Raw genomic sequence first — 58,996 nt, forward strand, 5'->3', positions numbered from 1 at the left:
TCGCAGCATCCTCTGCTCATTCCGTCTCTTCTGCTCAATGACCACTGCCTGTGACCCATTCTTCTCCCTCCCCAGGGCAGGGCCCCGACCTCCTGCCTCCCATGTTTCCTTATCCTCATGGAGGCCTGGCCCAGTGCGGGGCCAGCCACATGGCACAATGTCCAGACAGGCCAGTTGGCATGGAAAATGGCATCTGGGGTCTCTGAGTTGACTATTGAATGCAGACTCACCCCGCTCACAACCAGTCAGCACCACTGCCACCCAAGCAAACCAGCCGGGAGCCTGGAAATTGCTCTGCCCACCTGTTGCCATGGGCACAGACACATACCACAGGGAGGACTGACAACAGACCCAGGCCATCTGCCCCTGGTGCCCAAGGATGACATTCAGGGACCTGAGGATCACCCCAGCCCACCCACCACAACCTGTGTCCATGGAGGCTCCCACAGGGCCTGAGGACAGGCTGACCCCTCCCAAAGAACCCCCATCCCATAAGTGCCCAAGTACTCCATCCAGGGACCTGGGGATAGACCTGCCCTTCCTGCCACTTCTGGCACTTGCTTCATGCTTGCACCAGCAGGGGGTCTAACAACAGGCCAGACCACCTGCTGCCAGCATCTAAGCCTGCCATCTTGGGGCCTGGGATCACCCTGCTCTACCCATGAGCACCATCGGGGCCAGTTCATCCCACCTGGCATATGTATGCATGAACTGGAAATGTGTTTGCCTGCTGGGCGCAGTGGCTCATGCCTGTAATCCCAGCACTTTGGGAGGCCAAGGCGGGTGGATCACCTGAGGTCAGGAGTTAGAGACCAGTCTGGCCAACATGGTGAAACCTCATCTCTAAAAATTAGCCAGGCTTGGTGGCACATGCCTGTAGTCCCAGCTACTCTGGAGGCTGAGGCAGGAGAATCGCTTGAACTCAGGAGGCGGAGGTTGCAGTGAGCCGAGATTGTGCCACTGCTCTCCAGCCTGGGAGATAGAGTGAGACTCCATCTCCAAAAAAAAAAAAAAAAAAAAAAAAAAAAGGAAGAAAAACAAATGTGTTTGGGGCTGTGATACTTTCAACAACTCAGAGACATGGGGAAGCAGTTGATACGACACAAAAAAGTCCATGGCAGATCCAGCTGACAGATGTGATGGCACTTATGCTATAAAATCAGTCTTGGTTTGACATTAAGGTTTGTCACAGCTCTTGAAAATTTGGCAGTGAGGTTGAAGGTCTCTCAGAAATGTCATGTACCCTTGTATTGTGTATGCACGAATAAAGTTAGAAAAATTTTTTTTATCTTTCTCTAGAAACAAATATGAACTTGGGTTAACTTTCTGAGTCGGTTCCCTTGGAAACCTGGGAAAGGCGGGATGTCGTCTGTGTTGGGTTACCAGACTACATATAAAAATGGCCCATAGTTGGTCATCATTATCTGACTTGGGAGAGCTATGAATGAATTGTAAACAATGGGGGCGTCTAGAGTTAGAGAAGAGTAATTGCAATTGTTGAAGTCTGCCATCAGTTGGTTTTGCTGTTGTTAGAAATGTTTTGAAGTCTGTGGTCAACTTTTTGGTGGTTTACTGTGGAGAAAAAATCAAGAGTTAAACCATACTTTGGGTTTCCCTGAGCGCAGTGGTGTTCATAACTAGGCATGTCCGTTGCTGGGACTCTTGAAAACTTTGACCATGGGACTGTTAAAAGAAATCTCAGTTCCTTTTTGGGACACAGGCTTCTAAGCCGGGCAGCCCTGTGCCCACCCATGTGACCTTGTTCCTTTGCACCTGAGGTGTCACTTGGGGAGCAGAATCCAGAGAATAGCCCCTGGACTGAAGTGTGGACAGCCGTGAGGACTCCTGCTAAAGACACAGGCATGATACCAGTCTGCTGGCACACGGTGTTTCATGTCTTGTATCCTTCTACATGATACCAATGGCCCTATTGGCTTCATAGGAACTATTTTAGTCATGTCAAGATCGTGCCACACACTCCAGCCTGGGTGATAGAGCAAGACTCCCTCTCAAAAACAAAACAAACACACACACACACACACACACACACACACACACACACACAAAAAGGCCGGGCCTGGTGGTTCACACCTGTGTTCCTAGCACTTTGGGAGGCGAAGGCAGGCAGATCACTTGAGGCCAGGAGTTCGAGGCCAGCCTGAACAACATGGCAAAACCTTGTCCCTACTAAACATACAAAAAAATTAGTTGGGCGTGGTGGTGAACACCTGTAGTTTCAGGAGACTGAGGCACAAGAATCACTGGAACCTGGGAGGCGGAGGTTGCAGTGAGCTGAGACGGGGCCATTGCACTCCAGCCTGGGCAACAGAGTGAGACTCTGTCTCAAAAAAAAAAAAAAATTATATATATATATTTAACATACTTTTCCACTTAAGGTCGCTGTTGTGCTGTATAAGGTAGTATCCACAGGTTTTGGGAATTAGGATGTGGGTGAATCCTTCTGCAGAGGGGGGGCAACATTCAACCCTTTACATAGGGTGACCCCAACCTGTGCCCCGACCTCTCTCCAGGGTTCAACTTCTCAGCAGAGTCTGTGGCCAGGCCTGAGGGGAGGGTGAACATGTACCACCACCTTGTGGAGACGCTCAAGTTTGCCAGGGGGCAGAGGTGGAGGCTGGGGGACCCTCGCAGCCACCCGAAGCTCCAGGTGAGGTTGCTGAGGTTGCTGGGCTGGGGGGTTATCCTTCTCCCTGGCTCAGGACTTAGCATGAAAGGAGGGTCAGGCCCGGCACGGGGAGGTTGGAGGGAGATGTATGTGGTTCTAGGCCAGGGCAGGACTGAAAGGGATCCCGGGGTGGCAGGTACAGGGGTCAGGTGCAGGAGTGGCACCATATCTCAAAGGACCTGGAGGGTGGGCAGAGTCTAGACCTAGCCTGGGCTTGAGGGAGGCCTGGCCACAAGGTAGAGGACAGACTGGAGGTGGCCCCCATGGGGGCTGAGCTTGTCCTGCCCTTGGTTCTGCGGATCCCGCCTGGCCCCTCACTGACCCTGCCACTTGCCCACCCACCCCAGAATGCCTCCCGGGACCTACTAGAGGAGACCCTGGCCCAGCTCATCCGCCAACAGTTCGATGGCCGGGGGGACCACCAGCTCAGCCACTACAGCTTGGCCGAGGCCTGGGGCCATGGGACAGGCATGTCCCATGTCTGTGCTGGGGGAGGATGGCAGCGCCGTGGCTGCCACCAGCACCATCAACACACCGTGCGTGGGGCCTGGGGGAAGGCTGGTGGCCTCACTCCTCCTCTCCTAGACCTGCACTCCCCCAGCCCCATGTCCCCTCACTTGTCCCCATGGGGCAGGACCTTGCTTTTGCCCTTTGTCTCCTCCTCTGTTTCAAAAGAGGAGATGTCCCCACCCCTGACATCTCTGGCTGGAAAGGCTGCTGCTGGGGTGGCCCCGAGCCAAGACTTATCTGGGAATGGGCGGCCTCACTCAGAAGGGTGCCCTGATGTGGGGGCACAGGTGGGTCTTTGGGGACCCCTCCTGGGTGATGCCAGGGAGAGAACAGTGGCTCCAGCATGCTTTGGGACAGCTGTAAAGTGAGGGGGTCCTGCAAGGTGGGCAGGGCAGGCGGTGTCTGGTGGGAGCCCAGGCTCTGCCTCCACGGCTGCAGCTTTGGAGCGATGGTGTATTCACCACGGACAGGCATCATCCTCAACAACGAGCTCCTGGACTTATGTGAGCGATGCCCCCGGGGTTCCGGCACCACCTGCTCACCTGGTGAGAACAAGGCTTCCCACCCGGGCTCCACAAGGGCCCCCAGCTAGGGAAGAGGAGGGAGGGGGCTGGGCTGGGGCTGCATGCTGACCCCTGGATGGGTCACTGCACTCGCTAAGCCGCTGTTTGCTCAGCAGTGAATGGAGACAGGGTGGGTGGAGCTCCCGGAAGGTGCTGGCCCCCAGTTCCAGGCGAGCGGTCCCCGTCCTCCATGGTGCCCTCCATCTTGATCAACAAAGCCCAAGGGTCGAAGCTAGTGATTGGCGGGGCTGGCGGGGAGCTCGTCTCTGCCATGGCCCAGGTGAGTCTGGGGGGCTCTGGGCTCCAGTGTCTCCTCTCTGGGCAGCATACTGTCTGACTCTCCCTGGAGTGGGGATGTGAGGGCTGAAGTAGGGTAGTGGGTACCCCCTTTCTCCCTGCATCCCTCATCTCTCCCCCAGGCCATCATGAACAAGCTGTGGCTTGGCTTTGACCTGAGAGCGGCCATTGCAGCCCCCATCCTGCATGTCAACAGTAAGGGCCATGTGGAGTATGAGCCCAGCTTCAGCCAGGTGAGGCTGAGGTCCGAGCTGGATGCCTAGGGCAGAGCCCACTCCCCAAGTCCGTGCTGCTCAAAGCCACCTGAGAGGAGCTCAGTCACTGAGATTCTTAGGCCAGGTATACTTCAGCTTTGGGGACCATAGGAGTTGGGGACCTTGTGAGGCCACTGTGGCCTCCAGGCCAGTTCCGTGGCCTCCAAGACAGAGAGCAGAGTGTTGTCTACACTGCTCCCAGGCTGAGGATCTCAGCACCGTGGTCTCTGGTCTGTGGTTGATGCCATTTTTGAGAAGTGAGTTTGAGTTTCCTGGCTGGGGCCTCTCAGACTCTCCCTCGTGGTGACTTTTTCCTTGTGTGATTTTTAATTTATATTTGTGACTTTATTTGTAAAAGAGGTTGTTTTTCCTGTGGCAGTCTGTAAAGTGATTTTCTTCTGGGGCACTAGGGCATTGGTGATAATTTTTACTATATATACAATTTTTTTTTTTTTTTTTTTTTTGAGGCAGCATCTTCCTCTGTTGCCCAGGTTGGAGTGCACTGTTACAATCACAGCTCACTCCAGCCTTGACTTCCTGGGCTCAAGCCATCCTCCCACCTCAGGCCCCCAAGTAGCTGGGAGTACAGGTGTGCATTGCCACGCCCGTCTGGTTTTTTGCTTTTTTTGTAAAGATGGGGTTTCACCATGTTGCCCAGGCTGGTCTCAAACTCCTGGCTTCAAACAATCCTCCTGCTTCGGCCTCCTAAAATGCTGGGATTATAGGTGTGAGTCACTGCGCCTGGCCCTCATCCATATTTTGAATGAAGTGATTCTTTGTGGTGAGGGCCGTCCCCACACTGTAGGATGTTGAGCAGCATCCCGTGCCTCAGCCTGTGTGATGCGGTAGCACTCCCCACCACACACCCACTCATGACAACCAAAACTGTCTCAAGACAGTGCCACATCCCCTGGTTGAGAATGGCCGCTGTAAACCAGCAGGCCCCGAACTTCCATAAACAGCTTTGCCAGCTGCAGGGTGGGTACATGGTACTCTCTGGGGATCTTGCTAGAGGGATCTGGGACTCCTGCCCCTCACTGGTTCCTGGGAACATCGGCTGTTCCTACATCACCCCAAATGTGCCACAGAGGTTGTTTTAGTCTGCCTGGGCTGCCATAACAAAAATATTGGAAAGTGGGTGCTTATAGCATTTTACAGAAATTTATTGCTCACAGCACTGGAAGCTGGGAAGTCCAAGATCAAGGTGCTGGCAGATTTGATGTCCTGTGAGGGCCCACGTCCTCATATATGGCGCCTTCTAACTGACATAATGGAAGAAGCTAGCTAGCTCTCTGGGGTCTCTTTTATTTGATTACTTTAGAGACAGGGTCTCACTCTGTCACCAAGGCTGGAGTGCAATGGCGTGATCATAGAGCTCTCTCCCGTACCCAAGAGATCTTCCTGTCTCAGCCTCCTCAGTAGCTGGGACTGTAGGTGCAGCCCACTATGCCCGGCTCCTGTGGTCTCTTTTATAGGGCACTAATCCCATTCGTGAGGGCTCTATCCTCATGACCTAACCACATCCCAAAGGCCCCACCTGCTGATACTATCACATTGGTGATTAGCTTTCAACATGTGAATTGTGGGGGCATAGTGGGCCCACCTGGACGGTCCAGGATAATCTCCCCATCTCAAAATCCTTAACTGAATCACATCTTCAAAGTCACTTTTGCCACATAAGGTCTCATCTTGGGTTCTAGGGATTGGGACGTGGACATATTTGGAGGTCGTATGTGGGAGAGGGGCTGGATGGGGCTAATTCCTAATCTGGGTTTGACTGCGTGGCTGGAAGGGGTGGTCTGGCAGACTAGGAGGAAGGTCAGGGAGCAAAAGCTGGCTCACTTTGAGATGAGGGGCCAAGCCGGCCCACCACTCGGGCAGACCTGCCATCATCACTGACTCTCTTGGGCTGCTGCCAGAACTCAGGCGCTCTGTGTGGTAGCCTCCCCCTAGATAGGATCCCAGGCCATGGTCCCAATGGCTTCAACTGAACTTCATGCCCTGCAGGGTGACAGAGCTTCTTCCCTTGCAGTTTAACCAAAGTCCCAGATCCAACTCTCAACTGGGCCCCTCTGAGCAGTCTTCATGGGCAGGGGAGGGCTGAGGAGAAGTGGCTGGCTCAGGTCTGTGGAGCCACCTTGAGACCTGTTGGTAGCAGCCACCTGTCCCAAACCCTGTGGGCCAAAAAGGAAAAGGGAATCAAAGGAGGAAGAGGCTGCTAGGCACAAACCTCAGGTGCCCCACGGTGGGAACCTGGCTCTGTGCTCCCAGACCACACCTGCACCTGGGCCGGGGTGCTGGGAGGTTGCCTGGAGCTTGCTTGGGCAGGCCTGGCCAGTCTGTCCCATCAGTGCCTCCCAGCAGCACCCACAGAGCATGATAACTTTGTCCCTGCATGTCAGGGAGAGGAAAAGGGGCTCCTGTTCCCCGCAGCAGGGGTACAATCCTAACTCCGAGGTGCCGGATTCTAACTCAGCTGCAGACTGAGGGTGCACTCCCTGGACTCTTGGCCAACCTGGGACAGCCACCCACCCAGAGAAGGCTCATTCACCACTTGTGAACTGATGGATCTCCATGTTGGCATTGGCCGAGCTGTGTGCAGTCTCAGACTCACATACCCGAGCAATCCCCCAACCACCTCCAGAGCATCTGGACAAGGTGCACGGGCACCTTGGACTCAACAAGCCAAATGGAAGTCAGCCCTGAGGCAGCTGAAAACTCTGTGGTGCCCGCCTCACCTCCCTCCTGTGCTACTTGTAGAATCCCCCTCCACTGCCCCCACCCATCCCCTCCAGCTGTGTGGTTCAGCCCGGGCTCCACCTCCTTATTTCTTTTCAGTCTTTATGCTGCTGGTACCACCACAGTCTACTCCCCACTCTTAATGCAATAAGCTTTGGAAAATGCACATCTGACCCTGCCTGGAGGTAGTTCGGAGACTTCCTTGGTTCCTGAGGCCCTGGAGGAAGCCCATTCCTCTCCCTCCCTGCTCATCCCACCCTGGGGAACCTGCCCAGGCCCTGCCCTCACATCCATGCTGCACCACCAGCATTGCCAGCCAATGTGCGTTCCCAGCCCAGCCAGAGACTCTTACAGCTGGCTCTTGAAACATCCCGTTACACAGAGGAAATCAACACCAAAAGGGCGGCATCTTCAAGTAACACTGTAATCAGCACAGATCAGACCCTATAGGGTACAGCTAATGCAGGGCTCAGAGGAAAATTCATCGCTTAAAGAGTTACGTAGAAAATAAGAATCAAGGCCGAGCATGGTGGCTCATGCCTGTAATCCCAACAGTTTGAGAGGTGGAGGCGGGCAGATCACCTGAGGTCGGGAGTTCAAGGCCAGCCTGATCAACATGGAGAAACCCCATCTCTACTAAAAATACAAAATTAACTGGACGTGGTGGTGTGTGCCTGTAATCCCAGCTACTCAGGAGGCTGAGGCAGGAGAATTGCTTGAACCCGGGAGGCGGAGGTTGCAGTGAGCCGAGATGGCACCATTGCACTCTAGCGTGGGCAACAAGAGTGAATCTCCGTCTCAAACAAAAAAAAAGGAAAAGAAAAGAAAGAAAAAAAAAGAAATTAAGTATCAAAATAAATAGGCCAGGCACGGTGGCTCACTGCCTGCAATCCCAGCACTTTGGAAGGTTGAGGTAGGTGGATTACTTGAGGTCAGGAGTTTAAGAGCATCCTGGCCAACATGGTGAAACCTTGTCTCTACTAAAAACACAAAAAAATTAGCCGGTTGTGGTGGCAGGCATCTGTGATCTCAGCTGATTGGGAGACTGAGGCAGGAGAATTGCTTGAACCTGGAAGGAAGATGTTGCATTGAGTGGAGATCGCACCACTGCACTCCAGCCTGACTTTGAGACAGAGCAAGACTCCATCTCAAAAATAAACAAGCCAGGCGCAGTGGCTCACGTCTGTAATCCTAGCACTTTAGGAGCCCCAGGCAGGCAGATCACGAGGTCGGGAGTTCGAGATCAGCCAGGACAGCATGGTGAAATCCTGTCTGTACTAAAAATACAGCAACCGAGTGATCACTTGAGCCAAGGAGTTCGAAACCAACCTGGGCAACATAGTGAGACCCCAATCTCCAAAAATACATAAATAAATAAATAAATAATCAAATAAAATATTAAGTAGTGTTTACAGAAAGAGAGTATCTTTGTGACTTTAGAGTAAGTAAATGCTTCTCTTTTTTTAATTCTGTTTTTTTATTTTGTTGCATACCAAAATTTTTTCTTAAACAGGACACAAAAGCTAGTATAGAAGAAAAAAATGATAAATTGGACTATATGAAAATTAAGAAATTCTGTTCAACAAAAGACATCACTGAAACAGTGAAAAGACAACTCACAATGGGTGAATATTTGCAGAATGGCTTGAACTCAGCAGAGGTTTCAGTGAGCTGAGATTACACCAGTATAACTCGAGACAGAAAATGCTTGTGCCATTTAACCAGCTGATCTACTCATGTGAATTTCTCCTCCAGGTTAACCTGAACTGATTTACACAGCACAACAGTGTTTAAAGAAGCAAAAGGCTGAGCACAACTTCAATGTCCCCTAGCCGGGGGCTAGTTCCCTGAATTGTTCTGTTTAGATTTTTTTCACTTTGCACACACAGTATTTATTTTCCACACTAATGAAAAAGGTAAGGCCATCTTTTTATACCTATGCCTTTGGTGTATTGTTACAGGGACTGTTGACCTAAAGGAAGAAACTGAGGCAAAATTAATATAGTTTATTTGGGCCAAGGTTGAGAACAGTGGCCCCAGACACACTTCCAAGTTGCCTTGGGGAGTGCTTCATTCGACCTTTCGACCTTTGTTACAAGCAGTTTTTGTTTGTTTGTTTGTTTGTTTTTGTTTTTAAAGAGATGGTGTCTCACTATGTTGCCCAGTCTGGCCTCCAATTTCTGAACTCAAGTGATCCTCCCAACTCAGCCTCCCAAAGTGCTATGATTACAGGCATGAACCACCATGCCTGGCCCAAAAGCAGTTTTGTTTCATTTTTATTGTTGTTGTTGTTGTTTTTTGAGACAGAGTTTCACTCTGTCACCCAGGCTGGAGTGCAGCGGCATGATCTTGGCTCACTGCAACCTCTGCCTTCCGGGTTCGAGCAGTTCTCTGCCTCAGCCTCACGAGTAGCTTATAGGCGCCCACCACCATGCCCAGCTAACATTTTGTATTTTTAGTAGAGATGAGGTTTCACCATCTCGGCCAGGCTGATCTTGAACTCCTGACCTCATGATCCACCTGCCTTGGCCTCCCAAAGTGGTGGGATTACAGACGTGAGCCACCATGCCCGGCCACAAAAGCAGTTTCTTTAAAGACAAAAGAGGATAAGGAGACTGGGCATGGTAGCACACACCTGTAATCCCAGCACTTTGGGAGGCCAAGGTGGGCAGATCACCTGAGGTTGGGAGTTCAAGACCAGCCTGGCCACCAGAGTGAAACCCCATCTCTACTAACGATACAAAATTAGATTAGTTGGGTGTGGTGGCACATGCCTGCAATCCCAGCTACTTGGGAGGCTGAGGCAGGAGAATCGCTTGAACCTGGGAGGTAGAGGTTTTGGTGAGCCAAGATTGTGCCATTGCAGTCCAGCTGGGCAACAAGAACAAAACTACGTCTCAAAACAAACAAACAAACAAAAATTAGCTGGGAGTGGTGGTGCACACCACTGGTGGTCCCAGCTACTTGGGAGGCTGAGGCAGAAGAATCCCTTGAACCCAGGAGGTGGAGGCTGCAATGAGCCAAGATCGCGCCACTGCACTCCAGCCTGGGTGACAAAGCGAGACTCTGGCTCAAAAAAATAAATAAATAAATAGTAAAAGAGAATAGGGAGTGGTTTCATATAAAATTGTTTAGCAGGAATTCTCAGTGGTTTAGAGAGGTAATGTAACTGCAATGGGTTCACCTTGCCAGCTGCCTAGACAGAGCCTATTTATCAAGACAGGGGAGTCGCAGTGGACAAATAGTAATTCATGCAGAGTCAATCGGAGTTTTATTATCGCTCAAATCAGTCTCCTCAAGGATTCGGGGATCAGAGTTTTTTGTTTTTTGCTTTCAAAGTTTTTAAAGATAATTTGGCAGGTAGGGGCTTGGGAAATGGGGAGTGTTGATTGGTCAGGTTGAAGATGGAATCACAGCGGGTGGAAATGAGTTTTTCTTGCTGTCTTCTGTTCCTGGCTGTGATGGCAGAACTGGTTGAGCCAGAATAGCAGTCTGGGTGGCGTCAGCTGATCCATGGAGTGTAGGGTCTGCAAAATATCTCAAGCCCTGATCTTAAGTTTTACAATAGTGATGTTATCCCCAGGAGCAATTTGAGGAGGTTCAGACTCTTGGAGAGTTGGTCACCTCTGATTTCTTTCACTGTCATAATTTCCTCAGTTATACTTTTGCAAAGGCAGTTTCAATAACATGCGTTAGTGATTGGCTTTATTTTATTTTATTTTTTGAGATGAGATCTCGCTCTGTTGTCAGTGGTGTCATCATGGCTCATTGCAGCCTCATCCTCCAGGGCTCAAATGATCCTCTTGCCTCAGTCTCCTGAGTAGCTGCAATTACAGGTGCATGCTGTCATGGCTAAATGTGTGTGTGTGTGTGTGTGTGTGTGTGTGTAGGTAGGCTCCACTATGTTGCCCAGACTGGTCTTGAACTCCTGGCCTCAAGCGATCCTCCTGCCTTGGCCTCCCAAAGTGCTAGGATTACAGATGTGAGCCACTGCTCCTTGCCTGGCTGGTTACTGTTGAACTATAGAGTATGAATTATTGCTGGGGCTCAGATACTGATACCCCAAAATATGGCACTGAACTGAAGAAGAAGCCACAAGGTCTCTGACCTCTCCCCGCCTCGGTCTCAATCTGTCAGCCAGAGCTCAGGATGAAGTTGTTCTCTGAAGTTCCTTATCTGCCTGAAGTCTGGACCTGCCAAAGAAGAAAACAATGGACTCTTTCCCCTCCTGTGAGTCTTCCTTAACTGAACTCCTGTCACAGGAAGAAAGACTGAAAACTGTCAACACACCTGGATGGACTTGTCACAATCTATTGTTTGCTCTTCAGGCCCAACACACTTTGTCCCAGGGTGCTGTATGGTTTTGTTTGTTTTTGTTTGTTTGTTTTTGAGATGGAGTCTTGCTCTATCACCAGGCTGGCGTGCAGTGGTGCGATCTTGGCTCACTGCAATCTCCGCAAGCGATTCTCCTGCCTCAGCCTTCCAAGTAGCTGGGATTACAGGCATGCACCACCACGCCTGGCTAATTTTTGTATTTTTCATAAAGATGGGGTTTCACCATGTTGGCCAGGATGGTCTTGATCTATTGATCTCATAATCTGCCTGCTTCACCCTCTGGAGTACTGGGATTACAGGCATGAGCCACCGAGCCAGGCCCATTATGTTTGTATGTTCTTTTTTTTTTTTTTTGAGACGGAGTCTCACACTGTTGCCCAGGCTGGAGTGCAATGGCACAATCTCGGCTCACTGCAACCTGTGCCTCCCAGATTCAGGTGATTCTCCTGCGTCAGCCTCCCAAGTAGCTGGGATTACAGGTGCACACCACCACACCCGGCTAATTTTTTATATTTTTAGTAGAGGCGGGATTTCACAATGTTGGTCAGGCTGGTCTGAAACTCCTGACCTCGCAATCCCCCTGCCTCGGCCTCCCAAAGTGCTGGGATTACAAGCATGAACCACTGTGCCCAGCCCCATTGTATGTTTTTTTTGTTTGTTTTGTTTTTGTTTTTTGAGACGGGGTCTCACTCTGTCACCCAGGCTGGTGTGCAGTGGTGCAATCTTGGCTCACTGCAAGCTCCACCTCCCGAGTTCATGCGAGTCTCCTGCCTCAGCCTCCTGAGTAGCTGTGACTACAGGTGCCCACCACCACACCTGGCTAATTTTTTTGTAGTTTTAGTAGAGACGGGGTTTCACCATGTTAGCCAAAATGATCTCGATCTCCTGATCTCCTGATCCACCCGCCTCAGCCTCGCAAAATGCTGGGATTACAGGCATGAGCTACTGCGCCCGGCCCTGTACGTTCTTTAAACCAATTAAATTCTCCCCACCCAGGCCAGGGGCAGTGGCTCAACCTCTCAAGTAGCTGGGTGGTCCAGGCTGGTGACAGAGGTAGACTCCCTCTTAAAACACAACAAACAAACAAAAATCCTCCCCAGCCCAAATCATGTACTGTCCTGAAATCATCCTCACTCCCATCTCCTGTCAGCCCGGGGTGATCAAGTGCCTGCTGTGGGCCATCAGGAGACCCCTCCCCTCAGGGTCCAGTGCTGCCGAGGAGGAGGGAGTGGCCAGTGTAGTGCGTTGTAGGAGTGGGAGGTCGGGGGGCTTCCTGCAGGAGTCTGGCTGCAGCTGAGTATCAAAGGAGAGATTCCCATCTCCCTTTCCCCTAAGAAGCAGGGTATATAAGCATCTTTATCGCATTGGGATATTCGGCAATGACTCTATGATTCTCCCCAATGCATGCTAATAAATTTGCATGCCTTGTTTTCCAATTAATCTGCCTTTTGTGAGTTGATTTTTCCTTGAACCTTCAGAGGGTGAAGGGGAAGTTTTCCTGTGGCCCCTACATTACGGTGTCCAGCACATGGCATTTTATGGCTACTTGACATCGGTTAGTCTAGAACCCACCTAGCAAGTGGCATCAAGGTGGGAGTGAGGTGCAACTGCTGTGACACCCCGTCACATTTCAATGCCTCTCTGGGCCTGTAATTAAAGGGGGCGCTCATTCCTCAGATAAAAAGTTTATTTTTGGCTGGGTGCAGTGGATCGTGCCTGTAATCCCAGCATTTTGGGAGGCTGAGGCAGGAGGATTGCTTGATCCCAGGAGTTCAAGACCAGCCTGGGCGTGCCTGTGGCCCCAGCTACTTGTGAGGCTGAGGCAGGAGGATCACCTGAGCCTGGGAGGTTGAGGCAGCCATGAGCTATGATCGCACCACTGCACTCCAGCCTGGGTGACAGAGTGAGACCCTGTCTCACCAAAGAGAAGTTTCTTTCCTTTCTCAGGACCAACCAACTGCTTGAACAAATGGTCCATATTAAGGCTTAATTGGACATATTAAGGCTTAATCAGAAAAGAAGTTTATTTCCTGGTCCTGGAACAGTAGTGGTGGGAGATCAGGTCAGCAGGGACTTGGTTGGCATGGCTTCCAAAGTCAGTCATCCTTACATCCTTGCAACAAAGGGAGCTGGTGAAAGCCTGGAGGGGGGCCTGTGGGAAGCTGGACTCCTCCAGCATGCCTCCCTGACTTCCCACTCCTACAATGCGCTGCACCGACCCCTCCCTCCTCCTTGGCAGCATTAGACCCTGAGGACAGGGGGGTCCTGATGGGCCTAGCAGAGGTCTGGCCCACAGCAGGCACTCGGCCACCCTGGAGCTTGCAGAAGGAACCAACGTGGCAGAGGAGGGGGTCCCTCGCTCCCCAGCTGTGGCTGTACTGGACTGTACTGAGTCATCCTGGCCCCCAGGTCAGCCGCACCCACTGTGCTCAGCCAACAAGAGACCTAGTGGGAGGCTGGAGGGCAGGGGGCACAGAGAAGTGGGGCTTCCCTGCTCTAGCCGGCAGGGGACCTGCAGCTGGGCTGTCACCTCTGTGACTCCCCTCAGCCCACAGGCCTGTGTGACGCCCACTTCCACGGGGACCTGGACCTGGCTCCCATAGCACACTCCTTCCTCCTTTTGCCCTTCTGCCCACGGTGGGTCTTGGGATCCTGCAGGGACCTCATCAGCTCCTGTTACAACCCCCAGCTCTCTCATCACCTGTGTTTCCAAAGCCCTGGGTTACCATCTGCCCCACTCTGATTGGTACCACCATGACGGTACAGGCCACTGGGTGACTCTGATACTCTGTCATTTCAACCCCACCGTGAACCACCCGCGAGCTCCCATGGCTGCCCGTCCTGCAAGCCCTGGGCTGCTGTTTGGGAGACCATCCGCCTGAGGCAGAGGTCCCCACCTTCGATGTCTCTAGAGAGTCTGCACTGGCTCCAGGCCTTCCGCCTTTGCACAGGCCCCGCCTCTGTCTCTTTCAGGCCCCAGGAAAAGCCCCTGGCAGGTGGTGGGGCTTCCCAGGCTGGCCTGCCCCTGGCACTGGGAACATCTGATGTCTGGGACTAGGGCCCCAGACAGGGCACCCTTTCTCCTGCTGGAAAGGGGTGGTGTGGGGGCAGACCAAGGGCCCAACCTGGAGGGAGATTGGTGGGGGTGGGGGAGCCCGAGGCAGGCCACACTTTGCTCTTAGGATGAAGTCTAAATGCCTTGGCCTGGTAGGGGTGGCCTCGGCTGGACCCCACCCCTGCCATTCCGCAGATACGACTGCACTTCCTCTGAGCCTTTGTGTAGACTGTTCCTCTACCCAGAACACCTTGTCCAACCAATCAGAGCTCTGAGAATCCAACCTGTTTCGTGACTTCAGTTCTGGGGCTGCCCTTGTCTGGGACACCCTCTGGTGGACCTGATGAGCTGCCAAGTTGCCCCTGCCCCTCTTCGGCCCCCTGTAAACCTGTGCCTGCTCCCTCATGTCCAGCCCTTGACCAGGAAACTGACCTCTCACCCACTGACACGTGGCTGGCCCAGGCCTGGCATGGCACAGGGTGCGCTGGGGATTCAGACAGTGGGAGGGGAGCCCTGCCTTACCTCATCTGTAGGGAGGAAAGTGCCTGCCCAGCTGGCCAAGCGGCTGGCCCTCAGCCCCACCGTGCCTGGAGGTGCAAACCCAGGGAACGGGGAAGCAACAGAGTGAGATCTAGAAAGACAGGAAACCAGACCCCGTTCCCCTCTGCTAGCCTCCTGCCACCCGCCCTGAAACCCTCTCAGCTCTGTTCCCGCACACGGGCCCCATCATGCACATTCCCCTCCTCCAGGAAGGCCTCAGATGAGACCTGCCTCTGCCTCCCCAGCTCTCCCATTCGCCAAGGGCAAGGCCGAGCAGGTGGGAGGCCTGGACTCCCACCCTATGGTTAGTGCCTGCTGAATGACCTGGGGCGACCTGTGCAACCTCTTCAACACTCCTGAGATGGGGGGATGGCCCAGGTGAGGGGAGGCGGAGGGGTGGGCTGTACGCGGACCTTGGCTGCGGTTGTGACCAACCCTGTTGATCCAGCTGCAGGGCGGGGCTGACTGCCCTCCCAACCTCCCGCCACCCAGACTCGCTGTTCCTACACTCTGCTGCCCCCATGTGGCCACTCCCAGCGCTGCAGGCCACACGGAGGCTGCTCAACTCCCCACCAGGTGTTCTCCACCCAGTCCCCAACCTCCAGCCTCACCCTCTCCAGCACTTTCTCTGAGACCTAAGGGGCAAATCTGACCAATGCTACCTTGCCTGAGCCCCCGTTCAGGACCCTCTCCACAAAGGTTGATAGGCCCTGGTCATCCTCCAGCAGCCTCGGGGGCTGTGCCTCCATGCCGGGCCCCAGGAAGTGCAGAGGAGGAGCTGCTCAGGTGGGCCACAGTGGCTGAGGCCTGGGCTCTGTGCCCAGATTCTGGACTTTCCTGGGCTAAGGAGCCTGAGCGCTGGTCTAATGAGGACTTGGAGCTGACCCTGCCAGTGACTGCGCCCAGCCAAGGAGCCGAGCCACTGTGGACACTCCCCTCCTATTCCTTCAAGCATGAGGAGCACCTGCGGCCACCACTGGCCCTTAAACAGAGGAGATAAACACAGTTTTAACAAAAGAGTCCCTGGGTGGAAATAAGAGAAACACACATAGATAACAGGTTCTCATTCAGAGAGCGGGGGAGTGAGCTGCATTTGAGAAGAGGAACTCAGCACTTGATCTACCTCTCAGCCTCTGGTGGAAAATGTCCATGCAGGGAGGACACCACCGCCTCAGAGCCCTTCACTGAATGTGCCAATGCAGACCCTCTTCAAGCTGGGGCAGCAAAGGAAGATGAAGGAAGAGAGGGCCCAGAATGTCAGAAAGCACAAAGACTTCAGTGATTTTTCACTTCCAGAAGATCCAGGGCGCTGAGATGACCTGAACAAGTAAATTTGTACCTCCGTGGACAAAACCTGGTGTTACCCCTGGGGACGCCTCCACTGCTCCTGTTCTCTGTCCACTGCTTCGCCACAGTGGTCTTTCATGGTTTCACTTTGACATCCTCACGCCTGTCTCACTGCTGCTTTGTCCTGGTCTTTTGCTAGTATTTCCGGAGTGGACTAAAGCATGTTCCTTTGCACCACACTCATCTCTCAGGGTCCAGGGCCCAGGCTGTGCTGAGCCACCCATCCATGGTATTGGGTCTCAGGAGAGACTCTCCTGTGGCAGGAGAGGCAGCAACATATGTGGCCTAAGAGCAAAATCATCCAGGATGGAGCCCAGATATATGAGACAGTTTCCCATCTACAATATCCAACTATCAGTTGCCTCCTTCCCTGGCCCCTGTGGAGGGAGCTGTTCAGGTCTTCGCTTCCAGAGCCCTCTGCATTCCCTGCTCCCTGCAGCCTCCTCACATTGGATGGTCATCAGATTTCCCCCGTGGGCTTCTCTTGGAAATCCAGAAAAACCTCATGAGTAAAGGATTCTTATTCCTATCAGTAACACGGGGCAGAGCCAGAGTCTTGACTCACAGATTCTGTGGCCTGACAGTGGCCTGGCTCTCAGGTGACTCCACTCACAGTTTCCGCTGAGAGAGTGCAGGGTGGCCAGCGAGCAGCAGAGGGCACTGTGGGTCTGTCTCAGGGTCTGCACAGGAGAACCCGCAGCTGTGCCGCCCCCCTATCTCCCCAGGGCTAGGGCAGCAAAGCCTGTGTTTGCTGCTGAGGAGTCAGCAGCTGTGTCCTTCCAAGCTGGGCAGAGTCTCGTGCTCACAGATCTGTGGAAGGTCCCAGAAGCTGCTTCCTCTTTGGTCCCTCCAGTGGGGCAAACTCTGAGTCTCACCCCTCAGACCTTCTGTCTAAAGAACCAAGCTCAGACCTCAGCTGGTTCTCAGGGTGAGGCAGAGATCACCAGTGAATCAAACAAATTTACATGAACAGCCCCTCCCCACCAGGCAAGTGGAGAAGATAAAAAAGGCCTGTGCAGCCCAGCACAGCACTCAGGTTTCAGGAGGGCTGTGTCCACCGGGGCTTGGATCCCCTCCTCCTCATGTTCCTCTCTCACTGCACAGGTAGGAACAGTCTTTTGATGTCCAGAGTCAGGTCCTGAGCCTGTGTCATCCTCCTCTGGCTCATACCCCCAAACAGCTTAACCCTGGTCACTGCCCCAGCACCTAGGACTATCTGTCTGCAGGTTCCCTCTCCCGGCCCATGCTGACTCAGCCGCCCTCCCTCTCTGCATCCCTCCCTCTCTGCATCCCTGGGAGCATCTGCCAGACTCACCTGCACCCTGAGCAGTGGCTTCTGTGCTTCCGTGTTGATGACTTCTCAATACTCTGGTCCTAGCAAAAGCCAGGGATCCCTCCCCAGTTTCTCCTGAGAATACTATTCAGACTCAAATAAACACTAGGGCTCTGGAGTCCCCAGCTGCTTCTCTGGATGTAAAGATGCCTCGGCCAATGCAGGGATTCTGCACACCTCTGGGCTGCAGCCTGAGGATGAGGCTATTACTGTAATGTATGGCATAACAACTCTAACACTTACTCAGTGCCCAAGACCTACAGAGAAGTGAGCAAAACCGCCCTTCTGTTCTCTGGGATTGCACAGTCATCTTGGCTGGTGTTTTTTCCCAAGTCTAGCTCAGGGGTGTCTTCTGTTGTCAGTTCTTCAAACAACACCTGATTTTCCTCAAACAACTAGATCTGACGGGGCCATATGCTTATATTTAGTTTAACTTTTAGCTCTATCCATTGTTCATATTGCCTCACCCTAATTATGTTTTCTTCAAGGAGAAATTTGTGGTTTAAGATAAAAATATCTCATTGGAGACTTTGGTGGAGGTTGAAAGATGTTGATTTGGGTCAAGCCAAGCTTAGTTTGAAAAGTGTAAAAAAAAATCAAAGTAAAACTTAAGTCCTGAAAGAATTCTGTTCTGGGTCCACGGGGCCTGCTTGTATCTGAGGAAGGGGAGATGAAGGATGCTGGTGGAAAGTTAGAGGAACCAGAGAGGGTGAGCCAAGGAGCAAGCACAGCTGGAGTCGGGAAAGAGGCACAGACCCGTGCAAGACACACAGCTCTGGGGCTGATGGGCAGAGTGTGGGTGCAGCCGGCCTGGGGCTGAGCGTTGCTGCGCTAAAACTGTGCTGTCACCTACAACATGGACCTGGGGTGACATGGATCTGATGGGGTCTTACCCAAGCAAAGTCTCTGTCATCTCCACCTGGGTGATGTGTCTCTTATTGTCATCTCAGAGGTAACAGCTCAGTCTTTATCTTATTTCTATCAAGGCTGTCAACTGATTGGGTAAAGGATGTGACTCACATTGTAAATGATGAGCTTGGCCAGGTGCGGTGGCTCACACCTGTAATCCCAGCAATTTGGGAGGTTGAGGTGGGTGGATCACTTGAGCTCAGGAATTGGAGACCAGCTTGGGCAACATGACAAAACCCAGTCTCTACAAAAAATAAAATAAAATAATTAGCCACATGTCAGGCTGTACACCTGTGGTCCCAGCTACTCAGGAGGTGGAGGCGGGTGGATTGTTTGAGCCTAGGAGGTTGAGGCTGCAGTGAGCCATGATTGCACTCCCACACTCCAGCCTGAGTAACAGAGCAAGACCCTGTCTCAAAACAAAAACAAAAAACAACAAAAACAAAAACGCAAAAAACAGATGAAGGCTAATCAAAGTCTCCTGTTTTAAATGTGAATCCCATCTTTAAAAATACCTTCACGGACACATCTAGAATTCTGTTTGAGTGTATGACTGGGTTCTGTGGCCTACCTAATTTGATACACAAAATGAACTGTCATATGGAAAGATTTGAGGTAGCTCTGCCTCCTCTTTGGGTCCTCAGGAGGAGGGTCATGGGTGTCCCCATCCTGCCTGGGTCCCCTCTTCCTCACTGTCTTCGCACATGTCCCAAGGACAGGCCACTGAGGCCCTTGCAGGCCTCCCTCCCAGCTCTGCCCACCCCAGGGTGGACCCTGCCCTGTGCTCACGCGTCTCTGCATCTCCCTGTGCTGGTCCAGCCTCCTGCAGGGGCTCAGCTCCCAGGACAGAAACCACCATCTGCTGCCCTTGGAGACACAGCACTGGACACAATGGTGTGATTTTGTCACATCAGCGCCGGGGGTGTCTCATTAGAAACCCAGATCCATTAAAACCACCACACGCCTCAGACCCAGGCTCTCTCTTTTGTTCCACATCACCCTTCCTCAGCAGCTGCTGGCTCCCACTTGGGAAGAAGCTGAACATCACCGTCCAGCACAGCACACAGGCCGTCCTCCTCCGGGGCCCAGGCCTGGAGAATGAAGTTCCACCTCCTTGAGCACCCACAGCCACTCTCCTCCCCAAGCAGTGCTGACTGTAGAGACTTTGTGTTTTTCCCAGAGTTTCTTCATCTGACCAAGTGAGTTGGAAGCTGGGCTCCGTACAGTCTTCCCCCACACACACAGTGCAGGGGCAGCCAGGGCTTTGTCCTCAGTTATATTTAGAATTTGGGGTTCCTACAATCAGTGACTCTCTCCTTTTTGCAATTTCTCCCTCATTTACCAACCTCTCTGCCAGCCACAAACTTTTACCTCAAGTGAGTTAAACTCCAGACAAAATGAACAGGGCCCCAGCCCTCTCCTTTCTCTGTCATTAATACTTTTTAGGTTCCTGTTTCCAGGCTGGGCAGTTAGAAGTAGGCTCGGCGGTCCCACCAGCTGCCCCGGGGTCTCGGGACAGGGGCTGGGGGGTCTCACATGTTGCCCTTCCTGTGTCGCAGCAGCACACTCTGCCCCCATCCCAGTAGTGTCCTGTGGCTGGCTGGCCCCACCTCCCAACGGACAAAAGGAGGGCAACAGGTACCTGGTAGGTTCCACCATCTACTTCCACTGTGACAATGGCTACAGCCTGGCCAGGGCAGAGACCAGCACCTGCCAGGCTGATGGCACCTGGTCCTCACCCACCCCGGAGTGCCAGCCAGGTGAGGACACCCTGCTCATATACCTGCCTGCACCTGTCCCCACTCACCACCCCAGAGGGCCCCTCGCTGACACTCGCTTCCCCACCAGTTCGCAGCTACACGGTGCTTTTGGGCATCATCTTTGCAGCCTCGCAGTGGTGGCGGCGGTTGCACCCAGGGGCTGTGGGTGAGGGCACCTGCAGGGGAAGGGAGGGCATACCCAGGGCCAATTCTGTTGACCATGACCCTCTACCACCCCTGCCTTGCTTGTGGTGGAACCCCCAGTGGCACCTGAGGTGCGGCCCCTGTGGTGAACCCCCCATGCTGAGATGCACATGTGGGTCCCTCTGGCCTTGGCTGCAGCAGCCACACCTGCCTGGGCACGTCCCGAGGGTCCTTGCACCCTCAGTGCTGACAGGCCCCTCCCAGGTCCCCACCCATCCCAACCAGGAATCATTTCATTCGCTCAGTTCCCTGAAGCAAGGGGTTCGGATGCTGGAGCTACCGCTTGCCAGGGGCATCCTTAACCGTGCAGGGCTGGCGACCTTGCAGTGGCTTTTGAGGACTGAGGGAGCGACAGGAGCATAAGAGTGGCTCTGTGCAGGCCAGCGGTGAATGTTACCAGGGTGAGTTCCCTCCAGACGGCTCCCGGGATGCTCAGGGAGGACATGTTCCCCTGTCCTGGCCTCTTGGCTTTTGACCAGGTGGGTACTATGTGGGCACCTTGGTGGGTGTGAAGGCCTGAGGTCAGACCGCCCAGGCCTCTAGCCAGGGCTGGGAGAGGCGTGAAGGCCCAGGGCTTCCCCTCAGTCTCCCCACAGGAATGGGGAGGAGGTGAGGGCAGCCCGCAGCCTCGCGTGGCTGGACTACTCACCCTTCAGGTCCATCCAACTCTGCTCAGCGAAGCTCAGCACCTCCTGGTTCAGCAGCACCTCCAGACCTCTGGTCCCATTGGCCAGCCTGACCTCCACCACGTCTGAGTTGCCCTCCTGGACGGCCACTGCAGTCAGCCCCGTGCCACGGGTCTGTGTGCCTGTGGTGGTGGGAGCGGAATGGGTGCCACTTGGCTCCAGCCTCTCACCTTGGATGTACCCCATGCCACTCAGAGCAGCCCCTAGCCCTGGCCTCACCGTTGGACATCCTCCCAGGCTGGGCCCGCGCCTGCACCCTCAGGTCAGTCAGCACTGCCTCTAGCAGCACGTACTCTCCGCGCCCATTGAATGTGAAGTTGGTGCCGTCAAAGGTCACAAAGTGTGGGTCTCCGAAGGCGGAGGCTGGGGTGAGAGTGGAGGGTCAGGTGGGGTGCACCCCAGCCCAGCCCAGCCCGATCTTTCCCAGGGTCCGGGGCACAGGATGGCACCCACCCAGTTGCGGGGGCCGGTAGTTGCGGCAGTCATTGGAGGGCCGCCGTTGCATGTAGCGGGCGCAGTCGGGTGCCCAGAGGCAGCAGTAATAGAAACTGAGGACATCATAGAGCCAGTGGGACATGCCGGGCACTCGGGGTGGCGTGCGGAACGGGGGTGCGCCCCAGTCATGGCCGCGGTCAGGAGTGCTGCCGCTGCTGGAGTCAGCCGTCAGGAGCTGCGTCCCGTCCGCCGTGTAGCAGCACTGCTGACCCGAGCCGTACCGAGGGCTGCGGGAGCCAGTGGGTCAGGGCCAGGCCACTGTTGGGAGCCCACCCCTGTCCCCAGACCCCACCCCGGCCCCAGCCTGGGGGCTCACCTGGCCTGCACAGAGCGCACACAGTGCACGGCCCCGGGGTGGTAGGTGCACACGCTGCCCTGCTCCATGTCACAGCCGTAGTCCGTCTGCAGAGCAGCAGGTGGCCGTCACCCAGTGGCCTCCGGTTCTGTCATCCCCTTCCCAAGGCCAACCCTACAGGGGCCCTGAGACCCCCGCCCCACCCTCCAGGACACCTCTGTCTGCCTCCCCTGGTGCTGTCCTCAGTGGGGAGGCGACACCCTCATCCCCGCTCCTGGGCCCTGATGGGAGGCTCACGAAGAAGTGGCCGGAGTCAGCCCGGGCCTGGGTCAGGGTGCAGGGGCAGTCCGGCAGCTCCTCCAGGAAGTTGGGCAGCTGATCCTCCATCTCCTCCCAGGCCTGGCACTGAGTGTGTGCCCAGGCCACAGGGTCCTCTCGGAAGTCATCGCTCAGGTGCCAGGCCAGCGTGTGGTCATTGGTCCAGAGCGCCTGCACGTCCCTGTGGAGACAATGATGCTGGAGCTGGGGCCAGGCCACACCACCCCATGGTCGCCCACTCTCCGCACCCCCGGCCCGGGCTGCCCAGGTAAGCACGATGGGCCGCAGGCAGCCGGGCCCTCCGCCCATCACCTGCGCCTCCACGCCTTCTTACTTCTGCCCCGCGTAATTTTTTTTTTTTTAAGACAGAGTCTCGCTCTCTCAGCCAGGCTGGAGTGCAGAGACATGATCTCAGCTCACTGCAACCTCTGCCTCCGGGCTCAAGCAATTCCCCTGCCACAGCCTCCTGAGTAGCTGGGATTACAGGGGCATGCCACCAGGTCCGGCTAATTTTTGTATTTTTAGTAGAGACGGGGTTTCACCATGTTGGCCAGGCTGGTCTTGAACTCCTGACCTCAGGTAATCCACCCGCCTAGGCCTCCCAAAGTGCTGGGATTATAGGCGTGAGCCACCATGCCCGGCCTGCCCCGTGTAATTTTTGCTCTCCTGAGAAACCTCTCCTGAGGTGGTTACATGGAGTGCCTGGGGCTCGTGTCCCTGCACAGCCCAGGGTTGTCATCATCCTCAGTCCCACAGCTCTGGCCCCCAGTGAGGACTCTGCAAGTGACGCTGGTGTGGGGTATGAGCCACCTGAATGCCTTTTCTCCACCTCACAGGGGTCAGCAGCACCCGGCGAACAGCAGCAGGAGGAGCTGCGAGAACAGTTGGTCATGGGCAGAGCTGCACTTGGGCATCTCCTGCCACCACCCCCTCCCCAGGGGAGCCCAAGGTAGGGGAGGCTCAGCGTGGAATGAAACAGGGGAGTGAGGGACACAAAGAGATGGGAAGTGGGAGGGCTCTAGCCCCACCAAGTATGCAGAGACCCCCTCATTGTCCTGGACACCACAGGGGCACCTGCAGGTCCTCTGTGCATGGGCCTGGGAGGCAGACCTGCCCTAAGGGTGATGTGGAGGCTACAGGTGCCACATGCACCAGCACCCACTCTAGCCATCAGCCTGCAGGTTGACTAAGGGTCAGGCCAGGTTTGAACCCATGCTTGACTGGGCCAGGACCCGTGGCTAGAGCACCTGGGAGCTCCTTCAGTCCTGTTCTGCAGGAAGGAGGACAGCAGACTTTAGGACCCCACAGCACGGCAGTGCTGACCATTTCACCCTCTTGGTCTCCTTGAGGAATAGGGACGGGGAGCCCTCTGGGGACGGGCGAGGTCTTCCAGGACAGGCTTGATTTTGGTCCCCTGTTTTCTGAGGTTGGGTTAAAACACCGACCATGGCAAAGGGGGCACAGCTCGGGTTCCCACACCTCACTTTTCACAGCCTCCAAGGGCAGCAGTGCACGTGGAGGAGACATTTCCCATGAGGCCAAGGCCTCCAGTGCTCACCGATGCCCTCGGCGAAGTTGGGGTAGAACGCGTCCGTGAAGAGGGGCTCGGGCAGCTCACGGAAGTACAGCTTCAGCGTGCCTGCGATGGCGTTCACGTCCATCTCGCTCATCATCACCGACACGTCCTTGTTATCTGGAAAGAGCACGGAAATGCAGCGGCCTCCTTCAGGATCCCGAGTGAGTCTCCCACCACCCCTGCCTTGGCTAAAGCACCGTCCCTGCCACGCTGACCACTGTGCGGGTCCCTCCTGGGCTTTGAGCAGCTCATCTGACCCCTCCCAAGAGCTGTGCGTGGTTCTGTGTCTGCAGAGTTGATGGGGGTGCGTGGGCATTCCCATTTCTCTCCCCTGCTTGTTCCGAAGTGACGGCCAGGAGGAGGCCAGCACGGCAGGACACAGCGCCTGCGTGGGAATCGGGTGGCTCTGCCCTGTACGTAGCAACCACCCCTGCACCAGTGTGTTCTGATGGCAGGAAGGCTGTGGAGAATCTGGTTTCAGTGTTTGAACCGGTGTCTTCCTTTGGACCCAATGGGCCACTGGTGCTTATGTCCTCACCGCAGGCCAGGTCTATTATGGGCCCCCAGAGGGAGCTGAAACTACCACAGGCCCTCCCAGGGGTGCTGGGCATTCTAGGGGTCCTGGTCAGGGTCGGTGGTGTGTGCCCCAAAAAAGGGTCTGCAGGCACAAAATCCCGTTGCTTTGAAGATGCTGGGAAGGACCCTCTGGGGCCTCTGTGTCCTCCTCTGGCATTTGAGGCAGGTCCAGGTCTTTCATAGCCTGTGAGGGTTGGTGAGATGGAGGCAGAGATGCTGCAGCCCCAGCCTGAGCTGGGTCCCATCAGTGTCCTCTGCCCGCCACATCCTCACACAGGGCAGTGGACAGACCACACTGAGTCCTGGGCTTCCACCTCCTGTCCACCCCCAAGGCAGGAAGGCCAAGGCCCCGCAGAAGCCCCTGGTTCACCCCAGCAAGTGGCATGCCTGGCTAGGATGGCTTAAAAACTGGCTTCTACAGAAGCTATTTCTATAATTCTTGTCTTCTCTTTTTTAAAAATAGTAACACTGTAAATGAAGAAAAGACACAGAGAAGAATGTGACATGCCCGGACCATGGAGTGCGCTGAGATCTCATCGCGGACACCACCTCCCACACCTCCATCCTGTCCTCCCCAGGCCACCACTGACTGACGTCGAAGGCTGCCTTCAGCGCCTGGATGTCCGTGGCCACTCCGGACACGCGGTAGATGCCCACCTCCTCCATGCCTCGGCGCTCGATCTCCTCCACGCACTGGCGTACGATGTAGGGCACCTTGGACCTCTCTCTCCTATGGAAGGAGGAAATGTTCTCAGTGTCCTGTGCTCCCTCTGCAAGCCCTGTCCTCATTGCATGTGCTGTCTCAGGACCTTTCTAGCAGCCAGAACCCCTGCAAGTCACACATGATCTTTGTGGGAAGATCAGGAGGCCTGTCTAAGTAAAGTCAGCACAGGAAGGGCATCTGACAGATTCCAGGCCTGGGGTTAGCAGCCTGTGCACCCAGCTGGGAGATCAGACCCAGTGTTGGTCCTGCCACCCACGTGCTGTGTGAGAGGAGAATCCCTGAGCTCTGCCCTCTGCCTGGGCCTTAACACATCCGAGGAATGAATGGAGGGTTGCCTCAGCACTAGTGCTCCAAGTCCTGCACTGCTAAGTGCTTTACTCCTCTGAGTCCTAGCACTGAACAATTCCATACCACTACACAGGACACTAGAGTAAGAATACTTCAAAGTTAGAACAGAGCGCTGTGCTGAGGCCTTTAGTTCTGTTTTGCAACTGGATTTGGGAGCACATCAAAGCTGCTTCTCAAGCCACCCTCATTAGCAGTGGTTATTTGGGGGAGCTGCTGCTGGACTCCTCGCTGCTCATGCCCAGAGCCCTCCCAGAGTGCTACGCAAGTGGCTGCCGTGTAGTTGGGGGTGGGGCGTGCTGTTTAGACAGAGAAAGGAGTCCAGGGTATGATTGATGGAGGCCCCAGCCCACATGACCGGCAAGTTCAGAGGCCCAGCCGGATTCCATCCTGGGGAAGCAAATGAATTCTCAGAGGAAGTGGTCTGTGTCTGCAAGAACTGGCTCACTGCAACCTCTGCCTCCTGGGTTCAAGTGATTCTCCTGCCTCAGCCTCCCAAGTAGCTGGGACTACAGGCGCCCATCACAACACCTAGTTAATTTTTTGTATTTTTAGTAGAGACAGGGTTTCACCATGTTGGTCAGGCTGGTCTTGAACTCCTGACCTTAGGTGATCCGCCCACGTTGACTTTCCAAAGTGCTGAAATTACAGGCGTGAACCAGCACGCCCGGCCCAGGTTTTCCTTAAGTTTCACTTCACTGATACCTTTAGGGGAAAAAAAATCCATACATTTTTCTTTTTACTTTTTTTTTTTTTTTTTTGGAAGCAGAAGGACTTAAAGATACCAGATCATTGTGGTTATCTGATGACTAGATAGTGAATGATAGTTAACATTTATTGTTTATCTATAGGAATCTGTGCTAGGTGCTGCATAGACATTACCTCATTTATTCCTCACAGCAGCATTCAAGGTAGAACTTTTTATCCCCAGTTTTACAGATGACAAGGTTTCGTGAGGTCCTAGGTCAATGGAGTGATAGTGAGTGACAAAGCCTTGACTGAAAGCAGGGCTGGGCTCAATCCCGGGCTTTCTGATTCCAGAGTGTGTGTTCCTCCTAACCCATTTGCTAACAGGCCTTAGGGATGACTAATGGGCAAACCTGAGAGCCCCGACACCTGCTGCTGCCACCACCCCAGGTCTGATGGGTGGTGGGGGTTGGACGGAGCTTTATGTTATGTTCTATTGCAGTACAGTTTTCACACCCTGGTCTTTTCCTTTGCTAGAAGCATTCGTCTAGCCAGGTGGAGGGTCATTACTTTAGAAAAAATAATCAGAACTGAGAAAACATCTGCATTTGCAGAGAATGAAGTATTTAATAAGACCAGATGGGCCGGCGCAGTGGCTCATGCCTGTAATCCCAACACTTTGGGAGGTTGAGGTGGGCAGATTGCTTGAACCCAGTAGTTTGAGAGCAGCCTGGGCAACATAGCTAAACCCCATCTCTACAAAAAGTATGAAAATTAGCTGGGCATGGTGGTGTGCACCTGTGGTCCCAGCTACTCTGGAGGCTGAGGTGGGAGGATTGCCTGAGCTCAGGAGGCCGAGGTTGCAGTGAGCCGAGATCATACCACTGTATATCCAGCCTGGGTGACAGAGCAAGACTCTGTCTCAAAAAAAAAAAAAAAAAAAAAAAAAAGACACTAGATAGGGAGATTAGGGACAGAGAGAATCAAAGAGAATCAAAGTGGTTTGTGGACAGAGGAAATTAGCGATACTCTGAGCCAGAGGTCATCTTTAATTTCCAGGCCATTTTGCTTAAGCTGCTGGTGGAATTGTGAAACTGGAGGCATGGCACTTGTGCTAAAATCTGTGCAGTAAATAAGGCTCTCAGTTTCTACTTCAGGTGGCAGAGTTGAAAATCTGATTCCTTTTTGGCCTTTAGCTTCCAGTGTACTTTAATGCAGTAGCTTGTGGGCATAGTGGACATGGTGGGCATGTGGTTCAGAAATTTACCTAAACTCTGGAGTTCCCCTTCTCTCCAGCCATGCACTGTGTCATCTTTGGTCCTACTCTTCAGAATTCAGCTCTAATCCCATGGAGTTGGGGGGTGATGGGTGGTGTCAGACACTCAAGTGCTTGGGCTGCTCCGATGGAGAGAGCAGCGTTCTGCCTCCGTGGGCCTCAGTTGTACGTGACTTGTTGTTTTCTTGAGGGTGGCCTTTAGCCATCTCTAGCTCTAAAGACACCACGAAACTGGAAGGAATGACCAGGAAACTGTCACCCCAAACCCTGCAGTTGATTACATTTTTTTTTTTTTGATTGAGACAGCATCTCACTCTGCCGCCTAGGCTGGAGTGCAGTGGTGCGATCATGGTTCACTGCAACCTTGACCGCCTGAGTAACTGAGACTACAGGCGTGCACCACCAAGCCTGGCTAATTTTTTACATTTTTTTGTAGAGATGGAGTTTTGCCATACTGCCCAGGCTGGTCTCAAGCTCCTGGGCTCAAACAGTTTGCCCACCTCAGCCTCTCAGAGTACTGGGATTACAGGTGTGAGCCACCACGCCTGGCCCCATTGACTTTGTCTCATTGGCAAGTTCAACAGAGGAGAGATGATTGCCACAGTTTTAAAAAAGAGGCCAGATGTGGTGGCTCACACCTGTAATCCCAGCACTTTGAGAGGCCGAGGTGGGCAGATCACCTGAGGTCAGGAGTTCCAGACCAGCTTGGCCAGTATGGTGAAACCCTGTCTCTATGAAAAAATACAAAAATGAGCCGGGTGTGGGTGTTGCACACCTGTAGTCCCAGCTACTCAGGAGGATGAGGTAGGTGGATCATTTGAGCCTGGGAGGCCAAGGCTGCAGTGAGCAGAGATCACACCACTGCATTCCAGCCTTGGTCTCAAAAAAAAAAAAAAAAAGAAAAAATTAAAAGAAAGAAAAGGCGGCTGGGCGCGGTGGCTCACGCCTGTAATCCCAGCACTTTGGGAGGCCAAGACAGGTGGATCACGAAGTCAGGAGATCGAGACCATCCTGGCTAACACGGTAATACAAAAAAAATTAGCTGGGCGTGGTGGCAGGCGCCTGTAGTCACCTGGGAGGCTGAGGCAGGAGAATGGTGTGAACCTAGGAGGCGGAGCTTTCAGTGAGCTGAGATTGCAACACTGCACTCCAGCCTGGATGACAGAGCAGGACTCCGTCTCAAAAAAAAAAGGCTGGGTGCAATGGCTCACATCTGTAATCCCAGCACTTTAAGAGGCTAAGGTAGGAGTATTGCTTGAGACCAGGAGTTTGAGACCAGCCTGGGCAACATAGTGAGACCCTGTCTCTACAAAAATTTTAAAAATTAGCCAGGCATGGTGGTGTACACCTATAGTCCCAACTGCTCAGACAGCTGAGGTGGGAGGATCACTTGAGGCCAGGAGTTCGAGGCTGCAGTGAGCTATAATCATGCCGCTGTATTCCAGCCTGGGTGAGAGTAAGACCCTGTCTCTTAAAAGAAAAAAGAAAGGGAAGACAGAAATCAGATTAAAGAGGAGAGAAGTGAGACTGTTGGTTTATACCTTGATGAAAGGTGAGGTGGAAGGGCAAGATGCAAAGATGACACAGTGCATCTCTGCTAAGTAGGGAGTACCTTGGCAAGGACAACAGTATCTTTTTCATGTTCTGTTAGGCCAGGTCTCTTTAGCGCCTGGCTCAGAGTGCATGTGTTATGTATGAGGGAATCTAACAGAGGAGTCTTCCTGCATTAGGCACATCTGCAGGTGTCTTTTGAATTGTGTATCTGCCAGAGTTAACCAGACTGAATTCTTCAGCAGATAGTGTTGTATCTGTACAGTGACTTTTCCTGTGTAAAGGCAAAATGAAACCTCTTGCTGTGTGGCCCCAGCTGGAGTGGTGTGATCTCGGCTCACTGCAGCCGTGACCTCCTGGTCCCAGGCCATCTCCCCAACCTCAGCCACCTGAGTAGCTGGGACTACAGGCCCACACCACCACACCCGACTTAATTTTTAAATTTTGCGTAGAGACAAACTCTCTCTGTGTTGCCCAGTTTGGTTTTGAGCTCCTGGGCTCAAGCAGTCCTCCTGCCTTAGCCTCTCAAAGTGCTGGGATTATGGGCACCCCACTGCACCGAGCCCCCTGTCTCTTTTCGGTTGCCAGTTGAAGTCTGGAGGTGGCATGGGTCCCGGGAAGCCAGTGCCAGTGTTGGAAGCTTGGGAAGAGAGGAGGAGCAGCTTGGTCAGGGGAAAGATGGAGAGTGCTCACCTGCAGCCCCCAGGGGTATGGCAGCTACCCTTTAGCATGGACTGTCTGCAGCCCATAGAAAGTCAGTTTACAAAGGTTCTAGTCCTCCCTCCTCTACCACCAAAGCTCCTTGCTGTGGCTGAGAATTGTCGGGCTGTGAGGGGACAGGGACGGGTGGGAGAGCAGCACCTGGCACTGATGAGCACCGCAGCGATGGCAGCAGCAGAGATGCTTAGAGACCACTGGCTGTGCCACGCTCTGTCCTGAGTGCCCATGTGTCTTAACGCGCTCAGTCCTCACCACAGCGGATAGGCTGGGTGCTGTTATGATCCCTGCTTTTCACACTAGGAAGTGGGGCACAGAAGGCTACAAAACGTGGTGGCGTCAGGATTTAGATGAAGGCATTGGGTTTTGGACTCGTGCTCTCGCAGACCAGTTGAGGGCAACTGACTTGGGCGTATTCCACAGGATTACCTCCATCCTGGGGGTCACCCCTTCCTGTCTTCAGACCCCTCCTCCATACTTCCCTCTCTTCACTCTGAAGTTATCTCTGAAATGCTGGGAGAAGTGCATTGAGGTGAATTGGCGTATTCCTTGAAATATTCCCGGCCTGTTTCTCAGGGGGTGGAGTCAGGAGGTAATTCTGAAGCACTGGGAGGACAGCGTGGGTGCAGTGGGGCCTCCCAGGGGGGCACTTAGGACACTGTGTGTTCAGGGACCTGGGGGCTGTGCCTTGGGATCCAGAGAGTGCTGAGGGCAGCCCTGCTTCTGGAAAAGGTGAGGAAGCCCTTCCCTTCCTTCTGATACCCAAGTTGTGGAACCCAAGCAGATCCATTATTGCCCGAGCTAAACTCCGTTATGATGATTCTTTTAAGAGAACGAGCTGGGCTGCAGGTGGAGGAAGGCAAGAGGAGGGAGAGCATTAGGACAAATAACTAATGCATGTGGGGCTTCAAACCTAGATGACAGGTTGATAGGTGCAGCAGACCACCATGGCACATGTATACCTATATAACAAACCCGCACATTCTACACGTGTATCCCGGAACTTAAAGTAAAATTAAAAAAAAAAAAAAAAAAGAGAACAAGCCATCTGGGAATCCTAATCACTGTATATAATTGGAACATGAACTTATAGAACAGAACCTTTTACCCAGTTTGGCCGTGACTAGTCAGAGTCATTTCCCTGAGAAAAAGGAAAAAGGAAATGTTTTAACTAGTGACATGGGCTTGGGTCAGTTTCTTTCCAAAACAGATAGGCTTTCTCAAAACCACCCTTGCAGGGGTAGGAAAAACAAATAAACTTTCTGCTTTTGGTATTAAGCACCTTTAGACAGTGGGGCATGTGGACAATTACGTAAGAAAGTCGTAACAGTGACCACTTCGCCTTCCCGTGGCCAGACTGCGCACACTTCATTTCTCGTCTTCAGGTAGGGTACTTTCACCCCGTTTTACAGCAGGGCAACTGTTCCAGTGAGGTAAAGGGCCAGAAACCCAATAATTTGCAAAGCTAATGACTCCAAATCCCATGAGATAAATGTTGAGGGAGCAAAAGGAAGAGGAATGGTGCAGAAAAAGATAGTATGAGGCAGGGAAAAAATTCACAGGTGGCAGCTTGAACCGGCCCTTAGGGTGTAGTGAGCACCGTGCTAGGCCCTAGCGGAAGGTGGGGACACAAACAAGCCCCTGGGCCTCAAGCACCCTCAGGGAGCCAGGGAGCACGGGGGATTCCTACTTTAGGAATGCTTTACACACTGACTTCTTTCAGCACATTTATTGAGCACCTGTTGTATGTAAGTGCCACGTGGTAAGACAGCCTGCGTTTGCAAGAGGTTGATATTTCCAAGAGGTTAGATGCATTGTCAACCATGCAGGTGCAGTAATCTGGATTTAACTGGCCAGGAAGCCCTTGACATAGAGTGCTAAGCAAATTTATGCTAACTAGTAAAATATTCTTCTTCAAATGCACCTAAGACTGAGAATTTCTAGAATTTACCTAACTCCTGTGGCTGCTGTTTGCAGAGTGTTTGTGTTTTGCAAACAGGATCATTTTGCAACTTCTTCCTGAGGACCAGCCCTGCAGTTTGGCTGCAGGAAAGGCTGGGACCATTTCCCTTGCCTGCAGGTTGCCCTCAGGCCTGTCACTACTTTGGATCTGATGCCCTCAATGTGCTTGTCCTTGCCCAGCTACTCATCGAGAGGTGTAGGTGCCCCAAGTGGACTGGGCAGCCCTTCCCAGAGGAGCGTTTTGCGGGCTGTGCCCTATCCTGGGTGCTCTAGCAGCGGTGGATGGGAGCAGTCCTGGGCATGGAGGCGCCTCATCCATGCTTTGGGCATTAGATTGTCCATGCTGCTTCTAGGGCTCCTTTCTAACCCTAGGACCGTGGTGCTGTATCTACCATGGCCTCAGAGCTGTTTGGAGCCTTGTAATAAGGTCATCAGCCAGCACGGTAACAAGTTCCCCATTCCTCCATCTTCCTGAAGTATTTCTTTGTCATGTGCTGTATTTGGAAGCTGATGTATTGTTGGAAAAGGCCTAATAGGACTTCTTACTACTGGATATATTGAGTGAGATATAGTTTTTGCTTGGGTTTTAACCTTTTATTTTCTAAGACTTTGGATCTGTTTGATCAGGTCCATTCAGATGGAAATTACTTATATCTTCTAGAAATGAGTTAAACACCTGACTTCTGCTCCCTGCTATATTAACTGAGCTGACTTGCTAACACGAAGGACACTTTTTTTTTTTTGAGATGGAGTCTTGTTCTGTCACCCAGGCTGGAGTGCAGTGGCTCAATCTCAGCTCACGGCAGCCTCCACCTGCCAGGTTCAAGCAATTCTCCTGTCTCAGCCTCCCAAGTAACTGGGACTACAGGCACCCATGCACCACCATGCCCGGCTAATTTTATTTTTTAGTAGTATTTTTAGTAGAGATTGGGTTTCGCCATGTTAGCCAGGCTCGCCTCGAACTCCTGACGTCGTGATCCACCCGCCTCAACCTCCCAAAGTGCTGGGATTACGGGCGTGAGCCACCATGCCCAGCCCTGAAAGACACTTTTACGTGCTGCTCCTGACAAATTCCATCTGTGCATGACCACCAACCCAGGGGAAGTGTTCATGGCTTAAAGGTATCTCTTACCCTTCAAGCAAACTTGATGTATGGAAACGTGGATTTACCTTCAAAATAAACTAGTGTGTTATCTGTACTTCTTGGCTGAAATTAAATTCTTCACAGTAAAGGAATTTTGCAACAGAATTCCTTCTGTAGGAATTTAAAAATTTACCATGCTATAGACAACATTTTAGGCAGTCTGATATCCCGCCATTGGTGGGAATGGCTGCCTGTCACTTTCACCTGCCTGCCACTCTTTGTCCGCCTACAGCACATACTACACATGCAGGCTCAGAGGCACAGGTGCTCCTGGCTCTGCCTGCAGCCTCCCAGCCCGGTCATCTGGGACTGTTGGTGCGGCACATGGATCTAAGTGCTGTCATGGGCTGTCAGTTGTGGCGCGTCCTGGCAGGGCCCGGCTGACCCAGCCTCTGCTCATGCAGTATTCATCTGCACGCCAGGAGCTGTCTGGACCATCTCTGCTGCGCTGCCCCACTCAGCTCCGTGTGCAGTTGCTTTCCTTTGTTGCTTGTCTCCAGGCCATTTTTGTAAGCTTTTATCTTTGCATACTGCATGACTGAGTCGAATGACAACAAACGGGTGTGGGGGGGCGCATTTGTGCAAATATATTCGTGATGAGAACATCCTTCTCAGGCCAGCGTGGTGTCTCCCGCCTGTAACCCTAGTGCTTTAGGAGGAGGCAGAAGGATTGCTTGAGGCCAGGAGTTTTAGACCAGCCTAGGCAACATACTGAGACCCCATGTCCATAAAAACACACACGAAAAACAACAAAATCAATTTTGCATTACTTACTATAATCACAAAAAAACGAAGAAGAAACCAGAGGCATTGAGAGGGGCCTAGTTAAATAAGTCCCAGTACATCCAAACAATGAAATACCATGAATTCGTGGGTTTTAAAAAATAAGGTAAATGTTGAGGATAAACTCTTCCATGAAATGCACTTCACCTCGCTCATACAAGCAGTAACTGAAAATGGGTCACTCGCATGTTAAACATAAAACTATAAAACTTTAGGGGAGAAAATCTTTTTTTTTTTTTTGAGACGGAATCTTGCTCTGTCACCCGGGCTGGAGTGCAGTGGCCGAATGTCAGCTCACTGCAAGCTCCGCCTCCCGGGTTTACGCCATTCTCTTGCCTCAGCCTCCCGAGTAGCTGGGACTACAGGCGCCCGCCACCTCGCCCGGCTAATTTTTTTTTTTGTATTTTTAGTAGAGACGGGGTTTCACCGTGTTAGCCAGGATGGTCTCGATCTCCTGACCTTGTGATCCGCCCATCTCAGCCTCCCAAAGTGCTGGGATTACAGGCTTGAGCCACCGCGCCCGGCCAGGGGAGAAATTCTAAGAGAAAAAATGGAGCCCTAGAACTAGGTAGAGATTTGAAACTTGACACCAAAAGCATGACCCATCCAAGTATGGATACATCAGAATTCACCAACATTTAAAACCGAGGCTCCGGGAAACACTGGCTTAAGAGGATGAAATGAAAAAGTACAGACCAGGAGAGAAGACAGGCATTCCTGGGAGATATTGCGGGTTCAGTTCCAGGCTCCCACAATCAAAGCAAATAGGGAAATAAACTCCTTTACCCAATGTTTTCGTTTCCCAGTGCATATACATGTTATGTTTACAGTATGGTGTAATCTATTAAGTATGCAATAGCATTATGTCTAAAAACCATGCACATTCCTTAATTTAAAAATACTCTCTTGGGCAGGGTGTGGTGGCTCACGCCTGTAATCCCAACACTTAGGGAGGCCAGGGCAGGCAGATGTCTTGAGCTCAGGAGTTCAAGACCCGCCTTGGCAGTGTGGCAAAACCCTGTCTCCACAAAAAAAAATAAAATTAGCCGGGTGTGGTGGTACATGTCTGTAGTCCCAGCTACTAGGGAATATAAGATGGGAGGATTGCTTGAGCCTGAGACGTCGATGCTGCAGCGAACCATGTTTGTGCCACTGCTTTCCGGCTTGAGTGACAGCACAAGACCCTGTCTCAAAAAAAGAAAAAAGAATATTGGTTTGCTTAATGAATTGTGATACCAAAAAAAAAAAACTTTGCTAAAAATGCTAAGGATTATCTGAGCCTTTAGAGACCCCTACATAATCTTTTTGATCTTTTTGCTGGTGGAATCACGCCATGAAGCTGATTGGCTGCTGACTGATGAGGATGGCGGTTGCTGAAGGATTGTGGGGGGAGGGGGTGCTGTGGCAATTTCTTAAAATAAGACAACAATGAAGTTTGCCACATCACTTGACTCTCTTTCACAAAAGATTGATCTGTAGCTTTGTAATGCTGTAGAACTCCTTTCAAAATTGAAGTCAGTACTCTCAGATCCTGGCGCAGCTTTATTAACTAAGTTTATGCACTATTCTAAATCCTTTGTTGTCATTTCAACAATGTTCGCAGCATCTTCCCCAGGAGTAGATTCTATCTCAGGAAACCACTTTCTTTGCTCATCCTTAAGAAACAACTCCTCATCTGTTCAAGTTTGATCATGAAATCACAGCAATTCAATCCCGTCTCCAGGCTCCACTTCTAATTCTCATTCTCTTGCTATTTCCCCCACATCTGCAGTGACTTTCTCCACTAAGTCCTGAACCCCCAAAGTCATCCATGTGGGTTGGAATCCACTTCTTCCAAATTCCTGCTAATGTGGCTAGTTTGACCTCATCCTATTTGATTACAGATGTTCTTAATGGCATCTAGAATGGTGAATCCTTTTGAGAAGGTTTTCATTTTACTTTGACCAGATCCATCAGAGGAATCACCATGTATTGTAGCTACAGCATTATGAAATATATTTTTTAAATAACAAGGTTTGAAAGTCTTTGATCCACAGGCTGCAGAATGGATGTTGTGTTAGCAGGCATGAAAACAACACTCATCTCCTTGTACATCTCCAGCAGAGCTCTTGGGTGACCAGGTGCATTGTCAGTGAGCAGTAATCGTTTGAAAGGTATCCTTTTTTCTGAGCAGCAGTGGGTCTCAGAGTGGGCTTACAGTAAACCATGCTGTAAACAGATGTGCTGTCATGCGGGCTTTGTTGATTATTTATAGAGCATGGGCAGAGTGGATCTGGCACAATTCTTAAGGGCCCTAGAATTTTGGGGATGGTGGATAAGAATTAGCTTCCATTTAAAGTCACCAGCTGAGCCGGGCGCGGTGGCTCAAGCCTGTAATCCCAGCACTTTGGGAGGCCGAGATGGGCGGATCACGAGATCAGGAGATCGAGACCATCCTGGCTAACACGGTGAAACCCCGTCTCTACTAAAAACACAAAAAACTAGCTGGGCGAAGTGGCGGGCGCCTGTAGTCCCAGCTACTCGGGAGGCTGAGGCGGGAGAATGGCGTAAACCCGGGAGGCGGAGCTTGCAGTGAGCTGAGATCCGGCCACTGCACTCCAGCCCGGGCGACAGAGCAAGACTCCGTCTCAAAAAAAAAAAAAAAAAAGTCACCAGCTGCATTGACCCCTAACAAGAGAATCTGCCTGTCCTTTGAAGCTTTGAAGCCAGGCATTGACTTTCCTTCTCTAGCTAGGAAAGTCCTAGATTGCATCTTCTTCCAACAGAAGGCTGTTTTGTCTGCATTGAAAATCTGTTGTACAGTGTCACCACTTCATCAGTGAACTCAGCTAGATCTTTCGGGTAATTTACTGCAGCTTCTACATTAGCACTTGCTGCTTCATCTTGCATTTTTATGTTACAGAGATGGTTTCCTTCCTTCATCTCATAAGCCAACCTCCTCTGCTAGCTTCAAACAGTTCTGCAGCTTCCTCGCCTCTCTCAGCCTTCATAGAATTGAAGACAGTTAATGCTTTGTTCTGGATTAGGCTTTGTCTTAAGGGAATGTTGTGGCTGGTTTTATCTTCTAACCAGAGCACTAAAACAAAACCTTTTCCCATATCAGAAATAAACTGTTTCACTTTGTTACCATTTGTGTGTTCACTGGAGTAGGACTTAATTTCCTTCAAGAACTTTTCCTTTGCATTCACGACTTGGCTAGCTGTTTAGTGCAAAAGGCCTAGATTTTGGCCTCTCTCAGCTTTCAACATGTCTTCCTGGCTAAGCTTAATTATTTCTGGTTTTGGATTTGAAGTGAGGGATGCACATCTCTTCCTTTCACTTGAACACTCAAGAGGCCACTGTAGGGTTATTGATTGGCCTGGTTTCAATGTTGTGTGTCAGAGAATAGGGAGGCCCGAGGAGAGAGAGAGACCTGAGGGAACAGCTGGTTGGTGGAGCATTCAGAGCACACGCAATATTAGTTCATGGTCTTATAGGAGTGCAGTTCGTGGTGCCCCAGAACAATGACAATAGTGATGTCAAAGATCACTGATCACAGATGATCATAATACATATCATAATGATAAAGAAGTTTGAAATGTTGTGAGAATTACCAAAATGTGACAGAGACCCAGAGTGCTCACATGCTGGCGGGACGATGGCACCAGGAGGTTTCCTTGATGCAGGATTGCCATGGTCTTCAATTTGTGAAAAACAGATTGTACAATACAGCAAAGTACAATGAAGCAAAGCATAATAAGATGAGGGCTGCTTGGATTTGCAAATTTCAGGTCCAACCAAGTGCTAGTATCTAGAATGTACCAAGAACTCTCAAAATGCAACAGCATTTTTTGAAAATCCAAATACAAAATAGACAAAGGACACTAATAGGCATTTCACCAAGAGTATATACAGATGTCAAGTAAGCACATGAAAAGATGGTCGCCATGTTTGTTATGAACTGAATGTACATATCCCCCAGGTTCATATGTAGAAGTCCCAACCCCCTATATGGCTGAATTTGGAGTAAGAAATAATAAGGTTGAATGAGGTCATATGTTGGGGTCCTGATAAGACAGGATTTGTGTCCTTGTTAGAGGAGACCCCAGGGAGTTGGCTCCCATTCTCTCCACCTGCACACACCAAGGAAAGCCTACATGAGGACATAGTGACAGGGGTCATCTATAAGCCAGGAAGGGCCATTGCCAGGAACTGATGCTGCCACACCTTGGTCTGGGACTTCCAACCCGTAGAATGGTGAGGAAACAGTTTAAGGTGTTGAAGTCGCCCAGCTTGTGGTATTTTGTTACAGCAGCCCAAGCAGACTAATACACATTAAGATCATGGTGAGGCAACGTGACACACCCATCAGCATGCCTTAAACACAATGTAGAAACAGCACCAAAAGCTGGTGAGGATGGGGAGAAAGTGGGTGACTCACACGTCACTGGGTAAATGTAACATGGTACAGCCGCCCTGGAGAAGAGTGTGGCAATTCCCCCTCCCAATAAAGCAAACCCCACCACCACCAACAAAACAGGCAACTACAGAACAACCTGGCAACTCAATCCCTGGGCATTTGCCCCAGAGAAATGAACATGTACAGTGTGGCAGAGAATTAATGCAGTCGATCTGGGATGCTCAGAACCTGCTCATTCCCAAGAGAATATCTGGCCTTGCCTGGCTCCGGGGAGGAAGCCCAGAAACCATTGAAATACTCTGCCTGATAAGAGTGTCTTTTCGTAGCTGGGGCTGTGGGCAGTTTATGCTGATGACCTGATCTATGGTGGGGCCCTGGACCAGGTGGTGTCCTTCAGGGAGATGGGCTTCATGAAGTTCTTTGAGTCCTTCTAGGGAGTCGTCCAACTCAAGGATGCCTGGAGGACCTTACCCGACAACACTTATGTTCACACAAAATCCTGGACATGAATGACCTCAGCAGGCTCGTTCCTCAAAGCCAAAACCTAAAAACAACTCCTCAGAGGCCTTTCAAGGGCCAAGAGGTTAAGGGCTGGGGGTGGGTGTGGAAATAAAGAGGAACATTTGGAGATCCGTATTAGAGGAGGAATGAACAGGACTGGGTCACAGGTTGTTTAGGACATAGGGACATACAGGATGAGGAAACTCTCCCAGAGTCCTAGACTAATACACAAATTAATATACACAGGCAGAGGCCAGGGCAGTGGCTCATGCCTGTAATCCCAGCACTTGGGGAGGCCAAGGTGGGAGGATTGCTTGAGCCCAGGAGGTTGAAGCTACAGTGAGCTATGATCGTGCCACTGTACTCCAGCCTGGGTGACAGAGGGAGACCCTGTCTCTAAAGGAATTAAAAAAAAACCACAGGTGTGATTTATTGACAGTGAGTCTGGGTCACAGCCAAATAGAGGAAGAAGACGACCAAGATTTGGGGGTTGGATTGTTTTTAATATGTAATGTCTATCAAACAACCAAGCCAGAAAATCAACAAAGCAATTCTACATCTGTGTAATTCTGAATGAAGATAAAACCTTGGGCTTATACGCATGGAGATAAGAATTAACGCCTTGGAAAAGGATTACATCACCCAGAGGTTATGTTTTTAAGTGTAGTGATAGAATAATAAGGCCATACCTGAACTGCGATGCACTACAGACTGTAAACCCAGGCAGAGGAGTCTCTGCTGGCAAACGCTGCTGGGGAGTAGCATCCAGAGAGGGAGGAGCAGGTTCTGATGTCAGGATCCAGAGAGGAGAGGGTCCTCAGAATCACAGGTGAGCCCCTCACCCGGACTGCTGCCAGGATGTCCAGGAGGATGGGCAGTGCAAAGTGGCCATGAGGTTTTTCCCACAGCAGTTCATCAGTGGCAAGAGAGAGGAGTTCTGGGGCCATCTGGCAGGAGAGTGAAGAGTGTAGGAGAAATGAAGAGGGAACGTCCAGTGACCACGGTGTCACCCAGGCTGGAGAATGCAGTGACGCAATCTTGGCTCACTGCAACCTCCGCCTACTGGGATTTTGTGTCTCACCCTCCCAGCACTTTGGGAGGCCGAGGTGGACAGATCGCCTGAGGTCAGGAGTTCAAGACCAGCCTGGCCAACATAGTGAAACCCCATCTCTACTAAAAATACAAAATTAGCCAGGCATGGTGGCATGCACCTGTAATTCCAGCTACTCGGGAGGCTGAGGCAGGAGAATCACTTGAACCTGGGAGGCGGAGGTTGCCATAAGCTGAGATTGCGCCATTGCACTCTAGCCTGGGCAAAAAGAGTGAAACTCCATCTCAAACAAAACAAAACAAAAACAGCTACATACTTCCCTCACAATTTGCCTGCAAGGAAATTCCTTGCAGGCCTCAAGATTTTTACCCTAAAACAGTTCTGTTGAATTTCACCCTGGCCATATAAACTGATAGCTGATCTTCAAATACGTAGGACAGAAAGTCATCCCTCTGCTCACCTGAGACAGGTGCATATTGGATTGCTTCCTCTCTCTGCCTATTGTTTATGTAAAAATGCAAATTCACAGACCAAATTGTGTATTCAGTAAAAGGTTGATAAAAGACTCAGAAGAATACAACCATTTGTCTCTTATCTACCTATGACCTGGAAGACCCTGCCTCTTGGAGTTGTCCCACCTTTCCAAACTGAACCAATGTACATCTTACACATATTGATTGATGTCTCATGTCCCTAAAATGTATAAAAGCAAGCTGTGTGCCCCAACCACCTTGGGCACATGTCATCAGGACCACCTGAAGCTATGTCACAGGTGTGTCCTTAAATTTGGCAAAATAAACTTTCTATTAATAAACTGAGACCTGTCTCAGATATTTTGGGTTCACCGGTATATACCCAGAAGTGAAGCTGCTGAAGCATACGGCAATTCAATTTTTAATATTGTGAGGAACCATCGTACTGTTTTCCACAGCTGCTGTACCATCATACAGCCCCACCAACAATGAAGAAGTGTTCTGACTTCTCCACATCCTCACCAGCGCTTGTAATTTCTGTTTTTGTTTTTGTTTTTTTTTAAAATAGTATTCATCCTAATGGGTGTGGGGTGGTGTCTCATTGCAGTGTTGGTTTGCATTTCCCTAAGGATTGATGATGTTAAGCATCCTTCCAAGTGCTTGCTGGCCATTTGTATACCTTTAGAAAAATGTCTATTTAAGTACTTTGTTTTGTTTTTGTTTGTTTGTTTGTTTTTTGTTTTTTTTTTTTTGAGATGGAGTCTCACTCTATCACCCAGGCTGGAGGGCAGTGCTGTGATCTCGGCTCACTGCAATATCCACCTCCCAGGTTCAAGTGATTCTCGTGCCTCAGCCTTCCAAGTAGCTGGGACTACAGTCATGCACCTGCTAAATTTTGTGTTTTGTGTAGAGATGGGGTTTTGCCATGTTGACCAGGCTGGTCTTGAACTCCTGACCTCAAGTGATCCATCCTCCTCGGCCTCCCAAAGTGCTGGGATTACATGTGTGAGTCACAGTGCCTGGCTGCTTTGCTCATTTTTTAAATTGGGTTGGTGATTTTTTTTGTTGTTGAGTTTTAGTAGTTCTCTTTATATTCTGTTTATTAATCCTTTATCAGGTGTATGATTTTAAAATATTTTCTTCCATTCTGTGGGTTGCCTTTTTACTCTGTTAATAGTGTATTTTGATGCACATAAAAATTTAATTTTCTTGAAGTCTAATTTGTCTACTTTTTCTTTTGCTATTAGTGCTGTTGGTGTCATATGCAAGAAATCATTGCCAAATCCAATGTCGTGAAGCTTTTCCTCTAGGAGTTTTATTGTTTCAGTCTTACATTTATGTCTTTGTTCCACTTTGACTGAATTTTTGTATGTGCTGTTAGGTAAAGATCCAGCTTCATTCTTTTGCATGTGGATGTTCAGTTTTCCCAGCACCAGTTGTTGAAAAGATTGTTCTTTCCCCCATTTAATGGTCTTGGTACCATCATTAGAAATCATTTGACTATAAATCTGGGTTCTCTATTCTATCAGTCTGTATGTCTATCTTTATGCCAGTACCACACTGTTTAGATTACTGTAGCTTTGTAGTAAGTTTTGAAATCAGAAAATGTGAGTTTTCTAGCTCTATTCTTTTTCAAGATTGCTTTAGCTATTCAGGGCCTTTTGATATTTCATATGAATTTAGGATAGGTTTTTCTATTTCTGCAAAAAAGAAAATCATGGTATTTTGGTAGGGATTGCATTACATTTATAGATTGTTTTGGGTATTATTGATATCTTAACAATATAAGGTCTTCCAATCCATGAACATGGAATATGTTTCCACTTATTTATGTCTAATTTCTCTAATGTTTTGTACTTTTCATTGTACAAATCTTTCTCCTTAGTTAATTCTCTCTTTTTTTTTTTTTTTTTTTTTTTTTTTTTTGAGATGGAGTTTCGTTCTTGTTGCCCAGGCTGGACCCCATCCGGGGTCCCTGGGCTGGAGGGTCCCATCTTTGGAACGAAGTGAGACTAGGGGCCATTCCAGAACAGTGCCCAGGAGAGAATGGGCTCTGAACCGGCCACCCAGCCCCCTCCTGCTGTGTGTGGCTCTGTGCAGAGTGCATGGCTTCCCACCTCCCAGCCTGTTTGAGGGCTTCTCCCCTCCCCTCTCTGCTGCCTGGTCACCTGGAGCTCTCCCTTTGCCGCCATGGGGCTCAGTTAAAGAAAAAAACTGATCCCAGCAGATGAGGGGAGGAGCAGCCTGGATGGGGACAGAGGTGGGCATGGGGGGATGTTGTCTCCCCTGATGCGCAGGCAGTGTCTGGGGGAGCGTCAGGGGGGCGTGGATGAAAGCTCAGAATCCAGCTTGTGGGTCCCAGCTCTAGACTTCCCGACTCCCATGTTCCCCAAAAGGTCTGTAGTGTCCGGGGCACCCAGGCCCCGATCTCAGATGGAGGGGGCACAGTGTCTCCAAGTGGCTCGGCCCAGCCTCAGGGCTCCTCACACACACCCAGGGCCTCTGGAGTGGGAAACTCCTGCATCCTCCACTTCCCTCAGCTCAAAACCAGGGCAGGTTCGAAATGTCTGCTCACCCTTCTTGACACCTGCTCAGTGGAGCCCCAGGTTGGGGGTGGGGGTTGGAGGTGAGGCAGCCTCTGGCCTCACTGGAGGGAGGTGGTGGGCTGAGCAAGCTGGCAAAGGACATGACCTACAGGGTGGGTTTGAGGTGGGGAGTGATTCAGGCAGATGCCTGTGTGGCCCTGCTGACCTAGCCCAGGCAGGGTGTGACAGGTCTGCCCAGCTCTGAGGGCACAGCTGCCTCCAGTCTCCAGCTCACTCCTGATCCCCAGGACCACGTATCCAGAAAGCCTGGGAGCTTGGATCAGCTGGACACAGATGGCCTGTCCTTCCAGCACCCCTGCTAGGGCTTCCTAGGAACTGATTGGTATAGACTCCGGGCAGCAGACGGCCAGACTCTGCCCACAGTGTCCCTGGCTCCTCCCATGAGGTCACCCCATAGAACTGACTGTGCCCCGTCAAGCCCTCCCTGCTAGCCCCTCACCAGCCATCAGCTGCTCCCCCTCTCTTGCCTGTTGGGCTCTGGGGGTGATGGCTCCGCGGTCGCCTGCCCAGAGAGTGCACCACTCCCCATGCTGCTCCCCACCTGGCTACACCCTGAAAAATGTACCTTACCAAACCGTCCCACATGCGCAGCCTGAGAAGTGGACTGTGCCTTGCTGGCAGCAGACCAACCAGCTGCCTAGCCCTGCTCAACTCTGCTTCTGCACCCCTATAACTCCCTGTCAACGCTGGCCCGCACCTAACCAGCCAGCCAGCACTCAGAAGGGGGCCCAGCTTCCAGAGAGGAGGGCGCTGGCCAGGGTGCTGACCGAGGTGGCAGACAGTCAACCAGCCTATCCCTCAGCACTCCCTCTGCAGGCCTCCGCCCTGTTCCCACTGCACAGAACTGTGGGCAGGTGGAGGCCCAGGCCTCAGCCCAGAGCAACAGGGAACAGCTGGGCTTGGTGGCTGGAGAGGGTTCCGGTGCCAGAAGCCTCCAGGACAGCCCTGGCTCCCCATTTCCTCCCATGTCCATCCCATGCCCCAGAATGGCCACTTTGGCTGCTGCAGGAGGGGTGGGAGGGGCTTTAAACCTATGAGAGAGGGGGTGGGGTCACAATCTTCAGCTGTAGTAGGCCGCTCTGGATCACTGATAATTGAAGTGACGCCTGCGCAGTAAGCACAGAAGTGTCTCTCAAGGCCTCTCTGCAAGCACAGAGCAGCCCAAGACTGGAGCCTGGTCCATCCCAGCGCTGTCCTCAGACTGATGGCCAGTGCCACATGACTCGTCTGAGGATGTGATCCATCCCTGTGGTGAGAGCTCAATTCCTAGTCTGGGGGCTGCTGTGTGCAGGGACCCTGGAGGAAGAATGCTTGTGTGGGGGTCAGGCTTTAGCCTCCCACTGGCTCTGTGAGCTTTGCCTGAGGTTCCCCATCTGTGCAATGGGTGACGACGTCTCGATGTGGCTATGGGAGGACCCAATGAGGCACAGCAGGGGCTGAGATGGTGGCACTTGGCAGCCAGCACCGACTGGGGAGGTGGCAGTGTGTGCACAGCCCACCCCTTCAGGAGGCTGGGGGCAGAGTGGCTGGGGGTGTCTGGGCCCCACCTCACCTTCTGTGTGGCTGGGAATGGCATGCACTCCACAATGCCCTGGTAAGCCTAGGCTGGGACAAGGGTGACAGGGATAAAGCAGGCCAAGGTGATGAGGGCCACAGAGCAGCAACCAGAGATGTGTGGGCACACCAGGCAGAGGGCCCAGCCCGCCCAGCATGTCTCCGCCCCGCGAAGCTGCCTACCACTGGGCTGAGATGGGAGCACCAGGGCTCTGGGAGGTCCTCACTTCCTCTGGACAAGGCAGACAGGCCATCAGTCTTGCAGCCTGCTCATCTTCCTCAGGGCCACCTCCATGGCCAGGGTCAGGCAGAGAGCACAGGACTGCCCAGTCACCAGGTCTCTGTTTCATATCAGTGGACCTGGGCTCTGAGGGGGGCCATCAAGGCCTCAGGCTGGCCCACTCCGTCCTTGGGTCAGGGTCCTTCAGACTGACACAGGCTGGCCTGCAAGACCGTCATCTGCATGGTCCTCTCATGCAGGGTGGGCCTGGGGAGGACTCAGCCCGGCTGAGCTGACTCGCAGCACTTGTCCAGGTACAGGGCAGTCTGGCAGTTGTCTGAAGACCCCGGGATGCACTTAGGAGCTCATCAGTGAGGCCCGGTGGATGCCCCAAGCAGAAGGCAGAGAAGGGACACCTGCACCCCTGTGGGGTGTGTGCAGGGGCATCACTGGGTTCTCTGGCCCCATGGCCCCCCCACCCCGCCCCGTGGGGGCTGGCTTGATAGAGTGGGGGATACTAAGCAGGTAGCCTCCGAGAGCCTCTTCTGGGTTTGGAGTCCCCATTCCACAGGAGGGGAGAGGTGGGGGACCCCTGAAGGGTTACAGGTAACATCAGGCCTGGATCCCTTCCCTGGGATGGTGCAGAGAGGACCACAAGGCCCAGGAGGGCCCCCAGAACTCTCTTAAGCCTTGAGCCTGTTTCTTAGTGAAAAATGGGGTGATCCTGCTCCAGAAAGGGGTTTCTGTGCAGGGGGCTGGGGGAGGGGTTCATGGGTTTAGTGAGACCAGGAAGGGAGTGGGTAGGCAGAGGCCATCCCCAGGCCTCGGGACAAAGCACTTGCCCGCTTGAGGAGCAGGCCAACTTAAGCCGCCACACCTCGGGCCTGTGCCCTGGTCCACTGCAGCCCAGGCCGCCATCCCCTTGGCCTCCTGCAGGGGCCGCCGCCTCTTCAGGAATGCGCCGCCTTTGGGGCCGCGCCACCAGAGTACACTGGGCTGGCTGAGAGCCTCCCGCCGCCTGGCCTGCAGCGCGCCCGCTCCTGCCGGCCGATGCCCCGAGCTCCCAGTCCGCCGCAAGGTCCATCCCTGGCCTGTCGCCGACCCGCCCCACCTAGCGGGCGGGGCAGTTGGGCAGATTCCTTGCACCTCACCTGATCGCAGACGACTTTCATCCTGCTGGCGGCTGGCTGCTGGCGCCGCGAGCGCCCCGCCAGTCCGCGCCACTGCCGCCCTCGCCCTGCGCGCCCATGGCTAAGCCCAGCCCAAGCCAGGAGGAGCGGAGCGCGCCTAGCTCCAGCCAGACTGGAGCGGCTGGCGCCTGGATGTGGACCCAGCGGCGGGGAGACCCAAAGCGACTTTCGGTCCCCAAGGCGCCCGCCCGATCCCTACGATGAAGAGGGCGTCTGCTGGAGGTGAGTGTCCGTGGTGGGGGCCTGGCCTGGCAGTCAGGCCCTTGGATGGGGAAACAGGCAGGTTAGTGGGAGCCTAGAAGAGGCAGATGGGGCAGGTGGAGCCATAGAGATTCCTGGTAGGACCCTGCCTGTGTGCACCCAGAACTGGGAGCCACGGAGGGGAGCATGGTGTCCTGGAAGGGGCTGGCATGGGACGTCCAGGCTTGGCGTCTGTCCCTTGGCCAGCATTGACCTAGGCCAGATGGGCGTCTGCCCCCAGGAGCACTGTGTACCAGGATGCCTGGAATTCCATCTTACAGAGTGGAATTAGTCACTCTGTAAGGCCTATGGAAGACTGGAAGATTTGAGACCTGCTTGAGAAAGCACATTGCCTTGGGTTGTGTGAGTGCTCTGTGGTCACTGGAATGGTGGGCAGCGCAGGGCGGTCTGTGCAGTGATCAGGAACACTGAACAGCCCCAGGGTGCCATCCCTCCTTCTGGGCCACCCTGAGAGGCAGGCCTGTGGCTGGACCCCATGCACCTAGACGAGCCCCATCCCTAGGGACCTCTCCCCTCAAGACTGATGTTCTTCCTGGAGAGAGTCACGTGGTGGAGCAGTAAGTCTGGGCCTCCTTGGCCAAGGGTCTGAGTCTGCAGGCATGCAGGGGCCGTGCCTTGCAGGAGGAGGCAGCTCTGCTTGGAGATGAGGGCTCTGGGTACGTCATGTTCCTAGGACTCCTGGGTCCAGTGGGGGACTTGGGTCTGGTTGGCCAAGTCCATTGAGCCCACATTTACCCTGATCCTTTTCTGGCTTTGTGGTTCCTGAGGCTCTTGTCCTTAGCCCAAGCCCAAGCCCATGCCCATGTGCCCATCACAGAGGCTAGACGAGGCTCATCCTCCCTGTGGCTGCCCTGAGTGGTGGGCCCCTGGGGCTGCGTGGCTCAAAGGGCGGAGCCCTGGGTGTCTGCAGTAGCCAACTGTGGCCTCCCTCCTGCTGCAGAGCCCCTGCCCCTCAGCCATGGATGCTCAGGGACAGGGCCGTGGGTCACTGTGTGGCTCTTATGGCTCCTTGAGGCCTAGTTCCTGAGGCCATGGTGCCAGGTGTGGCCCCCCATGGGTGCTGACTGGCGGCTGCGGGCAGGGTGGCAGGTGGGCAGTGGTGAGAATGCCTTCTCCTTACAGGTTGCAGGCCCTGATTCCCTGACCCTGGGGGACGACAGCATCCGTAGCCTGAACTTTGTGTCTGAGCTGAGCCTGGACCTCCCTGACTATGGGCCTGGGGACCTGCACACAGCCTAGCAGCCATCCCCGCCACTCAGCGCCTCTGATGCCTTCTCAGCACTTTGTGCTCCCTGAGCCTCAAGGCCTCGAGCTGGCGGGGCGGGGACCACGTGGCTCTTCAGCCCCTGCACTCCGAGGGTGGACCCCCCCACGCCCCACCGTAGCATCTTTGCCCCCCATGCACTGCCCAACCGCAACAGCAGCCTGTCCTATGATAGCGTGCTCAACCCTGACCCACCTGGTGGCCACGCCTGCCCCGCCCATCCAGCAGTTGGCGTGGCCAGATACCACTCACCCTACCTGCACCCTAGGACAACGGGTGACCCACCACGGCCCCTGCCCCGCAGCTTCAGCCCCGTGCTGGGCCGCCGGCCCCCAGAGCCCTTGCCTGTCCACTACAACAACCTGTCCAGGGCCATCATGGCATCCATCCAGGAGCACAAGGACAGGGAGGAGCATGAGTGCCTGCTGCGATCCCAGGCCAACTCACTCTTCGGCGACTCGGGCATCTATGACGTGCCCAGCTTCTATACCCTGCAGCAGGCCAGTGTGCCGTCCCAGGGCCCCCGAGGTTCCGCGCTGCGCTACGGCTCCAGAGAGGACCTTGTGGCTGGGCCCGGCTTCGGCGGTGCCCGCAACCCTGCCCTGCAGACATCACTGTCCTTGCTGTCCAGCTCCGTGAGCCGTGCACCGCGGATGTCGTCCTCCCTGCAGGCTGATCAGGCCAGCAGCAACGCCCTGGGGCCCCAGTCCAGCAGTGACTCACACAGGTCAGTCACACTCCAGGGCCTGCCCTCCCTGACAGGCACTCCTGACTCACCATCCTACGTGGGCCCCAGAGCTGTCGCTTTCATCCACACGGACCTCCCAGAGCCACCGCCCTCGCTGGCCGTGCAGAGGTGGGTGCCGGGAGGTGCGGGTGGGCTTCCTGGCACAGGGCAGCTGTCCAGCCGTCTGCAGGGCCCCTCTTGGCTGGGCACTCATAGGTCATCCCAGGGGCCTGAGTTTTTCTCTGGGGTCAGGACAGGGAGGATGCGCCTCGCCCTGCCTTGAAGGCCCTGGCTAGCCTGTGTGGCCCAGCTCTGAGGATGTCCTGGGCACAGGGTATGAGAATTGTGTCCTGAGCCCGACAACTCGTTCCCCCAGAGCTGGCACAGACCCAGCATGTGGGAGGCCGTGGGGCTTTCTCCTTGGGGCCGGTGTCATGCGGCAACCTGGGCCTCCTTTAGGCTGTGGCTCTGGCTTCCTGGGTCACTGTGGCCCTGTCCACCCAGGGCTCTCCCTGGGTCTGCTTTGCTGCATCTCTAGGAGGCTGGGGCTGAGGACATTACCTAGCCACAGAATGTGCCACCCTGGGTGGCCAGGCCCTGGCCCTCCCTGTGGGACATAGTTCCAGGAAGCAGGGACTTCCCTGCTTGTAGGTGGGGAAACTGAGGACTGGAGAAAGCAGGTGTGCTCCAGGCACCCAGTAGGTTGGTAACTGAGAAAGCAGGGTCCGCTGGCTCGCAGGCCCAGGCCCAGGTAGGAGAACTGCACACCTGCTGGGGCCAGGACCCAGGCCGCGGTGCATGGTGTCCTCATGGCGTCTGTTGCCCCATCTGGGCCTGGAAACCTCAAGCACAGGCTCAGGTGTTTCCCGTCGTCAGATGCAACCCCAGGGGGAGAGCCCAGCCCAGCCTAGGCCAGGCCACTTGGCCACAAAGGGGCTGAGGGCACAGCAGTCCATTCAGCCCTGAGTAGACCTCCCCTACCCCACAGGGTGGGAGTCTGTCCAGCTTTTGTGGAGTTGGGGAGGAGGCTGCCATTGGCAGTGATGAATGGGGAGCCCTAGACCTAGAAGTGGGCAGCATTGCAGCCAGGCAGGGATCGCAGCCCGGGGACAAAGGGCTCTCGCCTCAAGAAGGTTTAAGCGGCAAGGGTAGAGCTGCTGTTGGTCAGCGCTGGTGGGCAGGAGGGCAGCGCCTCGTTTTCCTGAGAGAGAGCAGGAATGAGGCCAGGCAGAGTGACCAGGCTCCCAGGGCAGGGCAGGGCAGGGGCTCCGGTCAGTGCCCACCTGGCTGCCCCATGCTCTCTGGGGCCAGTGCTGCCTAGGAGGGACCCAGGGACCTGGGAGGGGTGGCAGTTCTGATGACATCTGTCTGTCCTGTGACGGCACAGCCACTCCCCAGGCAGGCTCTGCATCTCCTGTCTGCTTTCCAGATGAACCCTCCGAGCCCAGAGGGCAGGGACTGCCCTGGGCCCCCACAACATGGTTACACCAGTCCACGTCCGTGTCGTCTCTGTCCTGCTGCCTCCTCCGTCCTCTGTCCCCATGAGTTCCTGTGTTCACCGTGTGCATGCATGTATGTGCTTGTTTTGATGCAGGAACCACCCTCAGCTGAAGACTCCCCCAGGTAAGCTTAATGGGCAGTCCCCGGGTCTGGCCCGGCTGGGACCTGCCACGGGCCCCCCAGGGCCCTCTGCCAGCCCTACGAGGCACATGCTGGTTAAGAAGGTGTCTGGCGTGGGTGGGACCACGTACGAGATCTCGGTGTGAGGACTGACCACTACCCATCCGCTGTGGTGCCATGGGGACCAGGACCCCGCAGCGCACCCCACTCCCCACCAACTTCTCTGCCCCAGGGACACAAGGCCACCCTAGCCTGGTATGGACCCATCGGCGGGAGAGAGTGCCACGCCTCCACACCTTGCCCCAGGCGCCCTGCCTGCCCATCCACTCATCTGGCCATGGGGAAGTCGGCTCACTGGGACAAGGGCCGCTGGGCTGGTCTGTGTCTGGGCCCGTCCCATGGCTGGGGCAGTGAGGGGCCTAGTCATCCTCTTTGGGGCACCCTCTCTCAGCCAGGCTTGGCCCACTCCCATCACCCATGCACCCCAGATCATCGCCAGGCCAGCCCCCAATGGTCCCTTTACGGACGGGTCCCAGGGATGGACAGAGGCATCCAGGACCTCCGCTGTCCTTCCGACACAGCCTGTGGGCTCCGGGACCGAGTGTCCCCCGCCAGGCTACTCCTAACTAACGCGATGCCTTTCATGGACCCCGCTGGGAGCTCGTAGCTTGGCAAGGCCAATGCTTCTGCTCTGGCCTGTTCTGGGTGATAGTGGATAGGTGGACAGATGGCCAGCCATGTGTCAGTGCTCCAGCTGCCACTGTCCCTTTCATCAAAGCCTCAACCTTTGCTTTATGCTCTTGTGGGAAGTGATGGGGCAGGCGGAAGCAGGCACGGGGATGATGCTGCCACGGGGCCTGTGACACCCAGAGCCCCCTCCCCAGGCCTCAGGCCCTCCCTGCCAAACTGGAGAACCCTGCCCCAAGGCATGCTACGTCCCCAACCCTGGCCTGGCTGCGGTGCCCACGCCGTGGGAAAACACACTGGGGAGGGATCCGTGCTTCCCTTGGCGTCAGGGACCTGAGAGTAAGCACACGACAGCATCCACCTGCATTGTGTCTGTTTTATGTTTTTATATCTACCTCTATATATCTATAATTTTATCAAAAAAGAAAAACTTATTTTGATTCTCTCCTTGGGCAAGACCAGGGCTGTTGCTGCAGGACCCCCAGAGTTAGGGGAGGGCAGAGGCTGGGCCCTGGAAGAGTGGGTGGCTGCTGTCTGGTGTGCAGGGGTAGGTGGGTTCCTCAGGGGCATTTCTGTGGGCTTGGGCTGAGTCAGAGGCTTGGGAAGAGGGCGTGGCCGATGGTCTGTGGCTGGGAAGTGTGAGGGTCTCTTGCCTTGGGTCTGCATCAGTTCTGGCAGTGATAGGGTGTTTGGGGGAAAGACTTGGGTCTGCCGCTACCCACAGGGGAATCCCAGGAACCCAAGAACTTGGCGAAATGAAGTGTGGGTGCATAGGGGCCACCTGCTGGCTCAGGGTCATGTGGGGGCTGCTGAACCTGCTGGAACTCTCCTGCCTGACGAATGCCGGGGCAGGGCTGAGGGAGTGTGAGGGATGCGCAGCTGTTCAGGGCTGAGACAGCCTGGGCTGGGGCTGTCCCAGTGCGGGAGGGGTGCGGGCTGTAGGGCCCCGAAGCTGGCGCTGTGCTGACCACCTTTCTGCTTCTCTCTCACGGACGCCGTGGCCCACAGGGAGCAGATTGGCACCTGTACCCGTGGATGGGGGCAACGTGACCAGCCTTGGGTGCCTCCTGGGCTGCACCTATGCCACCTTGGCCACCTGGAGAACCGCCCACCACTGCGGGCCCCCTGGAGCCTGACCACCTGGGGCGCCCCCACGTGGGGCCATGTGCCGCCTGCACTTGGCTACCTATTCTTTTCCCCAGCCTCTCTGGGCCCTAGCAGGATGACAAGTAGGCAGCTCTGGGGCCTGGGACAGCCCAGCTGGGGACGCAGGAGGTCAGACTGCCATGGATCCTAGGGCAGGGCTGGATGTGAGCTGGGCTTTCTTCTCCACCAGCCACAGCTTGACAGACTCCCAGCCTGCCAGGGCCCAAGACCCTGTGTCCACGTGACCTCAGTGAGTCCCCCACCTGCTGCAGGGGGTCCAGCACCCCACAGGGGGCAGCACCAGAGCTGCGGGGACCAGCACAAACTGCTGAGCCTCCCTGTCCAACCAAGCTCTTTAGACCAAGCCACTTCCTCCTCGGGGAGCCCAGGCCTCCGTGGGTTGGGCTGGGTGTGGGGGTCTCGGGTTGCCCCTGAAGGTCTCTGCACTTCTGCCCTTCGCCTGACACATGAACAGATGCCTTAATTTCCTGGAGTCGCCAGCGTGGTGAGCCACCAGCCCCTGCCTGCCACCAGGGTCCTGTGGTCATGGCCAGCTCTGCCTGGGCCCCACTGGGACTGCCTGCACCCAGAGACGATGCTGATGGGAACTCAGAGGGCCCGAGGCCCAGCAGAGGTATGGCCTGTAGCAGGGTGGCACTCCGGCCAGCCCTTCTTCGGCACAGGGTCCCTGTCCCTGGTTTACCCTGGGCGGCGGCTCTATTTCTCCCATTTTGGGATGAGAAAGCCACAAAACTCTCCTGCATTGTTCTTAAGGGCACCCCTGCTAATTAATTCCCCAAGTAAAATTTTTGGTGTTGATCTCCACAGCTCTGTCTACCAACGTGGCACACTGTACCGGACAGGGCCCTGGGTTGGGGAGGTGACAGGACCTGGGCAGGGAGGGTGGTGGCCAGGAAGGGAGGGGAGTTGCATGAGGGGCATGAGGTCAGTGGATCAGCAGATTCAGTGCTGAAAACCTGGCCTCTGAGGTCCCTGGGAGGGCCTGGCCCAGGGGGCAAGAACTGAGGACCCCCTAGTCTTTACTGCTGTTGCCTTTCAGTGGAAACCCTCCTAAGACCCCTTGAGGGTCAGAGCCCTGTGCAGAGGGGCTGCCTTCTGGAGGGCAGGTGGGATGTGGGGTGGGAAGCCAGCCCTGAAGCTGGGGTCTCCACCCTGAGGGACCCTCGCTGTCGGATGGCCCAGGTGTCCCTTCCCCAATTTCCACAGAGACGTGCTTACCGGCCATGTATGTCGTGACTCTATGTCCAGCCACAGGCCCAGCCCTCAGGACAGACCCCGCCTCTACCCTTCTCTGCACCTCCTGGCAGGGATGGTGCACAGTGGTGCCGACATGGCCACTGGGCATCTGGGGCAGTGCTGGTCACCTGGCCTCCTCCTTGCTGGAACCGCTGGGCCTCCAGCCTAGGACAGGAGGCCATCCACCTCAAGGTGCAGGAAGGGGTCCAGCAGGGCCCAGAGCTTCCAGATGGGGGCATGGCTCAGCAGGGGTGGCACCAGCCCCTCGAAGGGCTATGTTTACCATGTACACATAGGTGCCCAGCAGGGCACCCAGCAGCAGCCTCAGGGTCAGCAGCCTACAGGTGGCAGCAGTCAGGGGCAGGGGTGTGCAGGGGGCCTGGGGGGCTGGGCTCTGCCACGCAGTCACCTACCAGAGCTGGCCTGCCAGGCCCTTGGAGCTTTCCAGCTTTGGCCTCCCTTTCTGTTGGGGAGGGGAGCCCACCCCGATGGTCCAGGCTGAGGGCGGGGATCCCTGACTTTGGGAAACCCTCCTCAGACAGGGCTCCCCCCACCACAGCCCTGGCCCCTTCCTCCTGGACAGGTTCCTGCAGCCACTTTTCAGATGCCCCCTGCCCTGGACCTGCTCTGCTGGAGCCCATTTCTCCCCCTCGCCCAAGCAGGGCCCTGGGTGGGGGGCTGGTTTCCAGACCCAGAGTGGGGTGTGAGGGGTTCACTGCCATGCTTGCCATCTGCAGCTCCTTCCTGGCCTGAGTGCGGCACTGGGCCCGCTCCCTGCAGAAGCCTGTCAGGACCCCACCGCTCCACCCCCAGCCTGGCACCCACCCCCTGGCTCAGTGCTATGGAGGTGGGGGGGTCAAGGGTGGATCTGCCCTGTCCTGACCAGGACCCCTTCCGAGACCCTGCTCAGCCGACCTAGTCCCTGCCCCCATTTTACCTGAGAATCCCCAGTTAGATGTTCTCCTTCTGGTCCAGCATGCCCCGGATGTCCTTCTTGAGGTGTTGGGGACCAGAGGAGGTAAGCACAGCAGGCCCCGGCCCCGCCCTACCCGGCCTCTCGCCTGCCCAGCCCCATCCTCCTGGGTGCTGCTCTGTGGGGACCTACCAGGAGCCTGGTGGCCTGGTTGGTCAGGGCCATGTGCATCTCAGCCATGCTGTCTGGAGGATGGTGGGGTCATGGCTGAGGAGGACCCCTGGGTGGGCCCCCAGCACCTCTCCCCCTCAGCCAGGCGGGCACCTCTGTGATGACCATCTTCTCAAAGCACAGGCGGATCTGCTGCAGCTCGTTCTGAGGGTGGGGCCCAGGGTGGGCTTGGGCAGCATCAGCAGGGTGGCCGGTACCTCCCTGCCAGGCCCACCGGCCTGCTGCACGAAGGTTCCTCCCTCCCCACTGAACCCCGCCAAGGCCCACCTGGAGTGTTGCACGAAGGTTCCTCCCCCCACGGCCCCTCCCCCAGGCCCACCTGGGACTGCTGTGCAAAAGCCTCTTGCCCCTGCCACAGCTCCTGCCACAGCAGCTGCAGAGGTGCCCTGTTCCCCAAGGGCTGCATGCTAGCTGGGTCAGGAGGCTGTGGGAGAGCCCCCAGATCAGTCCCAAGGCTGTGGGCTAGTGGGGCGTTGGCTGCATGGGGTCCCTGGGCTCTGTACCAGGCCAGGGGAGTGCAGCTTGAGTGTTCGGGACACAGGGGCAGGAACTGCTGCCCCGGCCCCAGGAGGGCCCCTAGCTGCTCCCGAAGGTCCTGGTTCTGCCTCTTCTGGGGGTGAGGGGCAAAGAGAGGGGACTGCCTGTCATGGCTGCTCCTGGGGCTGGGGCCGGGGCAGGGGCACCAGGCGGTAGGTGGGTTGGGGGTGGGGGGCAGAGAGAGGGGACTGCCTGTCATGGCCGCTCCTGGGGCTGGGGCCGGGGCAGGGGCACCAGACGGTAGGTGGGTTGGGGGTGGGGGGCAGAGAGAGGGGATTGCCTGTCATGGCCTCTCCTGGGGCTGGGGCTGGGGCAGGGGTGCCAGGCGGTGGGTGGGGTGCTCACTAGACTGTGGTTCTCCTGCTCCAGCTGCAGGAAGAACTGTTCTGCAGAGCCCAGCGGCCCACACTGCAGCTGGGACAGGGCTGCCCTGGGCGAGGCCAGGGCCCCTCCCTCCAGCGACAGGGATGGGCATGGACAGGGTCTGGGCCCTGAGCCAGTGGATCCCTCCTGCCTGGAAGCCCCCTGATTTGACCCTGGGTGCAGGGGCCAGCCCCACCTGAGCCTTGCCTCCAGGTTTCCTTGTCTCAGCCCCTCAGGGTTTCTTGCTGTCTGCTCCTTGCTGGACAGAAAGATCGCAGAAGCCTCGCTTTCCACCTGGGCCCCCTGCCCCTGTCCCCTGCCCGTGGAACTGAGTAAGGTCTCGGACTGAACTGAGTGAGCAGAGGAGATGGGGACCAGGCAGGGCCACCCTACAAATCCCTGGCAGTGCTAGTCCAGGCATCCTCCATGGCTGCTGGAGGCTGCGGCTGGGGGACACGGTGGGGGTGGGGTGGGGGTGGCCGCAGGGGCCCAGGGTTTTCAGCCCCGCCATCCCTCCCTGCAATCCCTTCCTGACCCCAAGTCCAGGCTCTGGCCTGGCCCGACCTACTGCCCTCTTATTGAGGGCTCTGGGCAACCCACTGGCTCCCAGGCTGCCCCAGGCAACAGTCACAAAGGCCTGGGTGCAGCCAGGGAGGTCGCAATGGGCCCCTTCCACCTGGTCCTGAAGCTGCCCCACCTGATGACCTCACTGCCTCCAACCCACCGACCCACCATGTGAGTTTTCTTTCTTTCTTTCTTTTTATGGGAAGGGGCCTTGCTCTGTCACCCAGGCTAGAGCACAGTGACACAATGATGTCTCATTGCAGCCTCCAGCTCCTGGGCTCAGGCAATCCTCCCACCTCAGCCTCCCAAGTAGCTAGGACTACAGGTGTGTGCAACCATGCCCGGCTAATTTTTAAATTTTTTTGTAGAGATGGGGGCCTCACTGTGTTGCCCAGGCTAGTCTCAAACTCCTGGCCTCAAGCGATCTCTTGCTTCAGCGTCTGAAAGTGTTGGGATTACAGATGTGAGCCACTGTGCCCAGCCTGGTTATTTTTCTTAAGATGTAAAACAGATAATACACACACAGTGTGGATTCAAAAAATATCAAACAATAAAAGTGGCTTCCAAGCCTTTGCCACCTCTGTCTCCTGTCCCTGCAGCCAGGAGCCCTCCTCTTTAAGCTCCTCCTGGAGGTGGGCTGCCATCCCCTGCCCCTCGTTCCCACTGAAGAGGTCATCCTGTAGCCCAGCTTTTCTTTTCACCTGATGTATCTCTGAGGTTTTAAAACATTCTTTTCTAGCTATGTATTGAACATTTCCTTTATGCCAGATCAAGTACATGCCATTGTTACCCTCTGTTTATGGGTGGGGAAGCTGAGGCAGGAAGCCCTCTAGTCACTTGCCGAAGGCCACGCTGTTACCAGTGGGACCGGATTTGGGCGACTGAAAAGCACTCATCCAACAGTGGGGTCGGATTCATGCCCCAGGCCTGTTTCCTCCTGCTCCCTGGTGCTCCTCACACCATCTGCCCCACTGCCCCTCACTGCCCCTGAGTCCCAGTGCCCATGTCCTCCTCCTTGAACCCCTCAACCCTCAGTTAACCCTCAGAAAGCTGGCTCGGAGAAGTCCTCATGTGGTAGGACCAGAGCTGTTCCCTCCTCTCCCAGTCTCCTGGCCCCACTTCAACTCCTACATCAAGAGGCAGGTCCCAGTCTCCACCACTGGGCTCTGGGCCAACCTCAGATGCACTTGGCCAGTGGGCTGCTCCCAAGCTGCTATGGGCAGAGGTTGGCACAACACTTGTGCGCTGGGCCTGGACCTTTCTTGCTTGGCTCTGGGGACTGTCTTCCATGCAGGAGGCCTGGACTGGGCTGCAGGATGAGAGGCCATGGGGCAGGAGAGGCTTCTGTTGTCCCAGCTGGTCCCCAGCTGCCTGAAGATGGGTGGACAAGCCAAGACCCCCAGAGAAGCAGCCCAGACGGCCAGCTAAATGGCTGGCCATGTACCGCTGAGCCCCAGGCTGTCATGGTGGTTTTGCCACTGAGTTTTGGAGTGGACTGTGACATGGGAGGAAACACTGAGAGCCTTGCCAGGCGCAGTGGCTCATGCCTGTAATCCCAGCACTTTGGGAGGCCAAGACAGGCGGATCATGAGGTCAGAAGATCGAGACCACCCTGGATAACATGGTGAAACCCCGTCATTGTGGGATGTCAGGGACTCTGAATGGAGGAACCGGCTGAAGCCACAGCAGAAGAACATAAATTGTGAAGATTTCATGGACATTTATTAATTCCCAGAATTAATACTTTTATAATTTCTTATGCCTGTCTTTACTGCAGTCTCTGAACATAAATTGGGAAGATTTCATGGACATTGATCACTTCCCCAGTCAGTACTCTTATTTATAATTTCCTATGGCTGTCTTTAATCTCTTAATCCTGTCATCTTTGTAAGCTGAGGATGTATGTCGCCTCAGGACCCTGTGATGATTGTGTTATCCGTACAAATTATTTATAAAGCATGTGTTTGAGCAATATGAAATCTGGGCACCCTGAAAAGGAACAGAATAACAGCAATTTTCAGGGAACAAAAGAGATAACCATAAGGTCTGACTGCCTGTGGGGCCAGGCAGAACAGAGTCATATTTTTCTTATTGCAGAAAGCAAATAGGAGAAATATCACTGAATTCTTTTCCCAGCCAGGAATAACCCTGGGAAAGGAATGCATTCCCAGGGGTAGGTCTGTTGACGGCTGCTCTGGGAGTGTCTGTCTTATGTGGTTGAAGATAAGGGATGAAATATGCCCTGGTCTCCTGCAGCGCCCTCAGGCTTGCCAGGATTAGGAAATTTCAACTGGGCGAATTCTAGTCAGACCGGTTGTCTGCTCTCAAACCCTGTTACCTGTTAAGATGTTTATCAATGACAATGCATGCCCAGCAGGACACAGACCCACATCAGTCATTCTAATTTCACCCTGGTCTTGTGATCTTACTCTGCCTCTCTGCCCTTGTGATCTTTTATTGCCCTTGGAAGCATGTGATCTTTGTGACCCACTCTCTATTCATACACCCCCCACTTTTGAAATCCCTAATAAAACTTGCTGATTTTGCGGCTCAGGTCACCATCACGGTCCTACCAATATGTGATGACCACTGGAGGCCCAGCTGTAAAATTTCTCTTCGTACTCTTTCTCTTTATTTATCAGAATGGCCAACACTTACGGAAAATAGAAAAGAACCTATGTTGAAATACTGGGGGCTGATTCCCCCAATACCCTGTCTCTACTAAAAATACAAAAAATTATCTGGGCGTGGTGGCGGGCACCTGTAGTCCCAGCTACTCAGGAGGCTGAGGCAGGAGAATGGCATAAACCCAGGAGGCAGAGGTTGCCGTGAGCCAAGATTGCACCACTGGACTCCAGCCTGAGCGACAGAGCAAGACTCCATCTCAATAAAAAAAAAAAGAGAGAGAGAGAGAGAGGCCTCACAGGCCTAGAAGCATCTTATCCTGACCTCACGCCTGCTGGACATCAGGCTGGGGAGAGAATCAGGGCTGAGGGCATTTTCCCACAGGACTGGAAGGCCAGTCGTGGTCCTCGGTGGTGAGATCTGGCCAGGCTGCCAGCCTTCTCCCCGCAAGCCTGCAGGGTCCCCTCTGATCCCTGTGCCTCTGGGGGTCACACCAACTGCAGGTGTTTCCTTCCTCACCGTGCTGGGCACTTGGTGAGCACATTCTGCCTTGAGACCTGGCATTTCTTTGATAACATTTCTTCTCATTTCCTGCTCATTCTGGAACTCCTGTCAGTCAGATGTTGGGCCCTTTGAATTGATCCTGTGAGTCCTTTCTACCTTTGCTTGTAGATAGACTTCCTTGAATACAAACACACACTCTCTCACTGCTTTTTAAAAAGTTGGTTTTGGGGCCGGATGTAGTGGCTCACACCTGTAATTCTAGCACTTTGGGAGGCCAAGGCAGGCAGATCACTTGAGGTCAGGAGTTCCAGACCAGCCTGGCCAACATGGTGAAACCCCTTCTCTAGTAAAAATACAAACATTAGCTGGATGTGGTGGTGTGCACCTGTAATCCCAGCTACTCAGGAGGCTGAGGCAGGAGAATGGCTTGAACCTAGGAGGGGGAGGTTGCAGTGAACTGAGATTATGCCACTGCACTCCAGCCTGGTGACAGAGCCAGACTCTGTTTAAAACAAATAAATATATAAAAATTACAGACTGGTTTTGGATTTTAGCAGTCCTGTTTTTCATTTCCAAGACATCATTCCCCAAGCTCCCCTCTTCTTGTTCCAGAGAATTCTGTTCTGCTCTTAGGGA

General features: G+C 54.0%; 3 pseudogenes; 2 read left to right on the forward strand and 1 right to left on the reverse strand.

Annotated features, from left to right (window-relative positions):
* Positions 1–1,862: 1,862 nt before the first annotated feature.
* Positions 1,863–43,241, forward strand: LOC103223050 (glutathione hydrolase 5 proenzyme-like; annotated as a pseudogene).
* A 3,610-nt stretch (positions 43,242–46,851) lies between these two features.
* On the forward strand, positions 46,852–51,994 carry LOC140709124 (palmitoyltransferase ZDHHC8-like; annotated as a pseudogene).
* A 2,505-nt stretch (positions 51,995–54,499) lies between these two features.
* LOC140709180 (coiled-coil domain-containing protein 188-like) lies at positions 54,500–55,284 on the reverse strand (annotated as a pseudogene).
* Positions 55,285–58,996: the final 3,712 nt, after the last annotated feature.

Source organism: Chlorocebus sabaeus, chromosome 19 (genome assembly GCF_047675955.1).
Source record: "Chlorocebus sabaeus isolate Y175 chromosome 19, mChlSab1.0.hap1, whole genome shotgun sequence".
NCBI lineage: Eukaryota > Metazoa > Chordata > Mammalia > Primates > Cercopithecidae > Chlorocebus > Chlorocebus sabaeus.